Genomic DNA, 72,089 nt, shown 5'->3' on the forward strand with positions numbered 1-72,089 from the left:
ATTGGAAAAGAAGAAGTAAAACTGTCACTGTTGGCAGATGACATGACACTATACATAGAAAATCCTAAAGATGCCAGCAGAAAACTCCTAGAACTAATCAACAAATTTGATAAGGTTGCAGGACACAAAATTAATGCACAGAAATCTCTGGCATTCCTATATACTAACAACGAAAAATCAGAAAGACAAATCAAGGAAACACTCCCATTTACCACTGCAACAAAAAGAATAAAATACTGGGCTTCCCTGGTGGCACAGTGGTTGAGAGTCTGCCTGCCAATGCAGGGGACACGGGTTCGTGCCCCGCTCCGGGAAGATACCACATGCTGCGGAGCAGCTAGGCCCATGAGCCATGGCCACTGAGCCTGCACGTCCAGAGCCTGTGCTCCGTAATGGGAGAGGCCACAACACTGAGAGGCCCACGTACTGCAAAAAAAAAAAAAAAGAATAAAATACCTAGCAGTAAACCTACCTCAGGAGGCAAAAACTTGTACTCTGAAAACTATAAAACACTGATGAAACAAAGATGACATAAACAGATGGAGAAATATACCATGCTCTTGGATTGGAAGAATCAATATTTTGAAAATGACTACTACCCAAAGCAATCTACAGATTCAATGCAATCCCTATCAAATTACCAATGGCATTCTTCACAGAATTAGAACAAAAAATTTTACAATTCATATGGAAACACAAAAGATCCCAAATAGCCAAAGCAATCTTGAGAAAGAAAAATAGAGCTGGAGGAATCAGGCTCCCCAACTTCAAACTATACTACAGAGCTACAGTAATCAAGACAGTATGCTACTGGCACAAAAAGAGAAATATAGATCAATGGTACAGGATAGAAAGCCCAGAGATAAACGCATACACATATGGCCACTAATTTACAACAAAAGAGGCAAGAATATACAATGGAGAAAAGACAGCCTCTTCAATAAGTGGTGCTGGGAAAACTGGACAGCTACATGTAAAAGAATGAAATTAGAACACTTCCTAACAGCATACACAAAAATAAACTCAAAATGGATTAAAGACCTAAATGTAAGACCAGACACTATAAAACTCTTAGAGGAAAACATAGGAAAAACACTCTGACATAAACCACAGCAAGATCTTTCTTGACCCACCTCCTAGAGTAATGAAAATAAAAAATGGGACCTAATGAAACTTAAAAGCTTTTGCACAGCAAAGGAAACCATAAACAAGATGAAAAGACAACCCTCAGAATGGGAGAAAATATTTGCAAATGAAACAACGGACAAATGATTAATGTCCAAAATATACAAGCTCATGGAGCTCAATATCAAAATAACAAACAATCCAATTAAAAAATGGGCAGAAGACCTAAATATACATTTCACCAAAGAAGACATACCGATGGCGAAGAAGCACATGAAAGGATGCTCAACATCACTAATTATTAGAGAAATGCAAATCAAAACTACAATGAGGTATCACCTCACACCGGTCACAATGGCCATCTTCAAAAAAGCTACAAACCATAAATGCTGGAAGGGGTGTAGTGAAAAGGGAAACCTAGTTCACTGTTGGTAGGAATGTAAATTGATACAACCACTATGGAGAACAGTATGGAGGTTCCTTAAGAAACTAAAAATAGAACTACTATACCATACAACCCAGCAATCCCAAGACTGGGCATATACCCTGAGAAAACCATAATTCAAAAATAGACATGTAGCACAATATTCATTGCAGCACTATTTACAATATCCAGGACATGGAAGCAACCTAAATGTCCATCAACAGATGAACGGATAAAGAAGATGTGGCACATATACACAATGGAATATTAGCCATAAAAAGAAACGAAATTGAGTTATTTCTGCTGAGGTGGATGGACCTAGAGTCTGTCATACAGAGTGAAGTAAGTCATAAAGAGAAAAGCAAATACTGTATGCTAACACATATATATGGAATCTAAAAAAAAAAAAAAAAATGGTACTGATGAACCTAGTGGCAGGGCAGGAATAAAGATGTAGACATAGAGAATGGATTTGAGGACATGGGGAGGAGGGGAAAGCTGGGGTGAAGTGAGAGTAGCAACGACACATATACACTACCAAATATAAAATAGCTAGTGGGAAGCAGCAGCATAGCACAGGGAGTTCAGCTCGGTGCTTTGCAACAACCTAGAGGGGTGGGTTAGGGAGGGTGGGAGGGAGGCTCAAGAGGGAGGGGATATGGGGATGTATGTGTGCATGTGGCTGATTCACTCTGTTGTGTGACAGAGGCTAGTGCAGTATTGTGCAATTATACTCCAATAACAATCTATTAAAAAAAATCAGCTGACACACACACACACACAAATGAGTGATCACTTCAAGACAGTACACATAGATGCTCTCTACTGGTGATATAAAAATGGAGATCTCAAACTGGAATTCAATAACATTTTTTGAGATCTTCAAATTAACTGTAAACTCTTTAAAATAAACATATGATGCATTATATATATAAACATGTAAGTATATAATATATATGTCATATATATTGATGGGAGTATTAATAAATATGAGTGTACACTCTATAAATGGGATGAATGTGGATGTTACAGTAAGATGTGCAGTGTCTGAATATAGGTACTTTCCCTCTCTATATATGAGGTAAAAAAGAGGATAACCATAGTAGCTACTTCATAAAACTATTGTGATAAATAAATGGGATAATACATTTAAAATAATAAGAACAATGCTTAGCCTATAGGAGATCCTAGATCAATGTTATACATCATGATCATCATTCCCACCACCACATCCATCACCATCATCATTATCATCATCATCACCATCTTCACCACCAAGTACAACAGGTGATTTCCGTCTCTATATTTGCCTTTGGATACCAAGTAGTCCCACTGGACATATCAGAGCCTGATAAGAAAAGAACAAAGGCAAACTTAATAGGCAAATAACCCTTTCCTGTCATGTGGAGGCCAAATGGTATCATGCTCCATTGCACTGATTTCACAGTGATTCAAAGAGAAGACTGTTAGGACAATGTTGAGTCATCTCTCGGCACATGGTAGTACTGAAGAGTCATTCCCATTCTCCCATTATCGGGTTAGAAACAGTAAGAACAGAAATTTATTTCTAGTCTTTGGTCTATGTGTATTTCTACATTATTAACATTAAAACAGTAACATTTAACCCTGAAATCAATGAGAAATGTTTCACTTTAAAGGGTGAACTATCTACCACATAAGTATAAGAAATATTTCAACAATAGAAGGAAGATCACTTGTCTGTCTGTCCTCAAAACTGACAGGTTGATAAAAGCATTGGACTGTCAATGGATCTTAAATTCTCTAAGCCATAAATTTTTTCTGGCAAAGTGAATGAGTTTATCTTAGAAGCCTCATGAGGCTCTAACAGTTGGTGATTCAATACATTACACAGAAATTATATCATCTTAATGTGAGCCATAAATATACATACTGCTTTTTGATCAATGTGGATATCAACAATGTTTAGTGGAATAAACATCAAAATAAAAATTAGAAAGAACAAAACTGTGCAAGCAGTAAGGGCAATCTCAAAGACATATCAGTCTACAATTTAAGGAGCTTACTATCATGGACTTAGGTAAACTGTGTTTTTTTCTAATTCCATAATAATAAAAGATGACATACCTAAGCTACTGTGATTCTGAATCCTATCTATGACCAGAAAAGCTACACATAAGCATATGTAATGTATATCCATCTCCCTTAAGAGACTTCAGATACTAGGCTAATTAAAGTAAACATTATTCTATTCTTACTTTATAAATGCTTAATGTACTATTGAATCTTAATAAATATTTAATAATATTAGGAACCAACAGAGTGACAAAGTCATTTTCCCTTTATAGATACAGTGTTTTAACTGAAGTAAAGGAACTTTATAAAGTCCAAATGTTCTATAACTAGAGTATTCAGAACCCATAATTGTTAAGAGACCTCCATAGCGGTATCTATATTAGCATTTAAATGGAGCAATATTTTTTGAAACCAGTACCTCTGTTGAAATAATATGGTAGATTAACAGAAAACAATCTTGTTGAGCTATGATGTGACATTTTTCAATAAAATACATAAACTGCTTCAAAAAATTGCCCAGAATAGATTTAATCCATTTCTGTTATTTAATTTTAGTTCCAACTAAACTTTCTATTTCTCACTCCAGGAAAATTCCTTCAAAGCTATTCTTGGTTAGGACTAATAAAACTGACATGTATATGTGCTTCTATGTAAGACTGCATATATACGTAGCTATAAAAAAAATCTGTGCAGTCTTTAAAGTTTGTATTATGAGGAAGAAGAACTGAAGACAAAATTAGATTTGCTTTTGACAGTGAGTTTCAAGCTTTCTATGGAAAAATAAAATGATTTTTTCTTTGTTTTTGTTTTGTATTTTTTTTTGAATGAATTTTATCCAAAACACCCCCTTCTTTTAAAATCTCTTCCCTAGCTCTTCTAGTTAGCTGGGATTACATAAAGTGAATTTGAGGTATAAGTCATGGTTTGGGTTGCTTTTTGCATACCATGTGTACTGTGAAGTAGAAAAAGTTCCTTCATGGACCGAGCAAGGAAAGGAGAAGGAACACGTGTGTGAAAAAGAAAATGTGTCATCTTCCTTGGTCCCGCACCCTTGTATCTTCTTAATGGACTCTCCTCCTTTTCCCAATGTATGTTTCGATTTCTTGAAACTTAAGGTTTTTGAATGACAAATTTTATAATACAAAAATTTCTAGAGACTAAATAAATATGTAGGAAAATGGATAAGGCTAATTATTGAATTTCTTTCTTTCAACTAAAACTATAAACTCTCCTAAGTAGAAAGTATATAAATATCTTGAGATATTTTTTTGAAGAAGTATAGTAATTTCAAGGACATACTACCCAAATGGTGGGTTAAGACAATTGATTTGTCTCATGCTATTACCAGAGTTTATAAATATTTGTTCACACTGAGATTTATTCAGAATTGGTTGAGGTTGTCGGATGGACATTAGATGAAAAATTTAAGCTATGCTCAGATGGACTGAATATAAATAAAGAAGTAGGTTTAATTTTCAGATTATCTTTGATATCACTTAGCTATCTAAATATCATTTAGAAGTTTGTTATTTTTTTAATTCAATGTTTTGGAAAATGCAAAAGTGTTTCAATTCAAAGCACTGTAGAGAATTTTAGCACAGGATTAAGATCTGCTGTGATTCTATGTTCAGAATATCAGAACAAAGCATAATTTCAACATTGCATTCTCCAAGATATAACCTCCAATCAGGTATAAAAATGACTTCTTGTTGTCACTGCTGTTTTTAAAGCACTTAATCCTGATGCTTACTCCCTACTTCAAAGATGGGACACCTGCTCAATTCAGAAAAGCCTGTGCTAGACAATGCATATGACTGAATGACATCAAGTAATGACCCCTGGTCTGTTTTCTAGGGATAAATTATTGTTGGTTCAGTATATTACACTCATTCATTTTTACACTTCAACACAGAAGAGCATGTATTTTATAGGGCATCACAGTTACTTAAATGCCTTAGGAAATGTCTCTATACATAACCATGTGATCAAACGAACAAACTTAAAAATAATGATTTCATCTCTTTTTGTTGTTGTTAGTATTGTGCCTATATCTTTGCACATGTTAAAGTGATGAAACAAGAAGTCGTTAGACTGAGGTGGCACTAATGCCTTGGTGGCCTATATAAGCAAATCAAAACCTACGCCAGAGTCAATTCCATAAAGGCATTCATATCTCAGAAAAAAAAATTTAAGAACCACCAATCACAAACAGCAAACTAGGCTTTCCCAAATAAGGCAATGACTTAAGCTACAGCCAATCAATGTCCTTGCTGTGCTTCTGGGTCTGCCCTGCCCTATGAAAACATTTCCCCTAACTCCAGTCGGCAGAGCACTGCTAGTCACATTTGATTTGGCCACTGCAGGATTAAAATCTATCTAATCAAGTAAACTCTTGAAAATTCTAATCTAGCTCAGTTTATCTTTTAACATAAAGAAAGATTATAAGAGAGGAAATGGTTTGGACCAAATTGTAGATACGCTTTTAACAGCCAATGCATTCAACACTGGGTGAAAAACACACATGTGGAGTAGAAAGAGCATATTTATCTGACCCAAAAGACTAAACTAACATTTTATCAGATATAATTCTAGATAATTTGAACGTTGGCTAATAGCATTCAGGTAAGAAACCTGTCTAACCAGTTCTGCTATTTTTCTAGATAAGGGCAGGTAAATTCCAAATTCTAAAATCCCCTTTGCCACTGTAGTCAGAGAAGATACTGATGACTTTACACAAAAAGCATCCTGTTTTTTTTCTTGTTACTGTCTAAGGCAGGATTAAGAACCTAAATTTAGGTTTAAGCCCCAGTTTAGATTCAATCATGAATTTATTACTCCAGCAATAAAGAGTTAACATTAAAGATATTACTCTCATTTTGATGAAGAAAGCATAGTATAGATGGAACAATATGTTGATCTCAGATTAAAAAAAGAGCAGAACTGTAGAGTCCTGGGTGAAGAAACATAAGCGATTCTGGTGTGGCAGATATAATTTTATTTTCCTCAAACCAATTCATTTTTCCACTCATCACACAAGAAGAATATATTACCAGTTACCTCTTGCTGCTAAGTGTAACTTTGTTCTGGACACAGGAATATGACATTTTAAGCCTGGTTTTTGAAATGTCCTCTATTCTCTTGCATAATTATTGGCCTCAGTACTCAGGGGTGAATTCAAAGAGTTACAATAGACAAAGCCATACAGTGGAAGAAGTCTGGATACTTGTATCATTATACAGATTCTGTGGATTTCAAGAATCAGGTGAGCTGAAACTCTGCATGCCTTTCATTCTTTCTGGAGATTCTGGATTTGATCTGTGGAGACTGAATGATGAAATTCTGTGTTGTCACTCTTAGGGCAAAAGTGAGGGCATTCTATGTATAAAAAGAAAGATGAAATGTAACATTTGGAAAAAGGGATGGAGGAGACGCCTCAGAGAGTCACTTGACCTTCATTAAACTATGAAATTAGAAATTGTTTTAAGACACTGAGATTTTGGGGTTTTTTATTAGAGAAATTATGAATTGTCCCTCTTAACACACACAAAAATACTGATGGCAGTATTTTAAAAATGGTGTTTAGAGCAAAATAACCCTTTTGAAAAATATGACTGAAAAACATATAATTATTGTAAACTTTGAATATTTAGAGACTTAGAATTCTCTGTGCATAGTAATATGGATACTAATTAAAGGGTATGGTCAGCCAAGAACATGATAATGTGGACATGAATAGTGTGAATTAGGCACAAGAGGATCAGTAATAGAAGAGAAATTCAAAACAAAAGAGAACAGAGTTAGTGCAGGGTTTTAAAATGTCATAGTTAGGAGGAAATTAAAAATTAGTATTTGAACCCCCATAGCCTATCATTTAGATTTTTGTGCATATGGGATTGATTTACTAATAAAATATTCATCTAGGTCCTACCATCTTAGATTAAATTTTTTTGTCTTAATTTATAGAACATTTATATCCATTGTATTTCATTGTATGACTCCCATTGATTTCTCCCTTACATTTTCATTAACCTCCTCATTAAGAAGCATTCCTAATATTATTAATTGTTATTTGGTAGACCACATCTGACATGTACAGTAGGGATAATATTGACAAATTGGGCAAACAAGTTGAAAACAACACTGTGCATGGTCTAACCTAAGAAAGATTACTGTTCACTGTGCATTACACTCTAGGAAGTTTAAAGATTATTAAGAGAAATAATATGTCTTTAGTGTAGAATCATTATCATAATTCCATCTGTTATCATTATTTTAAAAAGTGTTATGGGAATAACGCTTGATCAGGTACTCCTTAGAATTAAGTATATCCCAGATATAAATCATTTTCTTATAGGTACATTTCTCAATTCCTTAGAAGTAAGTATATCCCAGATATAAATCATTTTCTTATGGGTACATTTCTCAATTACCTGCTTTGTATTGTTTCTTTCAGTGAAACACCAAAAATGTCTTAGCAATCTTAAAATGAATAGTTTGTTCCTATATAATATACTCATCAACAGGAAGTAAAATACAGATGCAAATAAAATCTTATACTCCTTCTACTCTTTTTTTCTAGCAGCATCCGTGGTTCTGATAATGATCCGCTCTATTTTTCTTCATGATAATAACAATCTTTGACATTGTCTCATCCACAAACTCACATTATTATCCAGGCTGCATGCTGTAAATATGTTATCAAGCCTTCCTTTGGAGCATCTGGAACACCCTGGTTTTATTGTCTAAGAAAATACACAAAAGCAGAACATACAAAGCTACACACAATATTGGAACTGAGGTCAGTATCACTGGGTTAATATGTCAGTGGAAAGTAGGAAGCTAATTTAGGGTTCTGTTCCTTCCATCTCTATAGACAAGCCATTCCTTAGAGCTGTGAATCTTTGCTTTGTTTCCATATGTTTGTGGTGGGAATAGAGTAGGGGTAGTTCATTGTAATTATCTCTAGAGGACAAGGAAAACAGAAAATTAAGCTAAATATTAAAGTAATTAGGGACAAAATCATTGCTTTCAATTCTGAGATCATTCTTTCTATGTAATTTGAACAGTTTATAGACAAAATTGCCTAACTGAAAATGCAGCTTTGGATATTTTGATTCCTCATTTGATTCACAGTGACCAAATTTTCATTGTTTGGGGACAGGGAATTTGTGTCCACCACCATAATTTGTGAGGTGTAAAACTGAGGCATGCTTTTAATTTGCATTCTTATATTTGCTCAAGCAATGCAACATCCTCCAAAGATGTTATTATTCATTCCTTATCATTCTGTCTTTTATGCATGGGAGTCAAATGCTCAATGGAGGAAAAACTTCCATGAAGTCAAAGTCTTTACCAATTATTTCATTATCATTTTGGTTTTAATAATGGTTTTACTGGAAGACAATTCTGGACTTCTCAAGAAACAGAATTTTAAAAAATTTTAAACTTGGAATATAATAGCATAATTTTATTGCAAGATTTGTTTTTTCAACTGGCCTAAGGGTTAGAGGAAAATGGATAAATGAGTTTCTGACTGTTGGTGATTTAATGTACCATCTGTTTGAAGGAAAAATATTCACAGTATTTTAAAGCCTTCTTTAAAAATTCTATTTAATGCTAGTACACAAATATCTGTCTATCTAATTCACACAAAGTAACTTCTATGAGGGTAGGAACAGGGTTTTTGTGGCTCACTGTCAATTTCCAATAAGGAAATTAATGGCACAAAATAGACTCCTGATAAATAAATGCTATTTAAATTTTAACTAGTTGGATGGACAAAATGAAAGAGCAATGGGCTCAGATTTTTATAAATTCAGAACCTTTCACAAACTTGTCATATAAAACAGACCTTCTTCGGCCATCAATTTCCTTACTTATAAATGAGGGATTCTACTGTTCAGTTTCTATGACAGCTTTTGCTCCAAAGAAGTTCATTCTAGCTTCATCCCAAGATTCCCACTTTCAACAATGTGTGGCTGACAAAGATATGAGTCCCCAGGCCTCATTCACAGCCGCCACCTCCCACATTGTTAGAGATAGTCTTCCTCGCCTTCTCTTGCTCTCATCCCTGTCAGTGACCTTAGGTGTTTGGTATCAACATAGAGTGTTTAACAGGCTCATCTCTCCACCACAGAAGCCATAGAGGAAGCTGGACTGATGATTTTCTCTCTCCCTGGATCCTTAAGGGAGTTATTAAAATAGCACTTGTGTTGAAAAGGGAAACTTTTTTTCAAATTAGGCAGACTAAGCAAATAGAACAGAAGTGAAACAGGGTACTTTAGGGATATGAGCCAAAAACTTATGTAGGCTTCCTGAAAATAAAGTGCATTTTCTGCCTCAAGATAAGAAGCATATTCTTCCAAATAACCTGGAGTTTACTGATCCATAGTTCAGGCCCAGGTTAAATTTTTTTTCCATGGAAAGTGTTTACATAAACTACCCTTATAACAACCTAATGTCATGTTCCTTATGCCATTACACTTAAATGAACTATTTAGTTAGTAAGACATAACTCATGCTAAGGTGGTTAATTTTACTACATTGTACATGATGGAAGCATGGAAATTATTTTAAAAAAAGAATAATATTTTATTCTCATTTGGTTGATAATTACACATAGGATGATACCCAAAAAAGTAAGAGTGCACACTCTCTGAAATTAAATTCTTACAATATTTAAACATTTATTTTTTCTTTATATGCATTATAACAGCTGATTTCTAAAATCTGACAAATAAAATGAAAATTTACCATGGATGAACCCCTGTCCTAGTCTCCCTTTGCTGATGCTTCTTTAATTTCTTGATGACTTGATATCTTCGTCACAAAACATAATAGATTCATTTAGGAAAAATAGAATTATGGGGTCAAGATGATGTGCATTTCATTCAAGTTGAAAACTGAAAAACATATCTGATTCTCACTTGATAATCATTAAACTGATTAAATAAACAACAACAACAAAACTTCCCTTTTAAAAACTATTTTATTTTAAAAATTCTAATATTAAATTTAGCTCTTCAAGACCTTTCAAAATTTCTTGGACCCTCCCAAATTTTATTTGGCTTATTAGGGATATTTTGGCTTTATCCCTTTAGACTTCTCTTTTCCACTTCCTGTGTGCTTTTTTTTTAAATTTTTATTGGAGTATAGTTGATTTACAATGTTGTGTTAGTTTCTGATGTACAAGCAAAGTGAATAAGTTATACATATACATATATCCACTCTTTTTCAGATTCTTTTCCCATATAGGTCATTACAGAGTATTGAGTAGAGTTCTCTGTGCTATAAAGTAGGTTCTTATTAGTTATCCATTTTATATATAGTAGTGTGTACATGTCAACCCCAATCTCCCAATTTATCCCTCCCCCCATTTTCCCTCTGGTAACCATAAGTTTGTTTTCTACGTCTGTGACTCTATTTCTGTTTTGTAAATAAGTTCACTTGTATTCTTTTTTTTTTTTTTAGATTCCACATATAAGTTGAATGTAATTTGTCTTTCTCTGCCTGACTTACTTCACTCAGTATGACATCTCTAGGTCCATCCATATTGCTGCAAATGGCATTATTTCCCTTTAGACTGTTAATAACAATGTCAGGTAAGGTTGCAACTCTGCATTAGGAGACTAGAATCATAAGTTATAATCCCAATTCTACCAAATGATATTTGTCTTACTACTTGTTTTCATCTTTTCATTATAAAATTATGGGTTGCAACTACGTCTCTAAGGCCTTCTTCAATCTCCAATTAACAAAAAGAAAGCAAATTACATTTTGTGGATTTTTTAAGCTTCAGATCCTTTGCTAGGACAGGGGAAACCTAGGACAAAGATGAAACAATCTTTTTTTCCCAAATGGCCTTTGGAATCAATTGGGAAGGATATAGTTGAGTGTGGACTGAACATGGGAGTAGTCAACCATCTCCACATAACAACCAACTTCAGAGAGCAACCTTGAAGAAGAGACACACCTCACAGGAGTCGGTTTTCGTTTTTTTAATTTATTTTTTTTTTTGCGGTACGTGGGCCTCTCATTGTTGTGGCCTCTCCCGTTGCGGAGCATTGGCTCCGGACGCGCAGGCTCAGCGGCCATGGCTCACGGGCCCAGCCGCTTTGCGCGCGGCATGTGCGATCTTCCCGGACCGGGGCACGAACCCCATGTCCCCTGCATCGGCAGGCAGACTCTCAACCACTGCGCCCCCAGGGAAGCCCCAGGAGTCGTTTTATACTCTCCTATTCTTCAATTGCTCCTCTTTTTACTGAGATGACTCTTCCTCATCCATTATACTCTAGCAATCTCTTTCCCATCTTCCCCACCACAATTACCTGAACACACTAAGCTTATTCCTGCCTCCAGGCCTTTTTATTTTCTCTTCCTTCTAACTGGCTTGCTCTTCTACTGGCTCCTTTTAAAAGGAGGTATTTACTTTTTAATCAAAGTCTTATATATATACATATCTATCTCTCTATATATATATGCACACACACACACACACACACCCCTAATTTATAACTTGAAATGTATTAAAATGATTATAATAAAGAAGACAAAGACCTGCCCTCAGAGGCAATTCACTTCAACTTTATAAGTTTCTTCTGGTTTATATCTATGTGTAACAACAAAGAAATTTGAGTTAAGGAAATTTTCCATTTTATGAAAATCAACAAGAGAATGTATGAGAGAAATAGACAGGATCCAGCAAGAGACTTGGCTCTTACAAGTGCCAAGTGTATGTGTAGTTACTCAGAAAAATATGTGGTCACCAATTCCAGATTGAGGACTCTTAGATACGTAACATGGAGCCTAAGAACCTTTTCACCTGGGTGATTTTAATTAGCAATAAAACCACACAAAGCACCTATTTTTTTACCTAGAAAATTAACTGAATCATTCTTTAAGTAAGTTCTAGTAAATGAAGCTATAATTTACCTTTTATGAAAATAGAAAAACAAACTTACAAAGTTAATATCATACCCTAAAACTGACTCAATAATGTACTTCAATGATTGTTTTCTAAACACCAGGAAATAGATTATCCCAGGGAACTTCAAATTATTAGTCTAATTATAAACTGTATCTACTAAAAATAATTTATAGAAAAAAATCACAAAGATCTCTCTCCTTTTCTAAAGCAACAGTACTATGTTTTGCATTATTCATTTTCCCATTTTTTGTTTTATTATTTATAGGTATTTCACAAATATATAGTGTATTTTATTAGTCTATCACTTTCCATAACAATTTTTGTCTAGCCAAGTAGACTGTAAATTCTTTGGGATTATGGAAAAGTTCAATTTTCTTTCCCCACAGAGTAACTTGCTTAGATTTTGTATCACAATAGGTATTTTTATTTATAGAAGAAAAAGAGGTCATAAAGGAAAATACACTTGGTTATTTTGAGTAGTTTACTCAAACCAAGTTTTTCATAATCACTGAAATATATTAAAACGCTAACAATTTGTACCATTAATCATTCCATTCATAATAACAGTAAAAGCACTCATTTTCCCCTAGAGAAGAACTCTTCCTTCTTCAACAGATGTAAGTGAACATCTAACTGGAACTGTACTTGAAAAAGCCACACCATTCCGCTATCAGCAAATACACAATCTGATTAGTTCTGACACCAAGACCTTTCTAGTAATCTAAAATATGATGTCTCATGCAAGTTACTGTTTAACAATCACACAGAAGGTTAAGTAGCAAAAAGAAGATTAGTGTTTTTGGATACCAGCAGTATATCATCAGCAGTATTTCTGACAAGTAAGTCATTAGTTTGCCAACATTTTTAATGAAATCATGATTAATAAATGCATCTCAAAGGTCTACATCAAAGTCAAGGCATTTGGGTGATAAATGTAAACATGCAGAATCTGCTTTGCCAAAAGCTGTGTGTTTCACTTACACAGCTCCACTGATTGATATGTCCATTATTCTAATACATAATTTATCACATCAAGGGGGACAATTCATTATGTGCATAGTATAACCAGGGAGTTCTAAACACCAAAACCTTTAGGAGACTTAACAGGTTGCCTAGGTACTCAAATTATTTTTTCATTATAAAGTGGAGACTTGAAAAAAAATTAACAAAAATAGCATTTACCAAAACAAGACAAAACCTTAAATGTTATAGTTTTAATTTACTTGAGAGCATTTGACACATTCTTTCCCCAGGTGACATTTCTATTGCCCTCTCTGTTTTCATTCCTTATGAGATGTCTATCTGTTGTTAAACTTAAATCAATAAGAAATGGGATGATGTCCCAATCCCTGTCAAATAAAAATTCTGTGGCTGTATTGCTTAAACTAGAAATAGCAGCATGTACCATTCTACTTCAAAGATCATTGAATTAAATTATAGATTATGGCATTCCTCTCTCTATTTAAAACATGAGACGTGGAATAGTATATCACGTTGGGTTTCCAATCATTCATTCTTTGATGCAGTCATCTGCAAAACTCAAATCTACTGCCATATTTTGATGTAATCTAGAACTCAAAAAATGAATTTAACAGATCCTATGCATATCTTATTAGGAAAAATACATGCTTTTGTTGAAGATAAAAACTGTGGTGATAGATGGGATATTCCTCTGAGTTTTTGATGTGTACTTGATTTTTAGAAAGCTAAGAATTTGAATATAACCTTCAGATAAACACAGAAGGCAGTATTACAGAAATGCCTTTACATTTTTACACATAAAGTGAGAACAGATGACTGAGCATACTGATTAGTTGATAGTATCAAATTTTATGCCTCCACAGCTCACAATCATTTAACTGCACTTTCTTCATTCTCATCAGCAGAATCATAAAAAAAAGCCAACATTTAAAATTGTGTGTTTTTTTTAATTAGCAGAGATGCACTTAAGGATATCCAGTTCTGAATTACAACTTTAAAACTATATTTTAAAATTAATCTATTTCAACTTGATCTACAGAAATCATGTACCCATTTCAAGGATCAAATGTTTCACATTGTTTTCTTAAGGATATTATAAAAATTAAGTAATTGAAATGGAATATATTTATTTGATAAGTGTCTATTTTAAGTAAGGAAAGCTGTCAGAAATTACACCAGGAGACATAACTTTGCAGGTTTATATCCACAAGATTATGTTTTCGATCTTTTGAGTGTCACTATAATCAAAACACCATAATCAAGAAACAGTCACAACATTAAAGACATTCTTTATTTACTCCTAAGATAGTTTTATTGATATATCCTGCTCCCCAAACTTTTTAATCGACTTTTATTCTTCCTTCAGTAAATTTAGTGGCTATTTTGGCATAGAAAGATATAGAATCAAAGTATTTTGGAGGCTTCTAAAACTGATTTACAAATCCTATCTTCAGTTCCCAATTCTGAGTTTTAGTTTGGTAAAGTCATTGCCATTATAACTGCATTACTTTACACTCCAAATAGATCATTTAACTCACTATTTGGATAGGGATTATCAATGGGGTGAAAGAAAAGTCTAAATATTTCAAATATTTTAGTTTATTTTATTTGCATCTATAAATACTTATTTAGCGTTTCGGTTCATAGAATTAGTATCTCTCCTGGTCTTTTGACTCAACCACCTGTACCTTCTTTCAGGCCTGTAGCACCAGAGCACCTGCTTCTGAGAGGAGCTATTTGATCCCTAACACAGGTATTTGTCGCTGTGTCTCTAAATGATTATATAAACCATTTCAAGGTGTGAGAGAAAAGGACTTGTCTCACCTACAGCTTTGTCCATAATGTTACGAACTGAAGTTTGTGTCGCCCCCAAAATTCATATGTCGAAAATCAAATCCCACTGTGATGGTATTTGGAGGTGGGGCCTTTAGAAGATAATTAGATCATGAGGGTGCAACCCTCATGAATGGGATTAGTGTCCTTATAAGAAGAGGCCAGAGAACTAGCTTGCTTTCTGCCATGTGAAGACACAGCAGTAAGATGGTTGTCGGCAACCAGGAAGAGCTCTCACCAGACACTAAATCAGCCTGTACCTTGATCTTGGAATTCCCAGCCCACAGTACTGTGAAAAATAAATTTCTGTTGTTGATAAGCCAACCACTTTATGGTATCTTATTATAGCAGCACAAGCTAAGTCAATAATATCTGCTGAATTTTAAACAAGATACAGTCAATTTGCTATCATTAAAATTTGTCTTTAAAAGTGTTCTATTCATTTATATTTATTAATATTTATTTTAATTTTTAAAAATACATTTGCCTTTTTAATCAACCAATGCTTTCAATTTGAATCAATCACACTATTTAAGTGATCAAATATTTCTGAATGGATCAAAGACGTGTATGTCATCAAAGACGGTGAAGTAGAGTGGGAAAGTGCACGGAGGCATCAGATCCCTAGGTTAAAATTTCGTCTTGCTCTCCACTGACCAGCCTTGAGTAATGACCTACTCTCTCTAAACTCCAGTGTCCCATAAAATCAGAGGTTAATTTTATAATCTCATCTCTAAGATACTTATGAAATGGCTGATGATACATTAAAGTAATGGATCTGTATCCAAAATTCAGAGGATATTTGTCTCTACTTTCTAAAAGAACTATAATACAATTTTGAAAATAAATAGAACAGATTAAAGACTAGAAATAGTTCCTTCTCTATAGTTACTGTGCTAACAATAACCAGAAAGCAAAGAAGACACTTGATAAGAGAATCTTATTGATTTTTTCCCCCAATTATGCTAGGCAGATTCTGTTTATCCACTCTCTTAAACGGATATGAATATGAATTCCCAGAGGTATTTTTAACAAGATTTCAGGGAAAGGTTTCCATCTCACTGCACTAACAGGATTTGCATGTAGTTGACAGCTGCAGCACATAAATTAAATAAAGCTTTATCGATGTGCTAAAAACATGCCATTTACACAAAATATAGCTAAGCCAATGTTTATTTTAAATGAAACAGAAAACAAGAAACATTTGCCCTGAACCAAATGTTAGTATTTGCTAGCAAAGTACTTGTTTATTTGATTTCGTTTTATTTTTGAATGTGTGCTTTGCAAAAACAATAAGCAAATGAATTAAATGTGAAATTTTAGTCATTATGAAATAGTTGCTCCTATATGTCTCTAAAATAGATTACTTGAATAAATAGTTTAAAAGTTAAAGCAGGAAACTAAACAGAAAATGACAAGACCTGAGTACTAGTTCTCAGTCTGTTATTAATTAACTGTATTTCTTATGTGAATTGAATGCTTTCTTTCTTCACTGTTGGGTTCCTTATTGTTAAAAATGAGGTTTTCAAAGTCCTCTGCTAACTATAAAATTCTATAGTACCATCATAATTTAAAACTGAACAGAATCATACTGCCAAGGAGGAATAATTTACATCGGAAATAGCTTAACACAGGGAGCATCTTGTTCACAAAATGTTCATGTATTTGTTGCCATCTCCCATTTGCTTTTTAGCAATTTAGTCAAACATGATTCATGCACTTATCTAAAATGTTATGATCAGCACATTTTATAAAGCAAAACAAAACAACAACAGCAACACCCAGAAACATTCTTCGATGAACTGCTCATGAAGGCAAATCAGAAGTCCACATTTCAAATCCAGAAGACCCACGGTATCACATACTTCACACATTGAATGAAGCACTTTCACAAAATCAGCTCAGTAAGCTTTCAAATTGCTAAGGAAATTTCTTCAGTTAACCCAGGAAGAGCATATGGCTACAGGCCAACAGAAAATGCATTTCCAAAAAATAGGGGTAAAAAAGTCTTGATATTGGCCATTGTTATGCAATAAAACCAAAGGCCAGCTTTCAACACATCAAGAACTGAGGATGAGATGGTAAGTGGTAAATTTTGCCATGAAGTAGCACACACATGAATCAGTGATAGAAGCAGAGGCTATGTTGTTGATAGCTCTTACGCTCTTAGGCTGCTTTGCAAAATACTACAGCTAATGGGGTTGGGAGAGAATGATACAGAGAGACTCAACTGTTTTACCCAGAATGCCAAGGGCCAGATATAGGTAAAGATGAGTTGGAAAGAAATGTGGCTCCTGTGAATTCTCAATTACACATGACACATATCTTTCCTGTTAAAGCAATGACATGGACAATTGTATATCTGCATATTTTACATTCAAATAAAGCCAGTTCTGTCATCTGCAATAATTTCAAAGTATATAGCCACGCAGCCAAAAAACCAAACAAAAAACAGCAAAGCATAAAGTATAGAAGAAAAATGATAGTTAGCCCAGTATTTTATACCCAGAAGTCTACCTTTCATGAATAGAGGCAAAATGACACTTGAAGATATATAAAAACTGAAACCTTAGAATACATGATCTCTCATTTAAAGAACTAGAAACAGATGTACTTCAGCTAGAAGAAAAGTAAATCCAGAGGAAAAGCACATGAAACAATTTTAAAAATAACAAATATGAATGAACATTAAATGAACCATTTCTAAGAAACAGAAAAACTTAACAAAAAATATACTTCCAATTATGGTTTTTCTTTAGCTACATACAGAAGATGATAATGTTAACAGTGTATGCAGCAGGAAGTATAGGTTTTGGTGAGAAAGAAAAAGGTGTGCAGATGATTAAGAAATTTACAAAGGTAGAGATGCCAAGGTACAGATATAGCATGTGGTTCGGTGACGGCAATAAGAATAGTAAAGATACGATGCATTTGGTGACTATTATAGTTAAATCTACAATGTTTAACGACAAGAAGACATACTAATAATAATACTAGTATTTATATAAGATCTACTTAATTTTCTAAATAAACTATTACAATAAACACCATTATTTTTCAATCCTTTTTCCCCCTTTATTTTCAATATATTTTAGTGTCAGTATATTTCTGTGTCCTATATTTCTAGTCCAATATACCTTGCAGTGACAAAATATAATTTTTGTCAAAAGAAGCTTTTTATTGAAATGTGATGAGGAAATATGACTCTTCTATATGTCAAGGAAATATGATGATAAAACAAACACAATTTGTTATTTTAAGAGTTTCTTTCCAAATGGAAGACTTTCACCTCTAGAAAGTATTTGTTTTACTCTTAGGGGGTTGTGCACTCTATGGAGAATAAATGCATAGAGAATGTAATCTTTTTTGGGCCTCCATTTTAATCACACACTTGCCTAATCTTCATTTTATTCCTTGGGGGCACTAGTCATCCTTCAAGAATGCCTTATTGTAATTAAAAAAATACACTGGGTTTGATATGTTGACTTTGCAGATATTTTTGTTGGGAGTGTTGTACTCAAGCATGATATAAGTGGAGTACATTATATTTATATTATGAACACTGCAAATGAACAGAGGTCACAGAATTACAATCTACAGGTTTCGCAGATATCTCACACATCTGTTACTGCTTCATTAAAGCCATTACATGTATATGTATATATACATATACATATAAAACTTCCAAGGCTTTTGATCATTCGTATAAAATATGATTGATTAGTCACTAAGGAAATGCATTTAAAAATATTTTCCTGAGGAAGGTAGAGCAGGGAAAGTTGTGCATTTTTCAACCATCAAAATATCTAGGGGCAAAAATATTCAAGGAAATGCAGGCTAGAGTATACCAAAATAACTAATGTTACTCATGACATTGATTTTTTTCAAGTATATAAAAATATTTGGGCTTCCCTGGTGGCGCAGTGGTTGAGAGTCCGCCTGCCGATGCAGGGGACGCGGGTTCGTGCCCCGGTCCGGGAAGATCCCACATGCTGCGGAGCGGCTGGGCCCGTGAGCCATGGCCGCTGAGCCTGCGCGTCCGGAGCCTGTGCTCCGCAGCGGGAGAGGCCACAACAGTGAGAGGCCCGCGTACCGCAAAACAAAAAAAAAAAAAAAAAAAAAATTTGACCTCTGCACTCATCCTCAATACTTGTATGCATAGTTGGATCAGATATCCATACTTCCAAACGTAAAACAGTTGGTGGGAACAGGTGGCAGAGCTAGCAACACCCCATTTAATCCCTATAAAGTATCACAATGCCTCAGTCCAGTGCTTAGCCTCCCTCACAGAGAGGATTTATAAAAAAGGTAGTTTGCATACGTGTGTGTCTGTGTGTGTGTGTGTCTCTTGGAAGAAAGGAGGATAAGAGGAGGGAGGACAAGAGAGAGCGAGAGCGAGAGCGAGAGCGAGCGAGAGAGAGAGAGAGAGAGAGAGAGAGAGAGAGAGAGAGAGAGAGAGAGAGAAAGTGAGCTTGAGAGCTTGAGAGAGAGAGAACAAGAGGAGAGAGGAGCGGAGCATGACGTTTGCTAGAATATTATAATAGAACTCACTTTCGGTCCTGTTTGAAGAATTTCTCCAAATACAGATATTTGTTTCCTAACTCTGTGAGCTCAAGTTCCCCAAATCACTGACCCTTGGGAAAATTCCTCTGGGGCTCAAGAAACCTCACAGAACTCATTTACCACACCGTGTTTTTACTTAGTTCTGAGTATATATATTTGTTTCCTGTTGTCACTGTAACAAATTACCACAAACTTAGTGCCTTAAAACAGCACAAATTTATTCTCTTTGAGTTCCAGAGATCAGACTGGGCTAAAGTCATGGTGTCAGCAGTGCTGTTTCCCTCTAGAATCTAGGGGAAAACTCATTTCCTTGTCATTTTTACTTTTTAGTAGCCTCCAGTAGTCTTTGACATATGGTCACTTTCTCTGAACATCACTCCAATTTCTGTTTCCATCATCAAATTGCCTTCTCTTTTCCAGTGTCTCTGATCTTCTACCTCCCTCTTACAAGGACTTCTGTGATTAACATCATACCCTACTGGCTAACCCAGAATAATACCACCATCTCAAGATCCTTAAGCACATCTGCAAAGTCTCTTTTTGCCATATAGGTAACATATTAGGATGTGGTCTTTTGGGGAGGCCATTATTCAGCATACCATAGTATATAAAATCATTGGGTTAAGAAAGTAGGTTTTTCTATCTATATCTAATAGATGTATCACAAAACAAGAGCTTATTCTGAACTTAGAATGCAATAAAAAGGCACTAATATCAAGTCATATGTTTTGTACTTATATAGTACTAATTCACAAAAAACTTTCATATCAATCATTGAATTTAACTCTCACAATATACCTATACAAGATGTGCTGTTTCACATTTTGCAAATGAATATGCAATCAGAGAAGTGAATAACTTGCCCAAATAGGCCTATTTTTTTTTTTTTTTTTTTCGGTACGCAGGACTCTCGCTGTTGTGGCTTCTCCCGTGCGGAGCACAGGCTCCAGACGCGCAGGCTCAGCGGCCATGGCTCATGGGCCCAGCTGCTCCGCGGCATGTGGGATCTTCCCGGACCGGGGCATGAACCCGTGTCCCCTGCATCGGCAGGCGGACTCTCAACCACTGCTTCCCACCAGGGAAGCCCCCTATTTTTTTTTTAAACATCTTTATTGGAGTATAATTGCTTTTCAATGGTGTGTTAGTTTCTGCTGTATAACAAAGTGAATCAGCTATACATATACATATATCCCCATATCCCCTCCCTCTTGCGTCTCCCTCCCATCCTCCTTATCCCACCCTTCTAGGTGGTCACAAAGCACCGAGCTGCTCTCCCTGTGCTATGCAGCTGCCTCCCACTAGCTATCTATTTAACATTTGGTAGTGTATATCTGTCCATGCCACTCTCTCACTTCGTCCCAGCTTACCCTTTCCCCTCCTCACGTTCTCAAGTCCATTCTCTACGTCTGTGTCTTTATTCCTGTCCTGACTCTAGGTTCATTTGAACCATTTTTTTTTTTTTTTTAGATTCCATATATATGTGTCAGCATACGGTATTTGTTTTTCTCTTTCTGACTTACTTCACTCTGTATGACAGACTTTAGGTCCATCCACCTCACTACAAATAACTCAATTTCGTTTCTTTTTATGGCTGAGTAATATTCCATTGTGTAACCAAACTGACTGGATTCAGCTTTAACATGTAAAGAGCTTCGAGTTGTCTGCCCTGCCCTTATGTTAAGAATAAAGTCTGGGGCTTCCCTGGTGGCGCAGTGGCTGAGAGTCCGCCTGCCGATGCAGGGGACACGGGTTCGTGCCCTGGTCCGGGAAGATCCCACATGCCGCGGAGTGGCTGGGCCTGTGAGCCGTGGCCGCTGGGCCTGCGCGTCCGGAGCCTGTGCTCCGCAGCAGAAGAGGCCACAGCAGGGAGAGGCCCGCGTACCGCAAAAAAAAAGAATAAAGTCTGGACAAACTGAAAATCAACGACTTTTCTTGGACCCATCAGAGAACTAAAGTCCGAGAACAAACTGTTGCCCTGAGATCTGGAGGACAGTTACATCCAGAGTAATACAGCAACCTGGAGCTGCTTACCTGGGGAAAAAGCCACTAGAGCCACAAACCGGTAGGAACATTTAAATGGCAATTTTGTTGAACTGCTGAAAGATAAGTGTAGACTAGCATGCAGGTGAGAAAGTGAAGGGAGCTAGAGTTTCACAAGGGCCCACAGCTTCATGGGCTTTCTCCCTCCAGGAACCTCATCAAATTCTCACAGTGAAGACTGGAGAAAGATTCCTTCGTAGCTCTGGCAAGGAGAGGAGAGTATCATTGTGAATTATTCCCAGGGCATTATCCATGACAAAGGTTTATTCTTTAGCAGAAAAGACTCTGTCAGAGCCTTATAGCTAGGAGAAAGGGAGTTTTATTCCACCCCATTATCCTCAAGCCTTTCTGTCTCACCTAACAGGAAAAGCAAAATAGTCAACAGCAGTGAGAGCTTCAAGTAAATAGAATGGGAATGTTTCAGTTAGGGAAAGGGAAAGGAACCAGGAATAAATGCCACGCCACTGTATAAACACTTGTGAGGGTCACAGGCCTAAGATACAGGCCCACGAAAAGACTGAGATTTATTCAGAAGACTATAGAAGTCTGTCATCCACCCATATTTTACCCACAACAGTAAAATTTCAATGTAGTAACAGAACATTACAGATACAATACATACTCTTTCTGAGTAGGAATACTCAGGGAAATCCAAAAGGGAAGAAAGACAAAATCAAGGACACTAGAGAGACATGAAGCCCCAAGGAAATATAACTATAACTCACAATATATACTGTGCTGCTCATCAAATTAAAATCCTGACCCTAAAGTCCTACTTCCCTCACTTTGTTTTACCTGATGCAACATGTCTGGCTTCCAGCAAAAAGTTACAAGGCAGGCCAAAAGTCAAACACACACACATGACACAACAAACATGCATACTCACACACAAATACTCTGAAGACACCAGGCTATCACCAGAATGAGACTCAGACACAAATGTTGCAAGTAGATAATATGCATCAAAAATGGGTAGTATAAGCAGAGGTACACATTCTAAGGAGCAATGAAAAGACACACTAGACATAGAAAGCAGAGTAACAGAAATGAAGAATGCCTTTCATGGGATCACTAGTAGATTCCATACAAATCATAAAAGGATCCATAAACCTGAAGATAGGTCAATAGATACTTTTCAAACTGAAAGGCAAAGAAAAATAAAGAAATAAATAAGCAGAACGGTAAGTCCAAGAGCTGTGAGACTGTCAAAAGATGTAACATATATGCAGTTGGGCTTTCAGAAAAAGAAAGAGCAGAGAAAAAGAAAGAATGACACAGAGAAGAAGGGGAGAGTGTTGGAGAAGAAGTACATAAAGGTAAAATAAATTCTTTATTTTTCATACTCTTAATTGATCTAAAAAGATAACTTTAAAGCAATAACAGTCATAATGTATTGAGTGAGTATATCACACAGATCAGTGACATGAATGATAGCAAAGTCACAAGGGACAGGAGGGGGCACTTGAGAATTCTCAGTTCTAAGTTACCTGCACTATACACAAAGCAATACAATGTATTTGATGGTGATCATGCAAGATATCAACTCAACTATATCAATAAGCACTTTATATGTGAACGTCCTAACTACACCACTGACAGAGATTTTCAGAAAAGATAAAAACTTAACCCAAATATACATTATGTAAAGGAACCACACTTAAAGTACAAAGAATCCACTAAGTTAAAAGTAAAAGAACAGAAAAAAAAGTATACCATGCTAACAATAACCAAAAGAAAGCTGGAGTAGCTGTATTAATTTCAGACAAAATCAACTTCAGAACAAGGATGAATATCAGGTTTAAAGAGGGCATTATATAATGATAAAGGGGTCAATTCTCCAAGAAGATGTCATAATCCTAAGTGTGTATGCATGTGACAAAAGAGCTTCTAAATACATCCAGCTAAAGTTAAAATTTAAAGGAGTAATAGACAATTGCACTATTATACTTGGGGAATTCAATGCCCTTTTATTCAGTAACTGGTTAAGCCTGAATTAAATCAATAAGGATATGAACTGAACAGCATTATCAACCAACCTGATCTAACTGACATTTATAGAATACAACATACAAACGATAGCATAATACATATACCTTCTTCTCAATCTCACGTGAAACATTCACAAAACTAAACAGTATTATTGGCCATAAAAGCCCTTAACCAATTAAAAAAAAATAGAAATCATACAAATTAAGTGCTCAGACAATGGAATTGAACTAGAAATCAACATCTGAAAGACATCTGGAAATTCCCAAATATCTGCAGATTAAAGGACACACTTTTAAATAAATATATGTATTAAAAAGGAGGAAGCATAAGAAAACAGTAACTTAAGCTCTGCACTAGAAATCTTGAGAAAGAAGAGCAAATTAAGTCTAAAATTTTTTAAAAACTGTAAATTTGTCCTCTACTATCAACTTATTTTTTTAACCTGGAAATGTCCTTGATTCTCTCATTTGAATTTTAAAGTATTTTCAGTATACTGTTAACAAGAATAAAAAAGGAAATAATAAAATTAGAGCAGAACTCAACAAAATTGAGGAAAAAAAGGGAAATTTAAGAAACCAAAAGCTTTTTTTTTTTTTTTATAAAGCATGAATAAAACTGATAAATCTCTAGTGAAGCTAACAAACAAAAAACAGATAAGATACAATTACAAATATCAGAAATGAAAAGTGGTTTATCACTATTAATATGTGGACATTAAAAGTTAACAACGGAAAATAATAAATTTATGCACATACAATTGAAAATTTAGATGTAATGGATCAATATCACATTTACCAAAATTCACTCAAAGAGAAATAGGTAACATTAGTATCCTGTTACCTGTAAAAAAATTCTATCAATAACTGAAAAATCTTTCAAATAGAAAGCACCAAACTTAGATGATTTCACTAATTAATACTATGAAATATTTAAGGAAGAAACAATGTTCATTCTCCCAAATCTCTTCAAGAAAATAAAAGCAAGAGAATCAATCTTTACTCATGCTGTGATGCCAGCACAACAGAAACAAAACCAGATTCAAATATCACAAGAAAGAAGATTACAGACCAAACTGCTTCAGAAAATTCACACAAAATCCTCAACAAAGCCAACAAACTATAAAAGGAATTATTCACCAAGACAAAGTGGGATTTGTTCTAAGTATACAAGGCTGTTTCAACATGCAAACTTCATAAATTTAACCTACTATATCTGCAAGTTAAAGGAAAAAAAATCATATAATCATGTTCATGGATACAGAAAAGCTATTTGAAAAATCCAATACCCATTCATGATAAAATTTTCACAAATGTTTCAATTAAGGAATATTCTAAAAATTACCTGATCAGTACTCTTCAAAACTGTCCAGGTCATCAAAAAACAAGGAAGTCTGAAACATAATGAATAAACATAATGTAGTTTTCTGAAACAGGAAAAAGAACATTAAACAAAACTAAAGAAATCTGAATAAAGTATGTACTTTAGTTAATAATTATGATATATCAATACTGGTTCCTTAATTGTCACAAACATACTATATTAATACAAAGTAATTTTTTAATTAATTAATTTATTTATTTTTGGCTGTGTTGGGTCTTCATTGCTGTGCTCAGGCTTTCTCTAGTTGCAGCGAGTGGGGCTATTCTTCCTTGTGGTGTATGGGCTTCTGACTGCGGTGGCTTCTTCTTTGTTGTGGAGCACAGGCCCTAGGTGCGCGGGCTTCAGTAGTTGTGGCATGCGGGCTTAGTTGCTCTGAGGCATGTGGGATCTTCCCTGACCAGGGCTCGAACCCATGTCCCCTGCATTAGCAGGAAGATTCTTAACCACTGCCCCACCAGGGAAGTCCCCAACTTATTATTTTAACCTGGAAATGTCCCTGATTCTCTCATTTCAATTTTAAAGTATTTTCAGACCTTAAAAGATTCAGTTACCATACTGTTAATATACATAAACCTTTATTTCAAATAAATCTTTTTCAGCACAGTAAAAGAGCATGTGCACATGTGTGTCCACGTGTGTGTATGTGTTTTGGCAGTTTATATATTTCGCCAACAGATTCTATGAATTACTCATAGTTTTGAAATGTGTCAACTGCCAGGATAATGAAGAAGTGTTTTATATGACTGCTTCTTTGAAGGTAGAATCAAGTGGATTTCTTCCAAATATTCCATGAGAAAAAAATAGTTTAACTGGGGGTTAATTATTACTTCAATCCCTTTGATTTGCTCCATTTAACCAAAAGCCATGGAATAAAATATCTTTCACACACTAAATTTTGGGGAGTGTGTACACGTGTGTGTGCACGTGCGTGCACACACACGAAGGTATGTGCACCTTTGGGGCACTGGCATAACTTTTAATTTTTTCCCTTTGATACCATGTAAGTAAAGATGTATTAATATAATGAAACAAACAGAAACGCATACAAAGAGCACCAGTCAGTACTATTTTTTGAAAGGAACACACAGGCCAGGTTATTTGAAAGTTGTTGATATCACTGCCCTACCCAAGAGAGGAGACCGATATTGCGGCTTTTCTTGTTTTCCAACATTGCTTTCTAAGAAAGTAGAAAATGAAGATTGATGGTGTTATTGAAATCTAAATTGAACTATCCTATGACTTAATCCTCTCCACATGAACCAGTAACAACTGTTGTCCTAGCCTGTTTTAAAATATTCTCAGTGGATTATATTAGAAAGAAGAAAATTTATCTTTGAGCATCTTAAATTAGAAAATCTCTCCCAAATCCTGAATGGTTTAGTTTTCTCGTCATCTCTCACCCTCGTATCTATGCTTCCAGGCTGTATTTAAAACAAAAAGAAAAAGAAAAAAGGAAGGAAGGAAGAAAAAAAGAAAGAGAGAGACAGGGAGAGAGGGAGGAAGGGAAGGAGGGAGGGAGGGAGGGAGAGAACAGAAAACTCTAACCTTTTTGTGACTCAGTGCCCAAAGCAATTCACCTACGTAACTGCCCTCAGAATGTTTTCCAAAATGCCCATATCTATAAAAAGGTTAAGGAGGGAAAGCAGCTGTATGAAATATGTTATAAATTCTAAAAATGATGAGAGTGTTTTTAAGTAAAGAATGGATTCTGAATATGATAATGTTCTTAGTTTAAGTTCATTTTGGAAATATTGCTCTTCTCTTCAAGAATAATATTTAGAATACAAATTATCTATAGTCTTGTTAAAGTCCCATAGACATATATAATTATATTTTTCTACAATTTTTAAATTACAGATTTTGATTACTACACAGAGTAGACTTGCACATTTCCTCATGTATATATCCATATTCATTGTCAAATAAAATTGCCTATACTTTATTTTATAAAATATTAAGTATATATAACAAAAACGTGGCTTATTTTAAAATGATAAAAAAAGCATGTTACCTAACATATTTGTTAGATAATAAATTTGTTGAATGTTACCTAACATGTAATAACTAACATGTTTATTTTTCATAAAGCTTATGAAGAAATTACCTTTGAAGTACTTTAATTTTTTCTATTCTTTTTTAAATGTGTCTGGGTTACTCTTGGTTCTTTGCTCTTCAATAGACAGATAGATAAAGTTTGAAATATATAACAACTTAATTTCTCCCTATTTTATTTTTCTTGATCTTATTCACCTGTGATAAGAATAACATATACAATAATTTATTAGATGCCCATTCTTTTCAAACTTTAAAACTGTTAGAGCAAACTGCATATTTAGAGCAAAAATCAAAAGTTGAACAAAGAAAGAAAAATAAAAATTTGGTGTGACCAGTTTTACAAAACACAATGGATTAATTTCTACTTTCACACCATAAACTTTATATCTGGGCAGAGGAATTCATTGTGTTGCAGGTTAAGCAACATTAAATTTTAAAGCACCACCATGATTTTATCCTATGAGCATTTAAGAAACTTTTATATTTTAGCCCAGTTACATATTTAATGGGTTACACTCTGCTAGGCAGCAGCAGCATTAAGAAACTTCTGAATAATTGAGGTCTATGGGAATGACATATAGGAACATTATTAGGATTTTTCATTTTTTATTACAGTCAATTACACTGATATGCTAATAACTTTTGAGATCATGCATTTATCTGCTTAAGAGAGCAGGCAGGAAAAAATTATCTGTGTTCTAAGCCACAGAATATAGTAGCACAGAAATATTCACAACGAAAATTTCAATGATCTTGTTTACTCAGCAGATTAAGAGAAGTCTGGTGACAAGAGGTACAAACGGTTTAGCTATTATTCACCAAGCCTCTTAAATAACATTAATGGCTACAACATTTAAATTACCAGTGCTAGTAAATCTGTGTCTATCTTATAATTTATACCTGCTCAGGCAAAATACAACCATGTTATTTCAAGGCATAGTGCAGGGCTCTTAGGGTCCCACTCCCCAAGACTGCAATTGCAGTTTGCAAAAACCATGCATCAGTATTGGGTAATGTGCAAAGGTATCAGCTAACCATGTATATGTTCAAAGTTTGTAGAAACAATTAGCTTTTATTCATCAGAGTTTATCCATCACGTTACATTATGATCTGGCTATCTTGAGATACAGTCCTCTTCCTATCATGAAATCAGTTGCAAGGGATTTAGATGTCTGAATTTCACATTGTTTTCTTACTTTCTTTCCATTATTCTTGCCTCAACCCTCACTTGATTTAGGCTGGCCCATACAATCATATATCACATCTCTGTCAGCCCATAAAGAAAGTCACAGAAGTGACAGAGGTGTTAGCTAAAGCTACAGTTTGGTTTCTTCTGAGACCTTCTCCTTGGCTGCCTTCTGAGTGTGTCACCACATGGTCTTTCTATATGCAGGCCTCCTGAGTATCTCTTCCTCATCTTGTAAGAACACTAGTCATACTGGATTAGGCACCACTCTTAAGAGCCTCATTTTAACTTAATCACCTCTTTAAACAGCTTATCTCCAAGTCTGGTTATATTCTGAGGTACTGGATTTGGGACTTCAAAATAAGATATTTGGAGACACAACTCAGCTCCTAACAATGGGCCTGTGGTGGAAAGTTAAATTCAATCAGAAAATGCTACAGGGAACGCTGCTCAATATTCTATAATAACCTAAATGGGAAAAGAACTTAAAAAAGAACAGATACATGTATGTATATGTATAACTGAATCACTTTGCTGTACACCTGAAACTAACACATCATTGTTAATAAACTATGCTCCAATATAAAGTAAAAAATCAAAAAAAGAAAAAGAAAAAGAAAATGCCAATACATTAAAAAAGTCTTGGGGAAAGAGAATGTAAGGGATTGCAGTAATTCATCACGGCTAGAGAAGGGACTTGGAGGGAGCCAGAAATGGCAAGAGACATTGTAAGGCAAGCAGGACCAGAGGACCAGATCATAAAATCCTCAAAGCCAAGTGGTTACCAAAATCCATGTTCTTCTCTTTCTCCTGAGCACACAACCTGACTTCATTTTTCAGGCTCCTTTTCAGCTAGATGTTACCGTGGAACTAATTTCCAGACAACAGAAAATGAGTGTCATTTCTAGGCTTTTAGAAAGCAGCAGTGCCTTATTAAGTTATTCATGATTTTTTTTTCCTGATGGCTTGAACCAGATTATAAAGAGCCAGAAGACAGAAAAAACGTGGGTCCCTGAATCAGTATACAGCAGGGATCTATCTAAAAAGCTAGCAACATCCATGTGGCTGATTCATAAGCAAGAAATTTAACATAGTCTGTCACCAAGTCACTGTATACTTTGGGGAATTTATTTGATTCTACAGCCTAATCTACCCTAACCTGCCTATATAATTGGATTTATATATTTCCTGAAAAACTTGAAGTGTTAGAAAATTGAAAGAAGGGGAGTGATCTCATCAATTCTGATTTAGAAACTGTACTCTATACACAGTGAGAAGCACAGATTAAAGGGGCATACCTCTAGACAAATCTGGGTCTCAGTAATCATCATGAAATGATAATAGCCTGAACCAGTGCGTGGGGATTTAAAAATGGCAGAAAAAAATGACAAAATATTTTACTATCAAATCTATTTTCTGGCAGTGATTGATTTTTGTTGTTGTTGTTGGCTAAGATATATGCTACTCTTTTTTTCTTTAATCCCTATTGGAGTAAAATTGCTCTACAATGTCATGTTAGTTTCCGCTGTACAACAAAGTGAATCAGCTATATGCATACATATATGCCTATATGTCCTCCCTCTTGCATCTCCCTCCCACCCTCCCTATCCCACCACTCTGGGTGGTCACAAAGCACTGAGCTGATCTCCCTGTGCTATGCAGCAGCTTCCCACTAGCCATCCATTTTACATTTGGTAGTGTACACGTCAGTGCTCCTTTCTCACTTCATCCCAGCTTCCCCTTCCCATCATGTGTCCTCAAGTCTGTTCTCTACGTCTGTCTCTTTATTCCTGCCCTGCCACTAGGTTCATAAGTACCGTTTTTTTAGATTCCATATATGTGCGTTAGCATATGGTATTTGTTTTTCTCTTTCTGACGTAACATCAGTCTGTATGACAGACTCTAGGTCTACCCACCTCATAATAAATAATTCAATTTCATACCTTTTTATGGCTGAGTAATATTCCATTGTATATATGTGTCACATCTTCTCTATTCATTCATCTGTTGATAGACATTTAGGTTGCTTCCATATCCTAGCTATTGTAAATAGGGCTGCGATAAATACTGTGGTACATGTATCTTTTTGAATTATGGTTTTCTCAGGGCATATGCCCAGTAGTGGGATTGCTGGGTCATATGGTAGTTCTATTTTTAGTTTTTCAAGGAACCTCCATATTGTTCTCCATAGTGGCTGTATCAATTTACATTCCCACCAACAGTGCAAGAGGGTTCCCTCTTCTCCACACCCTCTCCAGCATTTACTGTTTCAAGATTTTTTGATGATGGCCATTCTGACTGGTGTGAGGTGATACCACATTGTGGTTTTGATCTGCATTTTTCTAATGATTAGTGATGTCGAGCATCTTTTCATGTGTTTGTTGGCCATCTGTATGTCTTCTTTGGAGAAATGTCTATTTAGGACTTCCATCCAATTTTGGATTGGGTTGTTTGTTTTTTTGATATTGAGCTGCATGAGCTGTTTGTATACTTTGGAGATTAATCCTTTGTCAATTGCTTCATTTGCAAATATTTTCTCCCATTCTGAGGGTTGTCTTTTTGTCTTGTTTATGGTTTCCTTTGCTGTGCAAAAGCTTTTAGTTTCATTAGGTCCCATTTGTTTATTTTTGTTTTTATTTCCATTTCTCTAGGAGGTGGGTCAAAAAGGATCTTGCTGTGATTTATGTCATAGAGTGTTCTGCCTATGTTTTCCTCTAAGAGTTTTATACTGTCTGGCCTTACTTTTGGGTCTTTAATCCATTTTGAGCTTATTTTTCTGTATGGTGTTAGGAAGTGTTCTAATTTCATTCTTTTACATATAGCTGTCCAGTTTTCCCAGAACCACTTATTGAAGAGGCTGTCTTTTCTCCATTGTATATTCTTTGTTGAAGATAAGGCGACCATATGTGCGTCAGTTTATCTCTGGGCTTTCTATCCTGTTCCATTGATCTATATTTCTGTTTTTGTGCCACTACCATACTGTCTTGATTACTGTAGCTTTGTAGTATAGTCTGAAATCAGGGAGCCTGATTCTTCCAGCTCCGTTTTTCTTTCTCAAGATTGCTTTGGCTATTCTTTGGGGTATTTTGTGAAATTTTTTGTTCTAGTTCTGTGAAAAATGTCATTGGTAATTTGATAGGGATTGCATCAAATCTGTAGATTGCTTTTGGGAGTATAGTCATTTTCACAATGTTGATTCTTCCAATCCAAGAACATGGTATATCTCACCATGTGTTTGTATCATCTCTGATTTCTTTCATCAGTGTCTTATAGTTTTCTGCATACAGGTCTTTTGCCTCCTTAGGTAGGTTTATTCCTAGGAATTTTATTCTTTTTGTTGCAGTGGTAAATGGGATTGTTTCCTTTATTTCTTTCTGATTTTTCATTGCTAGTGTATAGGAATGCAAGAGAATTCTGTGCATTAATTTTGTATCCTGCTACTTTACCAAATTCATTGATTAGCTCTAGTGGTTTTCTGGTGGCATTTTTAGGAATCTCTATGTATAGTATAATGTCTTCTGCATACAGTGACAGTTTTACTTCTTCTTTTCCAATTTGGATTACTTTTATTTCTTTTTCTTCTCTGATTGCCATAGCTAAAACTTCCAAAACTATGTTGAATAACGTGGTGAGAGTGGGAATCCTTGTCTTGTTCCTGCTCTTAGAGGAAATGGTTTCAGTTTTTCACCATTGAGAATGATGTTGGCTGTGCATTTGTCATATATGGCTTTTACTATGTTTAGATAGGTTCCCTCTATGCCCACTTTCTGGAGGGTTTTTATCATAAATTGGTGTTGAATTTTGTCGAAAGCTTTCTCTGCATCTATTGAGATAATCATATGGTTTTTCTCCTTCAGTTTGTTAATATGGTTTATCACATTGATTGATTTGCATATATCGAAGAATCCTGGCATTCCTGGGATAAACCCCACTTGATCATGGTGTCCCCACTTGATCATGGTGTATCATCCTTTTAATGTGCTGTTAGATTCTGTTTGCTAGTATATTGTTGAGGATGTTTGCATCTATGTTCATCAGTTATACTGGCCTGTAATTTTCTTTTTTTAAGACATCTTTGTCTGGTTTTGGGTTCAGGGTGCTGGTGGCCTCGTAGAATGAGTTTGGGAGTGTTCCTCCCTCTGGCAGTGATTGATTTTTCTTTTTTTTTTTAATTTTATTTATTTATTTTTGGCTGTGTTGGGTCTTCATTTCTGTGCGTGGGCTTTCTCTAGTTGTAGCGAGCAGGGGCCACTCTTCATTGCGATGCACGGGGCTCTCTTGTTGTGGAGCACAAGCTCCAGATGCGCAGGCTCAGTAGTTGTGGCTAACGGGCCTAGTTGCTCCGCGGCATGTGGGATCTTCCCAGACCAGGGCTCGAACCCGTATCCCCTGCATCGGCAGGCAGATTCTCAACCACTGCGCCACCAGGGAAGCCCAAGTGATTTTTATACAGTAGGAGAGATGGTAGAAGCGGAGAAGGAAAAGAAAGATTCCAGAGTGATATCCAAGTGTCTACTTTGACAGCTGGTTGAATTAGATTTTGTGCGATGAGGAGTGAAGATGTACACATAATGTGGTCAATTTTAAACAAATTTAAGTGTCCAGGCAACTTCTACGTGGAGATGTGAGTGAGCTTGATATACAAGTTTGTAACTCAAGAGAACAACATGAGTTGAAGATAAAGATCTGTGAAACTGAGAAATCTATTTGCATTTTTTCTTTCTACAGGTGAATACTATCAATCTGGATCTTTGACTCTTTCCTAGTCAAATCTCTCGCAGAATTCTCATGCAGAAGTTTAGCGTGAATATTTGATGTATTGAACTAGCCAACATTTTTATTATTTCTCTAAAATATTGGGAAGAGAAAATAAAATATATAGCATAATAAAAACATTATAACAAATATAGTCATGTGTAATTTATGAAAAAAATCTGTGAAATATTTTACCAAAAGTAAACAGTATCTAATTATTTTGGGCTCTCTGTTCTTCTATGTATTGACACATGTATGTCTCTGTGTGTGTGCTCTTACATGCATTGCTACATATGTGTGTGTGTGTGTATGATTCAGATTGTCAAGAGAAATTCTTTGCAGATTTTTGTTTGATTTTATTTATTATTGATTTTATTCAATATGTATTGTACTGAACCTACCGGAAAACTTCTTGAGAATTGACATCTTAATAAAAAGTGTTCTAACCGATAACATGTTATATGTCTCAATTTACTTAAGTCTTACTTAATATATTTTAATAAGGCTTGTAATATTTCCATACTGGTCTTATACAGCTTTTGTTATGTATATTCATTTTATTAATGCTGCTGTGGCAAATCGTCTATGTGATTTTTAATAACATTTATAGTTGAAGTGTGGATGTTATTTTTAATGTTAATTTTGTATCCAGAATTCATGTTAAACTCTGCACATCTAATAATTTATATATAGTATTTTAGGGGTTTCTATAAAAACAAATATATTATCTAAAAATAATAACTTTTGAATACTTTTTCAATCTTTGTATCTCTTGCCTCATTTATCTCTGGGCAGCATTTCCAAAACAATATTAAATAAGATTGTGTATCCTTGCTTTGCTCTTGATCTTGAGTTCCCATTCTTGTAATATTCATGATTAAGTATAATATTTGCTCCATATTTTTTTAGATATATTATGTATAGCAAAGACCACTAACTGTTGATGAAAATCTATCCTCTACTTTATGAGAAAAAGTTTGACCAAATTTCCTAGTCAACCTTGCAGTTCCGTAAGCTGTGTGACAAGTTCCAGCAAATGAAGCTGATTAAAATTGATGTATATAATTTCAAGATTGTCCATTAAAACTTCTCAGGTAAAATATTTATATTCTTTCATACTCTATGACCCACCCTAAAGACAGAAATTGTTATGACCAAAGAAGGATCCTTTTGAAGCATGACCACCTACCCCAGTTTGTCTGGGGTAATAAACCTCGCATTCTAAAAGAATGATTCGTAGTTCCCCCAGTCACTATCAAAGATATCCCATTTTGAATAACACATTATATGGTCATCCTATTTTAAAGGCACATGATGAGAGATAAAGCAACTGACCCCTAAGGTCACTAAGGGACAGCTGTTCAACAATGTGAATCCACCCTGAACTGTTAAGTGAGTGAAAAATAAACTTATACTATTTTTGAATGTATTAAACAATTTAATTATTCTGATAAGACTATCAGGCAATGGAAATACCCTTTTATAATTAAATTTTTATCACAGATGGATTGAAATTTCATGAAAATATATATTCTGTGCCTATTAGGTGAACATTATGAATTATTTTTCTCTAACATGCTAATGAATTACATTATTTAATTTTATAAGGTTAAATAAACCCTGAATTCCTGAAATGAATCCAATTTTATTTCCAGATTCATGATTCATACCACAAAGGTCTAACTTAAGATTTTTACATTCACAACCATGAATGAAATTAGCATAAAATTTTCCATTTGGTTATGTCTTCATCAGTCTTTGGGTCAAGGCTGTACTTATCATACAATAAGATAAAGGTCCTGAAATAGTTTGAGCAAGCTTGAAACTAGGTGCTCCTTATAAAGTTGGCAGAATTCACTGGAAACAAAATCTGGGACTGTTAATTTGTTGTAAGGTATCAGAATATTGATTCAACTTAATAAATTATTACAAGATTAGTTTTTCTTTGGGGGCCATTTTTAGTAAATTATTGGGAAATAAATGCAAGTTTCCCTACTGATATCAATTTTAGTAAATATAACTTTATATTTACATTTGCAGAACACCATTTTGTTCCATTTTCTTTTGAAATCCCTTATTTTTTCACTTAATCCTCACCAAATGTTTTTCTATTTTGGTAACTGTCAATGAAGATACTGTTTAGGCAATTTTGATATTCTCTATTACATTTTTTCTCTTCTATTTCAATAATCTGTTTTTTGTTTATATGCTAACTTTCATATATCCTATTATATACATAAAAGCTATACATTTTTCTTTAAGTAGCATTTAGCTGTATACCACAAGTTTTTATAAATAGCATTTTCCTTATCATTCATTTTAATCTTTTTATCTGTTTTTTTCAATTTGAATTTTGGTTCATTGATTTTATTTTCAACTTAAAAAAGTTTTTTTTATTGAAGTATAGTTGACTTACAATCTTGTGTTAGTTTCTGGTGTATAGCCAAGTGATTCAGTTTTTTATATATATATCATATATATATGTACATATCTATTCTTTTTCAGATTCTTTTCCCTTACAGGTTATTACAAAATATTGAATATAGTTCCCTGTGCTATACAGTAGGTCTTTGTTGGTTATCTAATTTATATATAGTACTGTGTATATGTTAATCCCAAACTCCTAATTTATCCCCTCCACTTTCCCCTTTGGTAACCATACGTTTGTTTTCTATGTCTGTGTGTCTATTTCTGTTTTGTATTCATGAGTATTTGTATCATTTTTTATAGACTCCACATATAAGTGATATCATATGATATTTGCCTTTGGCTTACTTCACTTAGTATGATAATCTCTAGGTCCATCCATGTTGCTGCAAATGGCATTATTTCATTCTTTTTTATGGATGAGTACTATTCCATTGTGTATATGTACCACATCTTCTTTATCCATTCCTCTGTCAATGGACATTTAGGTTGCTTCCATGTCCTCGCTATTGTAAACAGTGCTATAATGAACACTGGGATGCAAGTACTTTTTAGAATTATGGTTTTCTCCAGATATATGCCCAGGAGTGGGATTACTGGATCATATGGTAGCTCTATTTTTAGTTTTTTCAGGAACCTCCAAAACAGTTCTCCATAGTGACTGAATCAATTTACATTCCCATCAACAGTGTAGGAGGGTTCCCTATTCTCCACACCATCTCCAGTGTTATTATTTGTAGGCTTTTTGATGATGGCCATTCTGATTGGTGTGAGGTGATCCCCCATTGTAGTTTTGATTTGCATTTCTCTAATAATTAGCCAACATGAGCATCTTTTCATGTGCCCTTTGGCCATCTGTATGTCTTCTTTGGAGAAATGTTTATTTAGGTCTTCTGCCCATCTTTTTGATTGGGTTGTTTACACCATAAGCTCATTTCTTTGAGCCTTGTTTGAGGACAAATTTGAGGCCAGTGCTGAAGGCAGTTTACTCTGGAGAGAATTGCTCCTGCTTCTGACATTTTATATGGATGCCATACCACCTCCAACAAATTGTACACCTGAGATTGCCTGATATACAGACAGTGTGAATTTGGTATGCAAACCTGCTGTGATGTTGACCTGTGGTTATGAAATCTAAAGAAGAAAAAAAAATTCCCCTCCTGAGAGCCAAGGTTTATAAAAGCAGTTTTCCTTGAAGTCATGAACTGTGTGTACTTTCAACATGAGGTTGGGCAGTTACAGCTAACTGTTACAGTAAAGATTAAGTATTCTTGGATCCCAGTTTAATGGGGCAAAGGGTCTCTTATGAGCTTCCACACATTTGAGTAGGCTGTGGGCTTTATCCACATTGGCCTAAAAGTTAATAAGGTTTATCAAATGTTTTCAAGGCAAAAGAAAGCTTCAATGCTCTGCTGACATCTCTAGATACCCTTTTCAATTAGTTTTTAGCTTCTGAATATTCTATACCTCCTTTCCAACTGGTTGATTAAGTTAAACATATTTTAACCACCATTCTTCAGTTGTTTTTAGATGAGGATGAGTACTTTACCTAATTGCAACAAACAAAAGTCTACAGGTATTTTTAAGAGTAAAAAAAAATATATATATATATATATATATATATATATATATATATATATACACACCCTTAGTGGAAGATGTTTGACCACAAAATTATCAGAGCATTTTATGATAGTAAATTTAGTCAAGATAATGAAAATTATAAATACATAGTTAATATATAAAATATTTTATTTACCAAAGATTGGAAAATTATTTCAGTCTGAAATATTGTTTACTTTTACCAAAATAAAAGCATACATGTGCTTGGCAGGCACTGGCCAACAAACACCAACATCTTGAATTTGACTTTCCACTTTCCCTAATGCTATGGCTTGATGATTACACAGACTCTGTTTTGAGCCATATACAACAATTGTTTAAAAATGTTTTACACTAGATAAATGGAATTATCAGCCTCCAAACCTCAAATACTGAGGTTTTTTTCCCCCACTTCTCCTCAGCTAACTGTACCAATAATGGATGGGTGAAATTACTTTCTACTCAAAATAAGATAAATTCCACTCAAAATAATTAAAATTTAAGGCCAAAAATATCTCCCATATAGTAAAATGTACAAAGGTAGAATTATTCCAGAGTTGGTTGTTTTAATCTTTGCACTTGATTTCATGATCATGCCCTTAGTTTTCTCAAGTGAGCTCTCCTCATGTTTCTTAGATGACTTTGCCATTTCCTGATGTTACATTCAAATATGACAATGTTTGCAGGAGGAAGATTCACTTTTTTGAGAATGAGGAAAATTTTCCTAGAATTTACCAAAGGACTTGCTCTCTGCATCACTGCCAGACTGATGCTGTTGTGCATATGCCTTATTACCATATTACCACAATGAGTTTAAACTAATTAGGATTTATACCTGAGCGTCAAATAAGGCATTGCACTGAGGAGTGAAAACATTTTAAAAATCACATTAATGCTAATAAGTATGATGGAGAGAAGGGATTATTAGTAGTATCCAACTTTAGAAGTTCCCTGTGAAGACTGTCTTCTGTAATCCTTTACAATACTAAAAACTGTGAAAGTTCAAAAACAGCTACGGTGGAAACCTATACCTAGAATCATCTATGGGCCTATCATTGTCATGTGTCAACAGATTATTGGTTGCCAGAGGCAGGGGGTAGGGGGGAAGTGTGTGTAACAGGTGAAGGGGGCTAAAAAAGATACAAAAATTTTAATTACGTATATATGTGTGTATACACACACACACACAATTTTATGTAATCCTCAGGGAAATCACGCAAAATGTCCTTTGGAACTGCCCCAATTTTGCATAGTGCGAAATAAGTTTTAGTAAGACTAAGCAACATTCCCAGAGGCATATAACTAATAAATGGAAATCTGAATCCGTTAGTCCTCAGAAACAGAGTCTCTATCTATGGGTACAGCTTCCCATATATGTTTAAGCATAAACATGTGAATATAGAAATGAGCAGTAATATACAACATGTTTAGTTTAATGTATTTCAATGTAACACTATTCATTGCAACAAATATCAAATTTTTTCTAATGGCTGGAACCATCTAATTTGCATCTCTACATGTGAAAATACCAAATATCAGTGTATGATGTTTTTAATTAAAACAAGAATGAGGTTTATACTAGCTGTGCATAAATTCTGGAGGTTTTGTACTATATCATGATTGTAATGCTACATAGACTACAGCTGATGTGCTATCCTTCAGCTGATCTTTTGAAAGAAAGTTTTACTAGAATGGAAAAATTATGAACGACTGCCAGTATACTCATTTGTCCAGCCTCATTTTTTCCTCGTAGTAGAGATATTTGATTAAAGGTCTAAGAAAGGAATGCCTGAAGGAGGGGAAAGGAGATGGAGTACTGATCCTAAGCAATTTAATTACACATGTGTTTCTGGAGGAGGGTCCTATCTTCTCTTTGGCTTCATCAATGGTCAGAATTTCCCATTTCAGGTTATAAAAATAATTATGATCTTTCATCAAAAAATGCCTGACTCATTTTACTTCATCTTTACTTCATCTTGAAATAACTGAAAAAAAATTCCTGGAATTTTTGTTTTTTTCTTTTGCTGGTTAAACATTAGCCCACCTGCTGGTAGCACTCTAAAGAGGATAGCATCTCTTAATGTTCACCTGATAAAATTACTGATGTTACATATTAAGGGGGTGAAAACTAAAGACTTCATAAATTACCATAGAATAGAACAAAATAAACACAAGATGTTTTCTTCTGAGTCCCAACCCATGCTTTCCAACCATTAAATTTCTTCTACTTTAGTTTAATTTGGTTTCAATAGCATTCAAAGGGAAAACTCCCCTTGTTTTCTTAGGTGTGATTTATAAGAAACATTAAGTTTAAAATTAGATTTTTTGTTGGAATTTCTCTGACAGTCAAGTCCCCTTAGGAAATTACTACCCTCACTTGAACGTGCATGTTCTGTAGCAGATGAATTATGGCTCAAAGGACAACATCCATTAAGAAGACGTTGAGAAGGATCGAGGAAATCAAGGAGGTGGGAAGAACAAAATTCTGATTTAATTTGTTCAGCCAATTTCTGAAAGGACTGAGTTCTCCCATCTACACCAGTAAATGCATTCGGAAGAAATAAATAAAGAGCATCATCCTTTAACAGCCACAGGCATACTTCATTTCCCTCAGGAGGAAGTGAGCAGGCCGCCCTAGAGAACTTAATTCAGGAGCTTTCACGCTGTTTTCAATGGTAGATTTTAAAAGTTAGTTCAAGATAAAGTATGAATAAAGCTAAAGAATGACACAAACATAATCATCAAGAAGAACTGCCCCCTGGGCTTCCCTGGTGGCGCAGTGGTTGAGAGTCGGCCTGCCGATGCAGGGGACACGGGTTCGTGCCCCGGTCCGGGAAGATCCCACATGCTGCAGAGCGGCTGGGCCCGTGAGCCATGGCTGCTGAGCCTGTGCGTCCAGAGCCTGTGCTCCGCAAAGGGAAAGGCCACAACAGTGAGAGGCCCGCATACCGCAAAAAAAAAAAAAAAAGAACTGCCCCTGTATCATTTACACCTAAGAAACTAATTTCTACAGCAGCAGAGTTATTAGGCTTTGTTTTGTCTTGCTGAGAAACATAAGTGAACAGTGCTCTAAATGCTTTCAGAAATTATTAATTAAAGGAACATTTAACCATAATTACTCCGTTTTAAAGACTTCACAAAAAAACTAATTCTAATGAAAATTTATACAAAATTTCATCATAGAATAATGAGTGAAATAAGATCAAAACCATATGGTTTAAATTACAGAAATTTATTTTCTCACAGTTCTTGAAGGTCAGAAGTCAAAGATCAAGTTTCTGGCCAATTTGGTTTCTGGTGAGAGCTCTGTTCCCGACTTACAGACAGGGATGCGGTAGGGTGAGGTTGGGGGGAAGAGCTCTCTGCTGTCTCTTCTCACTTGTCTACCTATGTTCATAGCAGCATTATTCACAATGGCCAAAAGGTGGAAACAACCTAAATGTCCATCAGAAGATGAATGGATAAATAAACTACAATCGAATATTATTCAGCCTTAAAAAGGAAGGAAATTCTGACACATGCTACAACATGGATGGACCCTGAAGACATTAATGCTAAATGAAATAAGCCACAGAAGTACAAATACTGTATGATTCTACTTATATGAATTACCTAGAGTAGTCAAATTTATAGAAACAGAAAGTAGAATTGGGGGAGAGTAGAATGGGGAGCTGTTTGATGGGTACAGAGTTTCAATTTGGGAATATAAAAAAATTCTGGAAAAATGGATGGTGGTGATAGTTGCACAACAAAGTGAATGTACTAACGCCACTGAAATGTACACTTAAAAATGGTTAAAATGGTAAATTTTATGTTATGTATATTTTACTGTATTCAAACATTTTTTGAAGTGTGCTTGCTAAAAGAATTGAAACAATACAGAAATATATGAGGTTTATCTCACTATTTATATGTAAATCTTTAATTCATCTGGATTTATTTTGGTGTTAAAAATGAAGTAGATCCAGCCTTAAAAAAAAAACAACGATAAAAACTATATGGAGAGGTATTACTACTGATCCAGTACATACATGCTTTGAGTGTTTTGTTTGCTTATTCTTATCCACGTAGTTGTTGTACATGTGGGTGTGTACACATACAGTTACCCCTAGGTTTCTTGGGATTAGTGATATCTCACTGATAGGTATGAAGAATTTGAGACTGACTGGTTTAGGGCTAGAATTTGTATAACATGGAGAAGAATAACCAGTTGCTAGTTAACTGTAATCAGGTTTTCAATAGTTAAAGTAACTATTTTTATCTGAAGAAATGTCCAATCACTTTTCCTTCATACATACTGCAATCTAACTAGGAAAGAGGATCATAAAACTTTGAAGAATTGCTCTTCCTCTAATCATACTAAGATCTCTCCTTCAAAGGTATATTTGAGATATATTTAGTTTTTGTACCTCACTACACACCCATATCTCACCTCACCCACAGCTTTTCCTTGAGAAGAAAACTTGACCAAAGAAAATAAATCTTCACCCATATGAAGCTAGGATTTGAGACAATATTTAGGAGAAAAATTAAATTATTTTCTTTGAGTCTCCTGTTTAATAAAGAGAGAGAGAGAGAACCCCCTCATTCTAATTTGTGTCATCAGAGTTAATTTCAATTTTCTTTTCAGACATAATGGATACAGTGGGCAAAGTTTTCAAGACCCTTTTACTTTGCTTGAGTACTGAGATAAGTTTGAGGGTGGGAATCCTACTCTCAAAAATATGAAGCCAGAATGACCTTCATCTTACTATCTCAAATGGAAGGCAGAAATGTAAGTTCAAGAACTGCTGACTTAAAAACACTCTAATCTTTGCCATTGGCCCATATCTAAATGGTTTAAATTGTTCTGTTTCCCCGGTGATTTGCCTTTAGACCCATTATAAGAAAACTGTCTATGAAAAATAAATAAATACAGTATTACCTCACTTATATGTAAAACATAAAAACACTGAACACACAGAAACAAAGAGTAGAACGGCGGTTGCTCAGGGCTGAGGGGTCGGGGAAATACAGAGACACAGGTCAAAGGGTACAACCTTTCACTTATAAGATAAATAAGGTCCAGGGATCTAAGGTACAGCCTGATGACTGTAGTTAACAGTATGATATTGCTTACTTGAAAGCTGCTATGAGAGTAGAGCTGTAATGGCCTCACCAAGACAAAAACGATGACAAAATGGTACTCATGTGAGGTGAAGGATGTGTTAACTAACCTTAACATGGTAGATATTTTGCAATATACATGTATATCAAATCATCACACTGTATACCTTGCATAACATTATATGTCAATTATATCTGAAAAAAGCTGGGAAAAAAAATGAAAGAAAACTGTCTGGGTGCTTGTCTTTGGGACCAGCAATAGTGGAGATTCAGTTTAGTTTGTAGAGAGAAGCTAAATCCCCAAGTGAATATGTCAGTGATAGAGGATTCTAAGATGTGAGGAAAGCAGCCTTCATAAAAGGCCCTGAATTAGGGGATGAAAGGAAAATTTATGGAGATAATTTAAACTTGAGAAGGGACACTGTGACTCAGCAGTTACAAGAGAGCCTTGACCATCATCAAAAAATCTAGAAACAATAAATGCTGGAGAGGGTGTGGAGAAAAGGGAACACTCCTGCACTGCTGGTGGGAATGTGAATTGATACAGCCACTATGGAGAACAGTATGGAGGTTCCTTAAAAAACTACACATAGAACTACCATATGACCCAGCAATCCCACTACTGGGCATATACCCTGAGAAAACCATAATTCAAAAAGAGTCATGTACCACAATGTTCACTGCAGCTCTATTTACAATAGCCTGGAGATGGAAGCAACCTAAGTGTCCATTATTGGATGAATGGATAAAGAAGATGTGGCACATATATACAATGGAATATTACTCAGCCATAAAAAGAAACGAAATTGAGCTATTTGTAATGAGGTGGATAGACCTAGAGTCTGTCATAGAGTTAAGTAAGTCTGAAAGAGAAAGACACATACCGTATGCTAACACATATATATGGAATTTAAGAAAAAAAAATGTCATGAAGAACCTAGGGGTAAGACAGGAATAAAGACACAGACCTACTGGAGAATGGACTTGAGGATATGGGGAGGGGTAAGGGTGAGCTGTGACAGAGCGAGAGAGAGGCATGGACATATATACACTACCAAACGTAAGGTAGATAGCTAGTGGGAAGCAGCCGCATAGCACAGGGATATCAGCTTGGTGCTTTGTGACCGCCTGGAGGGGTGGGATAGGGAGGGTGAAAGGGAGGGAGACGCAAGAGGGAAGAGATATGGGAACATATGTATATGTATAACTGATTCACTTTGTTATAAAGCAGAAACTAACACACCATTGTAAAGCAATTATACTCCAATAAAGATGTTAAAAAAAAAAAAAAGAGAGCCTTGACAAGGATAAAGGTAAAAGGTAAAGTAATAGAAGTTTAGAGTGTATATTTTATACCAAGGCATCAGAATAAACTTATTCTACACCAGCTTTCACCTGTGTATGTTTGATTTTTAGGACAGGAAAATAGGTTCTAAGTTGTTAAAATCGGCCAAACACTAGAAATTAATTTTTATTCTGAAATATCAAGAAAAATCTAAGAATTTTTGAAATCCTAAAGTTCAGGAACAGCCTCTGCTGTACTTTTGGCCAGTGCCTGATCACCAAGATTCCATCGTTAGCCCTTTTCTCATCTTCCTCCTCAGAACTGCTGGGGAAATCCTTTAAGATCTTCAGTGGTTTAAATCACTTCAAGCACTACCTGTAGGCTGATGAAATGCAACTTTGTAGCCAAGTTTTCCCTTTCTGTACAATTTCCCTTTCCACAACTCCAATCTCCTCAAACTCAACACATCTAAAGCTAGACCAGTTTTCTTAAATGCTCACTGATCACTGCTTTCAGCCACTATACAGTACCACCTGAGATGCACAACTACAAACACAATCAAAGGGCATCTCCTAACTACATATTATGAGGGTAAATTTATTATCTCTCCAGAAATTAACACTACTTCAAGCTTATACTAGGAGTCCATTAAATGGAGAAGTATTAAATGTGTGAAAGAGGAGAAATGGAGGAAGGTGGTCCCATACAATGCCTAAGCAGTGATGGGAATAAACTGAAGTCACGATTAAGAGAAATAAGAGGCTCTTATTTCTCTTATTCAGAAAGAGGCTCTGAAGGAGTTCAGGGAGACAGAACACAAGCACATATGAAAGAACAACCATGTGAAGACACCCTGAGAAGGCGCCATCTATAAGCCCAGGAGAGAGACCTGGACCAGACCCTTCCTGTACAGCCCTCAGTGGAAACCAACCAACTTTGATCTTGGACTTTTAGCCGCCAGAATGGTGAGAAAATAAATTTCTGTGGTTTAAGCCAGGGGTCCCCAACCCCTGGGCCATGGACCCGTAGTGGTCCACGGCCTGTTAGGAACCGGGTGACACAGCAGCAGGTGAGGGGCCGGCAAGCAAGCGAAGCTTCATCTGCCGCTCCCCATCTTTGGAAAAACTACCTCACGTTACCACCTGAACCATACCCTCCCCTGCCCCACCTGTGGAAAACTGTCTTCCACGAAACCTGTCCCTGGTGCCAAAAATGCTTGGGGACCACTAGTTTAAGCCATACAATCTGTGGCATTTTGTTAGATTAGCCCTAGCAGACTAATGCAGGTTTTATCAGGTAATATTAGTATATGCAGATATTAGGATATGGCATTTAGTATGTCTAGGGGAGAACATCACATCTATAAAATTTTAAAAGCTGGATCTTCTCCTTGAAGAGTAGAATAGAGTTCAGTCTTAAGCCTGTATACATAATCTTGAAGAGGAAAAGCTATCTGAGGAGAGGTGTCTGTTTTCCATCAAGATTTAAATGCAATTATAATAAAACCATGTTTGTTTGCACTAGAGTTAGATGTTTAAACAAGTCAATAAATTTTTGGAAACACAGGAAGGAAAGATGCTTTGTTTACTTTTATTTCCACATAATTTTAGTACTGACAAAGAGTGACAGAGCGATAGCCTCAGAGACCACTAAAACCATTTCATTCACAAAATGGGTGCTTTACAAGTAAGTCCTCTGCAGACTGCTCCTCTGTCAGGGGTGCGGCTCAGGGTTTAGCAGATGGCCACTGGAGTTTGCACGCATCTGCTCATTCTCTCTCCTCCTGTCAGTACAGAACCCACTAAAGATAAAGGCTTTCATATAATAATGTTATCTGCTCACCAAGACCATGTTATATCTGGCAAGGACCAGGAAATTGGGTAGTTTTGATGAATGGGATTAAAATAGAGTCAATGTATGAAAACATTTTCACTGAATAATAGAGGCTGTATTCTACAAGAGAGAGTAGCAAATGTAAGCTCATGAACTGACTGATGTTTGAACTGAACTAAAGTAACTCGCAAGTTAAAACACATTTGCATTTACAAAATGAGTTCCGATTTTAAAAAATTCCGAACCTGAAAAAACCTTAACTTTCTAGTACATGATTTTTCATATGAAAAACAATCAGACTGAAAATATTAAGCATCTGCTTGGCTCATGAAAAGTAGTTAGTTGTTAGGGTTGGCAACAGTAGAAACAGGATTTCTGCCTCTTGGGGCTTCAGACGTTTTAAAACAAGAGACATAGCAAAAAGTAAGAGTAACATAAGAAAAGCATTTATAAATTACACCTGAGTGGTCTACCCAGTCAGGTGTAAAGATGGTGAGCTAAAAAGTCTCATGGAGTAGAAAACAGGTGAATTCTGTGGGACTGGTTGTGACAGGGATGTAGGAAATAGTAGGCATCATTCATTGTGAAAGTATTGTTAAAAGAAGAATGCAGTCAGAATTCCAGGGGTGAGTTCAGACACACTGAAGAGACTAGCCTAGTGGCTTTCAATCCTTTTTAAGACATCTATTGGAATATATTTTATTACATTTCACCTTGCTTTAATTTCAAATTTACAGATAAGTTGCTTCATGCTCTTCTCACACTCACCAGTTGTGACAGTTTTCCTTTTTTACTTTAAAATTCTCTCTTTCTCCCTGTCTCTGAATATATGGGGCTCTCTCCTGACATATCTCCATGATTCTTATAGCACTTCTTTAATGTCTGGCAGTACAGGATGGCCCAAGCATGCATCTCACTTTTTCTGGCTCAGCCCTATTATTGGCTACACTCCTTGTCCCCTTTATATGGACAACAGTTCTTCAAAAAAAAAAACTGGGCACCAGGTATATTCATACCTTCTACGCCTTACCAGTGAACAGAAGTCGAAAATATGCATATCTCTGTATCTATCTACTGAACTGAAGAGCTCTTATTGGTGTCTCTAATTTTATCCAACACATCAGTACACCTTCTAGATATTTTTTTCTTTTTAATAGTTTTAACTCCCTTCCAAAAAGGGAGAAATCTGGTCCTCATTACACATTTGCTCAAACTTAGCAAACAGAAGATATTTCAAAATTGGTAACTTATACCACTAAACAACAAATAAAAAGGAAACCTACGGGCTTCCCTGGTGTCGCAGTGGTTGGGAGTCCGCCTGCCGATGCAGGGGACATGGGTTCGTGCCCCGGTCCGGGAGGATCCCACATGCCACAGAGCGGCTGGGCCCGTGAGCCATGGCCGCGGGGCCTGCGTGTGCAGAGCCTGTGCTCCGCAACGGGAGAGGCCACAACAGTGAGAGGCCTGCGTATCGCAAAAAATAAAAAAAAAAAAGGAAACCTACTAACTAGAGTTCAGTATCTATTCACCTTTCTTTTTTATTTCTTTGAAATAAAATTTAATTAGAGTGAAATAAGCAAAGCTTAAATGTATAATTTAATGAGTTTTGACAAATGCATATATTGTGAAGGCAGAACATTTCCATCGCCTCAGGAAGTTAACATGTGGCTGTTTTTCATCAATACCTTCACCCTCCACAGGGGTAAACAATGTTGTTATAATTGTTTTTTTCCATCATGGATTGGTTTTGCCTGTTTTAGAATATATTACAAATGGAATCATACAGCATATAATTTTTTGAATTGGGTTCATTTGCCAACATTTTTTGTGAGAAGCATCTATTTTTTTTTTTTTTGCAGTACGCGGGCCTCTCACTGCTGTGGCCTCTCCCGTTGCAGAGCACAGGCTCCGGACGCGCAGGCTCAGCGGCCATGGCTCACGGGCCCAGCCGCTCCGCGGCATGCGGAATCCTCCCGGACCGGGGCACGAACCCGCATCCCCTGCATCGGCAGGCGGACTCTCAACCACTGCGCCACCAGGGAAGCCCAGTAGCATCTATTTTTATATGTATTAGTAGTTTGTTTATTTTTATTGATGAGTAGTATTTTGGTATATGACTTTACCACAAAATATTCATGCATTTTCCTATGAACAGACAACAGGGCCACTTCTCGTTTTTGACTCTTGTATAAAGCATCTCTGGACATTCTTGCAGCAGACTATTTGTAGACATGGAATTTCACTGATCCTGGGTAAATATCTAGGGTAGAATTTCAGAGACAGATATATACCTTCATAATAAGCAACCAAACTTTCTTTTTTTAAAAGAGGGTGTATTATTTACATTATCATCAGCATGTAAGAGAACTAGTTGTTCTGAATCCTGACCAACATTTGGTGTTAACAGGCTTTTAAATTTTAGCCATTCTAGTGAATATCTATAAATTTGACTTCAATTAAAGTTTTCCTTATGAATAATGTTGAACTTTTTTCTCATGTTTATTGCACACTTGTACATCTTTGTGAAGTATCCAAGTTTTTTACCCATTGTTTTAGATTGTCCTTTTATTGTTGAGTCTTAAGAGTACTTTATATATTTTTTATACAGGGCTTTTGTCAACTATAAATTTTGCTTGTGTATTTTATTAAGTTTCCTATTTGGATAAAGTCTGATTTTAATGAAGTCAAATTTATCATGTTTTCTCTTTCTTATTATCCCTTTCTATGTTCTATGAAAGCTTTGCCTACCTCAGGGTGCATAAAGAATGTACTACTGTTTTTTCTAAACTTTTAGGGTTTTAACTGTTACATTTTAGTTTTGCTCCATCTCAAATGAATGTTTTTATATGCTGTTAGGTGGGATTAAGGTTTATTTATTCCCTATGTGTATCCAATTGTTGCAGGATTATTTGCTTAAAAGAATTTACCTCCCCACTGAAATGTTTTGGCACCTTTGTCAAAAATTAAAATAATTTTGTATGGAAACACAAAAGACCATGAATAGCAAAAGCAATCCTTAGAAAGAAAAACGGAGCTGGAGGAATCAGGCTCCCTGACTTCAGACTATACTACAAACCTACAGTAATGTATACAGTATGGTACTGGCACAAAAACAGAAATATAGATCCATGGAACAGGATAGAAAGCCCAGAGATAAACCCACGCATATATGGTCACCTTATCTTTGATAAAGGAAGCAAGAATATATAATGGAGAATAGACAGCCTCTTCAATAAGTGGTGCTGGGAAAACTGGACGGCTACATATAAAAGAATGAAATTAGAACACTCCCTAACACCATACACAAAAATAAAGCCAAAATGGATTAAAGACCTAAATGTAAGGCCAGACAGTATAAAACTCTTAGAGGAAAACATAGGCAGAACACTCTATGACATAAATCACAGCAAGATCCTTTTTGACCCACCTCCTAGAAAAATGGAAATAAAAACAAAAATAAACAAATGGGACCTAATGAAACTTCAAAGCTTTTGCACAGCAAAGGAAACCATAAACAAGACGGAAAGACAACCCTCAGAATGGGAGAAAATATTTGTAAATGAAGCAACTGACAAAGGATTAATCTCCAAAATATACAAGCAGCTCATGCAGCTCAATATCATAAAACAAACAACCCAAAAATGGGCAGAAGACTTAAATAGACACTTCTCCAAAGAAGATATACACATTGCCAACAAACACATGAAAGGATGCTCAACATCACTAATCATCAGAAATGCAAATCAAAACTACAATGAGGTATCACCTCACACTGGTCAGAATGGTCATCATCAAAAAAAGTCTACATCAATAAATGCTGGAGAGGGTGTGGAGAAAAGGGAACCCTTTTGCACTGTTGGTGGGAATGTAAATTGATACAGCCACTATGGAGAACAGTATGGAGGTTCCTTAAAAAACTAAAAGTAGAACTACCATATGACCCAGCAATCCCACTACTGGGCATATACCCTGAGAAAACCATAATTCAAAAAGAGTCATGTACCACAATGTTCATTGCAGCTCTATTTACAATAGCCAGGACATGGAAGCAATCTAAGTGTCCACCGACAGATGAATGGATAAAGATGTGGCACATATACAGAATGGAATATTACTCAGCCATAAAAAGAAACAAAATTGAGTTATTTGTAGTGAGGTGGATGGACCTAGTGTCTGTTATACAGAGTGAAGTAAGTCAGAAAGAGAAAAACAAATACTGTAGGCTAATGCAGATATACAGAATCTTAAAAAAAAATAAAAGTTCTGATGAATCTAGGGGCAGGACAGGAATAAAGATGCAGATGTAGAGAATGGACTTGAGGACACAGGGAGGGGGAAAGGTAAGCTGGGACGAAGTGAGAGAGTAGCATTGACATACATACACTACCAAATGTAAAATAGATAGCTAGCAGGAAGCAGCTGCATCGCACAGGGAGATCAGCTCAGTGCTTTGTGACCACCTAGAGGGTCAGATAGGGAGGGGGGGAGGGAGACGCAAGAGGGAGGAGATATGGGGATATATGTATACGTATAGCTGATTCACTTTGTTATACAGCAGAAACTAACAAAACATTGCAAAGCAATTATACTCCAATAAAGATGTTAAAAAATAATAAAATATTTTAATTAAATTAATTTATAAGTGTTTGTCTATTCCTGGATTCTTTATTCTCTATTGATTTATTCTGTTCTCATCCAATAACACACTATCTTCATTATGTAGTTATGTTATAATTTAAGTTTCTCAACTTTTGTACATCTGAATGTGTCTTCCTTATGCTTTCATTTTCTAAGAATGTGTCCTGGCCTTTCTCTTGGTTTCCCTGCCCACCCCCCTTTTAATTAGACTGTTCTTCACATCATTATTCCTCTAGGTACAATATGTCCTTTTTCTGTAGTGATTTCAATATTTTTCCCTTAGCCTCTGGTTTGCTGTACTTTACATGGTTTTCTTTTTACTTATCCTTCTGGCAGTTCACTGATCTTCTGTCATCTATAAATTTAATCTTTTCACCAAATTCTAAGAATTATTGGTGTTAATTTTTCCATTGTGTTTCTCACCCTTTCTTTCAGTCCTCTCATTCTACATTTGAGAGATGTGTATGTTAGACTGATATTATCACAAAGGTCATGGATGCATGTTATTTTTCTCTCTCCCTCTCTCTTTTTCACTTTTTACTTCTGTATTTGATTTTCAGATTAGGTCATTTCTTTTGACCTATTTTCAAGAACAAGGATTATTTATTCTTGCAGCTTCTAACTGGATTGTCATAATCTAGTGAATCATGTTGAGCTTTTCACTTCTACTATTTTCATTTTTAAAACAGGTTTTATAGTAAATGTTTTTGGTTGCTCTAAAAATAAGAAGCACGTCAACAAGGAAAGAAAAAAATGTCTTTCCACAAGGGTCTGTGCTGTATTCTAGGCGTCTTCAGGGCCTCAGGCTCAGGCTGGAACCCGGGTCTCTTCACCCGAGTGCGAGGAGGGGGCTAAATTTTGTCCACAGGCCTCAGGACGGTCTTTCCTAGGCCGGGGGCTGAGGCTACAGAGCTTGCAACTGCCAACTGCTAACCCCTGCCTTTTAAGGGATTAGTGGATTGTTGCTGAAAAAGCATTTAGTCCATAATCCAGTCAGAGTTCTAGGCGGAAACTTCTAGGCGGCACTTACTATTTTAACACCTCAAGCAGGAAGCAGAGGACTAAGGACAATGATAAATCCAAGGAGAGGACCCTTGAAGATGATGAAGAGGAGGGAAGGCTCAAGGATAGGAAGGAAGTACCGGGAGCATCTACTCACCTTGTTTGTCATCGCTGTCCTCATGAGCGGGCTGATCTCGCCCAGCACTAGCAGGGGTACCATTTCCTGGACCAACTTTGTCCACGAGATGCTGGCCAGGAGCCAAGTACAGAAGGTCCAGGTGGTGCCCCACAGTGATGTGGTGGAAGTCTATCTGCACGCCGGAGCCGTGGTGTTTGGGTGGCCTCGGCTGGCCTTGATGCACGGAATGCAGGTTTCAAATACTGATATATTTGAGAGAAGCTTCCAGCAGCTGAAGATGAACTGAATATCAAAGGCAACGTCAGGATCCCAGTTTCCTATAGGCTTAGGGGCTTCTTTGGAAATGCCCTCTCTGCCTTGGGGATGACAGCAGGGGGCTCAGCCACCCTGTGGTATGTTTTGCGTCTGGCTAGAAAGACTGGAAGTGAAGGAGGAATCAGTGCTTTCAATCGGATTAAAATGGCTCCTCGCGCGATTGCGGACGCCACAAACATGGGAAAAGCAGTCAGCCCTTGTTGCCGGGCCAGCCGTGGCGGGAAGGCACTGCGAGCAAAGGCGATGGTGCCGGTGGCACTGGTGCTGTTCTTGTGATGAGCCGCCCGGAGTCGGTGGAAAGAGGCCTCCGCCCAGGGCCCCACACAGTGCACACCGACGAAATTCACACGGTGGGCAAGAAGCACTCTACCAGCACGTCCTGCTTCTCCAGCACCAAGGACGAGCAGATGCCCAAATACCTTCTGGTGGAAATGCATGAACTGGGCACTCCCGACCACGTCGTCATCCAGACGTCCACCGAACTCACACGTTGCACAACGCTCTGCTGGGGCCCAGCTCCAGCGTGTGGAGCGGTGTGGCCGCACCCGCGTCTTTGAGGAGTCTGCGTGGAAGCCGTGCTGCGTGGGAAGCCGTGCGCATGTCCAGTTCGCCGCAGCCGCCACCGAGAGCGTCATTGCCACGACTACGCCAAGAGCAAGCTCCTCTCCAAGGAAGAGCAGAAGGGGGTTGCGTTTCTGAGTCAGGCAGTGCTTTTGTCTGCTGGCTGCTGGAGCACATGGAGGCGGAGAGGAAGATCTCCATCACACCAGGGACAAACGCTCCACTAGGCTTTTCTCAGACTCTCCCCAAGAGACCAGCGCCTCTTCACCATGAGCCGCTTTTGGAGCCGATGTACATGGCCCTGGGCGGCCGTCCCCCTCGGGAGACCACCTCTTTTAACAAGGTCACTTCTAGCACAGGAGACCCGCAGCTACTACTATAGAGCTTGCAGGGGGTAGGGTGGGAGAACCAGCCATGGGGGTCCAGACTTGCTGGGGCTTACTTGCCCCCCAGCGGGTCATTATTACCACCAAAAGCCTCCAGGACTCACTTCCCTCCAGAGAACAGAGGTGATAAATGTGAGGGGCACTTGGGCCTTTCTTCTTCTAGTCAGGGTCTAAGGGTGTCTTTCTGCAATCCATCATCCTAATGTGTCCTGGGTCCCAGGAATTGGGAGGGAAATAGGGGTAGGTTCTTAGTATTTAGGAGTTGATCTTGTCATTGGCCTTAGTGTAAAGACATAATTTTATTGTCATGAATTTAGATATAAATGTAATGTGTTAAAATAAGACAAGACACCCATATGCAAGTAGCCATAAACAACTGGAAATACACACTTTGCATTCATTCATGAGCAGAGAAAGTATGAAGACTGAGAAATAAAACGTGAAGAACTCAGACGTTTAATGAGTAAGAGAAGAAAGCAGAACTGGCTTCCAGGAAGTCAAGGAAAATGTGGGCTTGGAAACAACTATTAGTCTTGTGATTTGTGAATCCCTGATAGTTTTGATAGTTCAAAGTAAGGAATTTGGAAGATGGGGGAGTTAAGGAAAGAATAAAGAGCATGGAAATGTAGTGATTGTGAGATATTAATCCTTAGATATTAGTCATTTAAAAGGAGGGCTGTAGTTTAAACATAAAATGACAGCATCAGGGTTGAGTCGTTACCTCTGTGTTAGTTGATTATTTACCTGTTTGATGAAATTTAAAGTTACAAAGGAGAATCAGAAATGAAGCATACAGGGCTCGGTTTGGGCTATAACTGAAAACTTAAGTAGAGAAATTAGTTTTTGGAAGTAGTGCAAATGCTTTTTGGCCTGAGGCTAGAGGGTAGGAAAAAGGAGCTACCAAAGTAGAGAATGAGGACAGACATCACTTTAGATAACTTTGATTTCTCAATAAATTAATATCAGTGAATATGAAACTAAGAAAAGTGGAAAAGTTTTGGAACACATATTGTGGAAGTACAGCCAAAGATGATGGAAGTATTTTCAAAATCTTTTAGGGCCTAATAGATCTTAGTATCATTCACATAGTAAGAGCTCAAAATGTTGATATATGATATTCATGAGATAAGCATTCTGTTTAAATAAGAACAAAACTAGACCAGCTAATGAATTATCCATAATAAAGAAAGCTGTCCTAGAGGAGAACAGATTTCCATCCTTCTTCCTCCTAATTCTACACTGATGATTTTTAAAACATGCTTACACATAAGTTTATCATCACTTATTATCCAAAGTGATTTTTAAAATCATTTCACTTGAGCATAGTTCCTGCAGAATATATTTTCCTTAATTCCCCTACAACTTTCTTTTTCTTTTCTTGATTATTAGCTTTTTATTAGGATCCAAATATATATAGCATATGAGGTAAACAAAGTTTAAAGAAATCACCATTCCAATAAAGCATTCTTTTAAAGTCTAACATTCATAAATACAGAATACTGATATACTATGCATTCTAGTAATGATGGACAATATATATAAGTAAAAAACTCTGTACCAACAATCTAGGTTTGTATAATTAAGATATTGTATAAATTCAATTCTGCAGAATTTCTTCAAATAAAGGTGTTATAAGCATTCAGTTGTGACAGAGGCATCATCCTTTGTATCAGACCACACAAAGATATCCCAGAATGATATCAACTTAAGTGTACATAAATTTTTTGTAGTCCTTTGAATGTGTAAAGCTGAATCTATGCAAAATGTTCCTCTTCTGCTTAAGAGGATATGACTCTTACACAGATGTAGAGAACAAACGTATGGACACCAAGGGGGGAAAGTGGTGGGGGTGGGGGTGGTAATGGGATGAATTGGGAGATTGGGATTGACATATATACACTAATATGTATATAATGGATAAATAATAAGAACCTGCTGTATAAAAAATAAAATTAAAAGAGGATGTGACTATTTTTGGGTGGTAATAGGACACGTGGATGACCACAGCACAGCCACGAAGAGTTGTAATTTACCCTTCATTTCTTGAGAACAAAGTCCCAGGGATTAAATTTTGAAGGATAAAATTAGTGGAAATCTTTAGAAGAAACAAACAAAAAAACCCCAGCTCAGCTAATGTTATAGTTAACATTGTTCACATTAGTCATTGGGATTGTTAACTGAGAACTTCAAATTAGTTCAATTGAACAACTAGACTTAGATTACGTTTATCCTGATATTATAAAGCAAAAAATATGAAAATTATATTTCCCTAGTTTTTAATATTTCATTACCTTTCCTATAGGAGTTCCTCAATTTTTTTGCCAAATTCTCTATCTGCCCCCCCCAAAAAAATTCTGCTATAACATATATTAGAGTTTTTCTTTTTCCTGAATTTCCTTTTATATTTCTTTTTTTTTCTAAATTTTTAAAAAAATTTATTTATTTTAGTTATTTAGTTTTGGCTGTGTTGGGTCTTTGTTGCTGTGTGCGGGCTTTCTCTAGTTGCTGCGAGCGGGGGCTACTCTTCGTTGCGGTGTGCGGGCTTCTCATTGTCGTGGCTTCTCTTGTTGCAGAGCACGGGCTCTAGGCGCGCAGCTTCAGTAGTTGTGACACGTGGGCTTCAGTAGTTGTGGCTCACAGGCCCTAGAGCACAGGCTCTGTAGTTGTGGCACATGGGCTTAGTTGCTTTGTGGCATGTGGGATTTTCCCGGACCAGGGCTCGAACCCGTGTCCCCAGCAATGGCAGGTGGATTCTTAACCACTGCACCACCAGGGAAGCCCTCCTTTTCTATTTCTTTTCCTTTTTTTTCTTTTTCTTTCCTCCTACCTTCATTTTGTCTTTTCTTTCTTCCTTAGAGGACCATATTTTCCCCTTTAAATATATTTTCTTTATATTTTTTCCTCACCTCCAAACATTGTCTCTATTACCCATTTTAGCATATTGACTTTGTTACTGTAACTTCATATTAAATGCTTATCTCAAATGTTAGGTGCTCTGGGGCAATTTATATTTAACAGTGAGGCACTGAGAATCAGCTTAGAACTTCCTTCACTACACACCAGCCACATCACTGATTGATTGGGTCAGGACCAAAAATAAAGAGAATTTTTGGTTGTATTTGCTTTCCAGAAAATAATAACTTCACCATTTGTTTCTATTATAAGTTTGGTTGTATCTTTCTAGATGTTGAACTAGAGAATGAGTGCTGGGCATCAAACTACTTAGATCAAATCATCTTAGCTTCTTGCTTTTTCATGGAGTTAGGAATGTGGGTCCTACCTAATTCTTTCCAATGGATAAGCAACAAAGACAACAAAAGAGGAGAACTTACTTATTTTCTTTGGTTATTGGTCAAAAATAAATGGTTTGCAGGCTTTCTCTGCCTTATAAACCTTTAGGTGGTAGCAAGTCATTTAGTTCAGTATAAATTGGCACATGGAATAAAACTGCAATTTTATTCCATGTGCCAAAATGGAAATGCAAAATCAGGGCTAGAAAGTTAGAAATAACATGAATGAGTAAATATGTAAATAAAGGGAGATGAGATATCTCAGTATAACCCAAAGAGGTCTTTTTTTTTCCTCTTTGTAAGTTTGTACTTTGGGTGGTAGAATTAAGCTGCCTCACTCATTTCTTTTGATATGAATTTACTTATATTAAACTGAAGGACTTTGAGACTCACAAATGGATTTTTCCAAAAAGACTCCTCCGATTTACATCATGCACTCAGAGTTCAGTTCAGGATCAATGCTTTCATTCGTGGAGAGGCTCTATCACTTTCTGGAAGTAATAGTTCCTGGAATGGTAAAACATTTCACATTTGATATTGGTGGTAAACTAGAATTTATGCCTTATCCTGGTTGGCACTGAGAGCCCCATATTCCCTCTCCAGCCTGACTGTTGCCCTGACCAGAAAGAATATGTTTTCACTGTTTAGCCAAGTTACATCTGAGATGGTTGCCAGAGTTTAGGAAGCACTTATCTAGCCTTCTTCAGTTTCACACACAAAGAATGAGCGGGTAACATTTACTATGAATAAATCAATAAGACTGATGTACTAGAAATGCTGTTTGAAAAGGGCAGCAGCTTTCTAAAAGCTTTGGAAGCTAACTTTTAACTTTAGAGAGAGAGGTGAAAGTTGAAATTCAGATAGTGGGATTATAACCATTATCCTTTTTTATGTGTATAAGAGGAACTATAACTCACTAGGACTTACAGCAACAGTAAGAAATTTTCCAAGAGATGAAGAAGCATGATAATCACTCATTTGTGCTTCAAGACATTTTGTTCATTCTGTTTTTAAAAAAGCTATTTATTTTGTGCAGTGTCCATGTATTGGTCTGGAATTAGAGTAAACCTTAATATATGACAATGATTGTAATAGAGCTATGAGAGCAGAAACCATTCTTTATAATCTTGAAATGTGATTCTGTACAGAATCTACTTTCTTTAATAAAATCAGAATAAATAGTAGACATTTCTACCCCATAACATATTATTTCCTGATTAAATAATAATCACAAGGTACGTTTTGGTAAGGATATTTATGAAGCAATAATTTGTGACAGTGATGATACTTTTTGGTTTACAGCCCTTAAAGAGGTACTGGAATTTTGACTTCAAAAAGCATTTTGGGGAATGCAATGTTTGTAGCTATAAATAATAAGAAATTGCAGAATACAAAATAACACCTGTGGAACATTTTTGAAGTATTTTACAGGGAAATGATCTATTTCTAGAACCAATGAAATAGTGGTACTGCAGGTAACAGAGCTAATCCATTTTTAAAAATCATGTTTAGAAGATAAGGAGTATAGAGATACTGGTTGCTAAGGCTTACCACAGCTCCCCAAAAATGTTTATTCTTCTACATCAAACTTTGCAAGCGTTCCCCCAAAACTAGGCAAACAGCATTCGATTTCAGGCTGCTTTATTCCTTAAGCAGATAAGAGGTATATTTGAAGCCTCTCTGTTTCTTTGGTAGATTGATTTTCACCATAATTCTAAGGGCTTGAAAATGTATGTTTTATTTTCTGGTTTATTCCATACAGAAGAGGTAATAGTAACAGAGTTAGTAGAGAAAACAGGGTTTAAAAGTTAAGATACCTGGGTTTTTGTCACTTTTTAAAATGATATAAAAATTGCAGATGTGCTATATCTAAAGCATTATTTTAGATTCTGAAGAGATGGAACAAGTGGGGAGGTTGTGGACAGTGTGATACGTGATGAAAGTATGGCCTCTGTCCTTCCTCTAAGCATCTTACAGTATAATGGAAAAATCAGACAAGTGCACACATCAGATGAGAGTAATTTAAATAGAGGACTACAGAGTATGGATTGAGAGGAGACAAAGCTAGGTTTTATGTTGCCATTTTGAATGCACTCATATGGCACAGGTATTTCTCCTGTGCATTAAGAATGCATAGAGTTAACTGGATATGATAAGATCAAATGAGTAAAGACTACTGTTTGTGTTGTACCAACAACTCTTTGTTTGGAGGAGAGGAAGGAGAGTAACTAGGGCAAAAGGTTCATATTATACTTATATCACGGAAATTGTCATGACGTTTCCAATTCAGAACCTCTGTTCTAGCAGCAAAGTTCCTTTTTTCTGCTACATAATTTATCATTCCCGTCTTTCACCATTTACAGAGCTGCTAATATTTTGTTTGAATCCTCCTAAACAATTCATTTTTCTCTCTCAGCTGGCATACTCAGCAAACAGAAACCTGGTGATTAGCAGAACGACAAACATTTTCTAACACATGCTCTTTGGGGACCTTATGACCTTCAAGAACATATTCCAAGGATCTTAATATATTTATTCCAGCAAATAAGGACCTCCCTAGAGGACACATTTGCTACCTTAACTTGAAGATCTTCTCAATGTGGTTACACAGATATGAAAAATCTCTGTCATTCAAATTCTTACGGGAGAAGGGAGTTTTTACTAGTTGGAAACTCCCTAGCACATTTTTTTTCCCCGAAATGTAAAACTTTTTCATATAATGATTGTTGGTAACCAATGATCTTAGAAATGAAGCTACTGTGTTATAGCAGAACAATCTCTTTCTCTCTCTGACCCTCTCTTCTCTGTCAATTTCTCTTTCTCTCTGTCTAAAACCCAAAATTACTGTAGCTGCTAACAAAGATTAGTGAGAATCCAGATTCAAAACAGTGATCCCACTAAGAAGTCTTTAGAAAAAAATGAGAGATTGAAGAAAACAGTGAAAGAGAGATTGGAGTAGCACCCACTTAAAATCCACAAAACTTTGTGACTTGACTGGACAGCAGGGTCACTGAGAAGGACGAGTTTCTGGTTTGGTTAGGACAATTGTTGAGGGGGCTCCTGTTCATTATAGTACAGATTACCCAGAGGATGATCATTCTGAGAGGACAGATACATTTATTATTAGAGAAAATGTGTGTGAGGAAATGGGACAATCCACAAGCCCTTGTTAAGCAGAGGGTTAAACATATTGGTTCTCAGGTTAGAGGACTAGACTTCAGGCTGTTTATTGACATTTGGATTTCCCTGAGTTTGGTAATAAATGAAAGAAACAAATGGGTACAGTCCCATGAAATGGACAGGTAAGTAGATGGAAAAGAAGATTCTTCATGGAGATCTGGGAAACAAAATATAAGAGGAAGAGAGTGTAACATGAATTATCAGAAATAATAGGAGAATCAGGAACGTTCTTTTCAAGAAATTCATCAGAAAGACTTTTCAAGAAGTAGGGAATATCTAGGGGAGGGAGATGCTACTGAGAAATTAAGGAAAATCAAGAGTAACGGATTCATTGACTTTGCAGTTAGGAAAATCCCAGAGATTTAGTGAGACAAGTTCCAATAGAGTCTTGATAACATAAAGCCAGACTGTAACAAGTTGAGTAGTGATGGATAACGAGGAAATGACGACAGGAGGTAGATTTTGTCTGTGCAAAAAAGGGTGCGTTTAAACCAGTAATAGAGGAGGATAGAGGTTGAAGAAAAAAATGCTGTGTGTGGGCCAGTGATGGGTGATCTGGAATTCTTAAAGTCTTAAGAAGGGTAAACTGAAATAATAATTTAGGTGTGTAAGTTTGCATTAAAAATTTATAGCATATACAACTGTGGAAAAATAAGACATCATTTATCACTATTTACTTAACTGAGATTAAATATATATTTCTCATTCTTCTCTAAATCACAGAAGTCTATGAAAACCAAAGCCAGTTCTTTCATTGCTAATTTGAAATTCCTAACAACGCTAGTGGAGAAGAATTTCTGTTTAATCATAATAGTTAAATTCTGAGAACTGTATAAGCACGTATTTATTGATGTTCTCCAATAGTATTTTCTAGTATGAGGTGTCTGTGTCTGTGTGTGTATGTGTGTGTCCTTGATACATTTATAAACTGCTCTTTTTTGAATACAGGAAATTTTATCTGACGATCTCCTGCTTCAGTGCACTGAGTGCTGATTTTGTACTTACACAGCCACAGCATACAAGCACATAAAGTACCCCCCCGCCTTGCTGTCTGTCTAAAGTCAGGAAATGTGAGGCTTAACTATCATCTGAATCAGGCAAATATACAGACATTCTTTTCCTTTTCATTTCATATCTATGCCCTCATAGTAAATGCCTAATTACTATGATTTTCTAGGAGACAATCCTAATGGTTCTAATGAAATATAAAATTAGTTGAAAAAAAACTTATTTCGTACTCGTTTTTGGAAAACAAAATGGTGATATAGATACACTTAAATTTATATAGGAAGATTTTAATCCATCAAACATTTTATTGTTTTTCTACTCCAGAAACAACTAAAACTATTCATGAATATATTTTATTCTGTTTATCTAGTATTGCTCTACTTTGTCAGGATATATTTTTTAAATGTTTCCTCAGTATCCATAGCCTCTTCCAAATTCTCTCAAGAATGATCTATTCACTTCAAATGTGTTGATTTGAAATTTCATCTGGAGTGCAGAAATGTTATCTACTCATTCAAAAATTAAAGAAGTATAGTAACTGCCAAGTCTCCATGCTCCACAGAACAATAAGGATTCCAAGTAATGTGCCCTTTGTGAAAGAATTGCTCTCACATGCTAAACAATGTTTTAAAAATCACTGGAAACTGTTGATTTTTTTCTCTAAGTACCAAGCCATTTTTTTGTTCCTTGCTTTCTTTATGTCACTATAATAGCAATGCTCATTCTCCTTGATCTATATGGGGCTATCCAGACCAATAAAAGGAAATATTTAAAATTTAATAACACAACTATGGATTTTACTGGTAAGTGTCAGAAGTCTGTCAAAACCAAAGCCGATTCTTTTATCCCTAACGCTTGATCTCAATGTCTCTGATGTCGTTCATAATGTCAAGGAAGAAATTTGCACTCACTGTCCCAAGGCTGGGTTATAGCACTGCTGGACCAAACACACAGGGAACAAAAGTGCATATTTGAAGTAAGGCAGATCTGAATTCAAAGGCACTTACCATGTAACTGGGCAATTTTCTTACCTTCTCCACTGCCATGTTATCTTTTTTTTTTTTTTTCTGAATTATTGTAACAGCTACTTTGTGGGTATCTGCCACCCCCTTTGTCTCCTTCTAGCAATGTGCTCTGCATAGTAACCAGGATGACCCTTTAAAAGCACATAGATAAGTTTGTGTCAGCCCTTCACTCAAAAGCACACCTGAGGCTCCAAGTTTCCCTATTCCTTCCATCTTTGATCGTGTCTGCTATTACTTTCTCCCTTGTTCACTCTATTAGATACATTGTCTTCCAGGATGGTCTTCAAATATCAGACAAGCTCCCACCTTAAAACTTTCCTACTGGTGATTTTTCTTCCTAGGATATTTTCCCCATCTCATTAAGCTTTTTCTCAAAATTCGCCTACGTTTGCTTTGAAATCAACCTAACTACACTACATAAGATTGCCACCTCTCCTCCTCACAGTCTTAATCACCTAACTGACTATAAAATCATTTTAATTCTGTTTATTGCATATCTCGTCACAATAGAATGTAAACAACACACATGTAGGCATATATGAATCTTTTGTTCACTTTTGCTCCCCAGTGCCTATACAAGGCCTTGCACATAGTGAGCATTCAATAAATATATGATGAACGAATGACCATGAGTTTTCCTCACTACAAAAATTCAGACAATAATCCTTTTCTCAGAAAAAGCATTTTGAAAATTAGGTAAAATAGGCTATATTTAGCCCAGCACTAGGCACACAGAGGGTTGTGATGGTGGCCATTATTGTGCTACTGTCATTGATGCTATTATCATCAATGGAAGATTCATAAGTAGTGTTTGAGAAAATGAGCTGGGCAAGCTGCTAACCAACTATACATACACAGGTACACATACATATAGAAACACTTCACACACTTACACAGTCTTTGAAAGATTTGCAAAAGCTTCATTTTACAGTGAAGTGACTCATTCTGGTATTTTGCCAGACCCTGGCAAACAGAAGATTGCCTTGTGATTAACAACCTGTGAAGTGGTAACTCTCTGAAAAAGACATCAGGCAGAATGTCACATTAGGAAGCAGTACCATGAGCAGAACTAAACTCTAAAATTGTAACTGTAGTTGGAAATCAAAGAATAATTAAAAGAATTTCAAGACAAATCTCTCTCTCTCACACCCACACACAACTGACACCATCAGTAAGACATTTTTATACATTTTGGAAAAGCTAGTATCTTTCCTTTAAAAGCATCTTATTGAGTACCAGTGAATATTTTTTTTTAGGATGTAGCTGTTACATCTCTATTCATCTATTGGTCTGTCAGTTATTAAATTTGTAAATGTTTTCTCTTTTGTGATTATAGTCATTGATGTATCACGCTATTTCACCAAAATATTTGTATATTGTAAGAGAAAGTATAGTTAAGTTGTAGTAGAAATAATCATGTCTTTTTAGTTACTATTTAGACTCCTTAAGCATTTAATCATGTAATCCAAAGAAATTGATTTTACTTTCATTTTAGTGTAGAAGATCTATTAATGACATGATATTAAGTTTTCATTTGGTTAATTACTTGAATGAGGATCATCCATATCTATCATCAGAAGCAGATAGATGGAGCTGTTATGTTACAAAAATAAGTGTATTGTCTATGAGTATGAATCAGCTTGGAAGAACTAGGGTAGGTATTGGGATGTATCAAAATGGAATGAAATACAGATGCTACACAAAACATGCTAGGAGAGGAGCTCATTCTCATATATAGGACAAAATTTATATATTTGAACCTTTAATGTTTTTATTTGTCAGTGTTTCACTAGTTCTGGGTTTTCTCTAACACTGAAAGGTAATTTTCTTTTGTTTCTCCCCTTATTGACTACGAATTTTTTCTACCGTATTCATTCCATTCACAATTATTCTCCTTAACAATTTTTGTGACATTTAAAGCCTTTTAAGTTTGCTTTAACTCAACTAAAAAGAAAAATGTAGTCATTAACTGTAGTATAAGTCCAAATATTTTACAGATTTCCTTTAACTATAATCTCTTCTTGTGTTCTATGTGAGATTTGAATGGTTAATGAGAACTTATATTCACAAATAATTTTAAGCTGAAGAGAATTATGAAAATTCTGAATATTGGTGACTCCTAGACTAGTTTTTATAATGAGGCCATTTTAAAAATTGTGTTAGAAAATGTGTTAAAATTTTAAAAGTTAATTAGCTTTAATATAGATTTTATACATACACACACAAGAAACAAACACAAACATACTGCACATTTTTCACTTTTGTGAAGTAATTTTGGAAATAATATGTAAAGATAGACAAAAAGATACTGACCTTTCAAGATCGTAAAATAGGAAGCCCTCAACCCCCATTTTCATCACAAACACACCAATTCAACAATAATACATAAACATATCCCGTTTGTGAGAAATCTAGAACCTAGTTAAGAGGCCCCTGCACCCTGGGTGAGTGTAAAACCAGCCACATCAAAACCAATAGGCACATTCAAACAAGCAAAGAGCAATAGGGACATTCCAGATACCCTCTTGCCATAATCCTTACTCCCACACAGTGCCTACAATCTGTGCAAACCCCACAGATCTAGCTCATCCTTGCGAGGGAAAGAGTTGTATCATGTGTCCAATGCCCCAACTTTTCCAGTGGCTACCATGAGGACTGACTTCTCTTTAACCTGTCTCGGAATCTTGAAAGGAAACGGCAATACTGTAGCCACCCAGGGATGATGAGAAGAGAGATGGTGGCTCAGACTGGCAGTCACCATGGCCACTCCCTCCAGGCCAGTACAGAGCTAGCAGTCGAAAAACTCCAGCTCTCAGCTTATCCCAGGGGAGGGAAAGAGGTACAATGAGCACCCAATAATCCAACTTATCTGGGGACCGCCTGAGGAATTGGCTTCAGTCTCTCTTGTCTCAGAGTGGTGATGGGACCAGCATACTTTAGATGTCTGGGAGCCTCTAAGAGCAAAGAAAGTGGGTTGGACTAGCATAAAGGTTTGAGAATCTCTGACCAGACTACTTAGTGATGTTCTTCTCTAGTACAAGACTAATCCATGAAGACTAGGAGAGGTGGCTATTTTGTCTAATACACAGACACCAATATAGAGAGTTAAGAAAATGAAGAAACAGGAAAATATTTCTCAAACAACAGAATCTTCAGAAACTGGCCCTAATAAAATGAAGGTACATCATTTACTTAACAAAGGATTCAAAATAGTTGTCTTAAAGATGCTTACCAAAGTCACAATAACAATGCATGGACAAAATGAGAATATCACCAAAAGAAAAAAAAAACACAACAATTTTTAAGTACCAAGCAGAAATCATGGATCTGAAGAATACAAAAACTGAACTGAAAAAATTCATTAGAGGGGTTCAACAGAAGACTAGGTCGAGCAGAAGAAAGGATCAGCAAACTCAAAGACAAATCATTGGAAATTATTCAGTCAGAAGAGCAAAAAAGAAAAAAGAATGAAAAAGGAGGAGGAAAGCCTAAGGAACGTATAGAACACAACCAAACAGACCAATATATGAATTATAGGAGTCCCAAAAGAGAAGAAAAAGAGAAAGGACCAAAAAGTTATTCAGAGAAATAATGGCTAAAACCTTACCAAATCTGTGAAGGATATGAAAAGATCCTTTCTGTGAAGATCCAGAAGCCTACAGTATTCTAATAAGATGAATCTAAAGAAGACAAATTATAATCAAATGGCAAAATACAAAAACAAACAGAGAATTTTGAAAGCAGCAAGAAAAAGCAGCTTGTCAAATACAAGCAACCTCCATAAAATCTGAAGCAGATTTCTCCCTGGAAATTTATAGTCCAGAAGGGAGTGGGATGATATATTCAAACTACTGAAAGAAAAATAAAAAGCCTACCAAGAATACTATACACAGCAAAAATGTCTTCAAAAATGAGAGTGAGATAGAGACATTCTCAGACAAAAGTTGAGGAAGTTCATCACCACTAGACCTGCCTTATCAAGAAATGCTAAAGGGAGTTCTTCAAGTCGAAAATAAAGGATGCTAAACAGCAGCACAACAGATTGAGAAAGTCTAAAACTCATCGATAAAGGTAAATACATAGACAAATAAAGAATACTGTATTATTTTAATGGTGTTTGGTAAATCACTTCGAATTCTGGTATAAAAGTTAAAAGACAAAAATTTTAAAAATAACTATAACTAAAAATATATTAATGGATATAAAATCAATTTAGACAAATTATGACATTAACATAAAGATATGGGGGAGAAGTAGAAATGTAAGATTTATATGTGACTGGTATTAAGTTGTTGTCAGCTTAAAATAGACTACTGTAACTATAAGATATGTAAACCCCATGGTAACCACACACACATAAACCCTATAGATGTTACACAAAGAAAGAGAGGAAGGAATCTAAGCATATAAATACAGAAAATCAACAAAACACGAAGAACCCTGAGAAAACCATAATGCAAAAAGAGTCATGTACCAAAATGTTCATTGCAGCTCTATTTACAATAGCCCGGAGATGGAAACAACCTAAGTGCCCATCATTGGATGAATGGATAAAGAAGATGTGGCACATATATACAATGGAATATTAGCCATAAAAAGAAATGAAATTGAACTATTTGTAATGAGGTGGACAGACCTAGAGTCTGTCATACAGAGTGAAGTAAGTCAGAAAGAGAAAGACAAATACCGTATGCTAACACATATATATGGAATTTAAGAAAAAAAAATGTCATGAAGAACCTAGGGGTAAGACAGGAATAAAGACACAGACTTACTAGAGAATGGACTTGAGGATATAGGGAGGGGGAAGGGTGAGCTGTGACAGAGCGAGAGAGAGGCATGGACATATATACACTACCAAACGTAAGGTAGATAGCTAGTGGGAAGCAGCCACATAGCACAGGGATATCAGCTCGGTGCTTTGTGACCGCCTGGAGGGGTGGGATAGGGAGGGTGGGAGGGAGGAGGATGTAAGATGGAAGAGATATGGGAACATATGTATATGTATAACTGATTCACTTTGTTATAAAGCAGAAACTAACACACCATTGTAAAGCAATTATACCCCAATAAAGATGTTAAAAAAAAAAAAAAGAATAAAGGGTGATTTGATTTAAGAAAACACAAAGGAAGAAAGCAAGAGGAAAAGAGGGACAAAATAACTACAAGACAAACAAAACAATGAACAAAATAGCAATAGTAAATTCTTTCCTATCAATAATTACTTTAAATGTAAATTGATTAAACTCCCCAATCATAAGGTACAGAGTGGTTTAATGGATAACAAAGAATACCAAACTATATGCTGCCTTCAAGAAACTCACTTTAAATTCAAAAGCATACATAAGCTGAAGGTGAAGGGATGGAAAAAGATATTCTATGCAAATGGCACCCCAAAGAGAGCAGGGATGGCTATACTTATATCAGACAAAAAAGATTTTAAGTCAAAAATGATCACAAGATAAAGACATAGAGAATGGACTTGAGGGGTGGGATATGGAGGGTGGGAGGGAGACACAAGAGGCAGGGGGTATGGGGACATATATATATGTATAGCTGATTCACTTTGTTATAAAGCAGAAACTAACACACCATTGTAAAGTAATTATACTCCAATAAAAATGTTAAAAACAAACAAACAAACACTGTCACAAGACAAAAAAGGACATTGTATAATGATCAAAAGATCAATTCCACAGGAAGATATTATAAATATACAATTATAAATATAAAAATACATAAAATTTATTAAAATATATTTAAAATAATTATAGGCACCCAATATCAAAGCATCTAAATATATGAAGAAAACATTGAAAGAACCAAATAGAAAAACAGATAACAGTACAATAATAGTATGAGACGTCAATAACCCATTTTCAATAAAGGACAAGTCAACCATACAGGAAATGAGCAAACAAACAGTGGAACTGAAGAACATTATAGACCAAATAGATCTAACAGACATATACAGAACATTGCTCCCAACAGCAGCAGAATACACATTCTTCTCAAGAGCACATGGATCTTTCTTAAGGATAGATAAATTGGCAGGTCAGAAAACAAGTCTTAACAAATTTAATAAGGTTGAAATCATATCAAGTATCATTTCTGACTACAGTCGAATGAAACAAATAGCAGAAGGAAAACAGAAAAGTTCACGATATGTGGAATTAAACAACACACTTTTGAACCACTAATGGGTCAAAGAAGAAAGCAAAAAGGAATAAAGAAATATTTCTATACAAATGAAAATGGAAATACAACATATAAAGAGTTTCCATCAGAGGTGAGAAGATTCTTCCTAGGACTTATTAAGGGGCAGGGTCGAAGCCAAGAAGGTCCCTATGTGACAGTAGGGACATGCAGTGTTACTTAGAAAGGGGGATGGGGTACTGCAGTAGGGATGCCAAATTCTATGGACTGAGAATACTCTGTGATTGTAATTAATAACTTCAGCTAAGGGAACATGGGGCTGCCCAGGATTCATGCAATTAATTCTGCAAACTGGTATCCTTAATCTCCCTTTACCTAAAAACCCTCTCTCACTGCCGGGTATAACATTCTCCTGATTTGCTCAAATTGCATAGAATTAAGAATATTCATCAGTGGTTGATGAAGAAAGTAATAGTACCTACAGTAATTTCTGCTTTTGTGCTCCTGTAACCAGGCTAAATTAGGGATCCTGGGAAGGGGTTTTAGGTGTCAAGGTAAACAAGATTTTTGAAAACCCAAGAGTCTTTCTTTTAGCAAAATGATTATTCAGGTGAGTAAATTCTACTTTATCATATGCAGATTTTGAACCTACCTAGGTTTTGTTGGATCTATTGATGGGGATTATATATTATAAGTTATTGGAAGAACACAGTCACATGCTTCATTTCTTCTGATGTAAACAAATTAAGGCAAGTGAAAAAACATTTTTTTAATTCCAGCCTTAGAATTCAGTCAAGTATTTTTTTTTAAGTGGTAGAAATGAACCTATTTACAAAGCAGAAATTGAGTCACAGATATAGAAAACAAACTTATGGTTACCAAGGGGGAAAGGGGAGGGGGGAGGGATAAATTGGGAGATTTGGATTGACATATACACACTACCATATATAAAATAGATAACTAATAAGAACGTACTCTATAGCACAGGGAACTCCACTCAATACTCTGCAATGACCTATACGGGAACAGAATCTAAAAAAGAGTGGATTTATGTATATGTATAACTGACTCACTTTGCTGTACAGCAGAAACTAACACAGCATTGTAAATCAACTATACTCAAATAATAAACAAATAAATAAATAAAAATAAAAAACACTGGATTTTGGCAGTCTTCACCCACCACAATTTACTATCTAATCTAATCTTTTGCCACCAACCCTGCCAAAAGAAGTTATTCTTGTCCTAAAAGAATCCAGCAATGTCACGATGAAATAGAACTACTCTCCACTGCAAGCCCTCAAGGATCCTTAAGTCTACAGAAATCTACCCTAAGTAAAATTTTTAAAAAAAGTCTCTACTAGAATCATCACATTAAAAGTGCTATGTGTGACGGACTTCCCTGTGGCACAGTGGTTAAGAATCCGCCTGCCGATGCAGGGGACACGGGTTTGAGCCCTAGTCCGGGAAGATCCCACATGCCGCGGAGCAACTAAGCCCGTGTGCCACAACCACTGAGGCTGTACTCTAGAGCCCACAAGCCACAACTACTGAGCCCATGTGCCACAACTACTGAAGCCCGCGTGCCTAGAGCCCGTGCTCCACAAGAGAAGCCATCACAGTGAGAAGCCCCCACACCCCAACAAAGAGTAGCCCCGGCTCACCACAACTAGAGAAAAGCCCATACACAGCCAACGAAGACCCAACGCAGCCATAAATAAATAAATTTTTTTAAAAAAATTGAAAACTTAAAAAGTGCTATGTGTGAAACTGAAGGAATACCCAAAAGAAGTATGTCATGATTTGTTTTACTTTTTTTGTTTTAGTTTTTTATTAAATTCTGCCATGGTAAAGAGAAGAGAGGAGCAATAAGTGCTTTTATGCATTGTTAAATAATGATTTATTTACTGACTCCATGGAAAATGAAGATATCTTGCAGAATGTAAAACAGGAAATAATTTCCATCTTGTAAGGATTATAACTTTTGGGCTCAGAGCCTAAATTCCTACAGGCATTTGACAAGCAGGTAATAAAAATGGCAAGGGGAATCTCATTGCCAAATCATAATCACTATTTCTGTTTCATTAAATGAAAATATAAGCATATCACCTTACACAACTGTGCGTGGTATACGGGATTCTATTTTAAATTGGAAATCTTAACAAAACACATTTGAAAATTAAAATACTAATTACTTTTATTTAATTCTATAATACTTCCATTAGCAACGGAAAACCTGATCTTATTTTTTTTTCATTTACGCTAACTTGTTAGTCAGATCTTGTATTTTGTGCTGTACAAATTTAGACTTGAATCTTTTATCTGGTTGTGGTAATGCATATTTTAACTAAAGTTTAAAATTGAAAAAATAAGATCTTCATATAATAGAGTTATTTAAGAATGTGGGATAAAACCTTGCATAATATTTTTAAAGTTGTTAGAATCTTGGCAATTGGAAATCATCACATGTATCTGTCAAAGTCTTTTCTCAGTCTTCACAGTAAATACCATTTGTAATGTTTCATTTACCTAATCAATATTTATTGAGAAAGGAAAACTGATCAATGTTATTTCATTATTTCAAAAATGGTTCAGATTTCAACCCCATCCTTTAAAAAATGTAGTTCAGATGATTCTTCCATTCACCAAATCAATGCTGAGCACATATTTTGTAACAAACATTATTCTACACAGTCACTGAAGGTATCACGTTAAGATGAAAAGTTCCTGCTCTCATAGAATTTAAATTCTAATGAAGAAACAAAAATTAGAAATGTGAATGGTTAAAGTAAGGCCTTTTTAAGAATGTAACTATTAGGCTGATGAGTAAATGACAAAAAAGAGCTGGTTACATGAATATTTAAGAGAACAGAATTCTAAGCTGAAGAGATACTACAGTTGCTTCTGGATACGATGTTAGAATAGAAAAATCAAAATTGCATAATGAGTTTCTCAATTTATAGTAACACCAGGAGAAAATAAATCATGAGAGAGAAATATGGAAGGTGTTTATGAAGGGTGTCATTTCAAAGATAGAGTTCAGTCTACTCTTTGCTTGTGAATCAAAGTGAGATTCTTCCTTAAATAATATTATTATGGTATAAATTTAAGAAAATTCCCCAATGCTGCTTAATACCTCTGGTACTAGCAAACAGTAATTTCCTCTAGAGTCTGGAACAGATGGAACAATATACTTTTGCCATTTTTCTTAAGCAAACTGTGCTAAGGTCACAGCACACTCTCTAGAAGATGATTCACAGCTGTATTATCAGAAAAGCAAAGCTTAAAATTTTCTGATTAGGAATTCTCTTTACTTACAGTTAATTCATGCCTCCATATACAGAGTGTATCTGTTTAGTCAAATGAGGCAAAATGGAATTCTAATTGGATTTCACTATTGATCCATAATATTGTTTCTCTGGAGAAAGTAATAAAATCTATGAGAATACCTGGCTATTAGCTGAAAGTCACTCAATGTTTACCACATGTGTTTGTCAGTGGACTCTAAATGCCTAGTGACCTACCCCTGTTTAATCTACTGAAGAGTCTTACTACCTTCAGATGATAAAGCTTCCCACCTCTAGATAAAGGGCAGGAGGTAATGTGGGTAATGTCTAGGTATTGTTCAGAGTTGCACTGGAATGTTGCCCACCTAGAAACTTCCCTGGAAAGTGGTATTTTGCTGAGGGTCAATATTCATCCCACTGATGTCCACTGAGACATGAAGACCCAGAGCTTCTAAAATGCGCTAATTGAGGAAAATGTAGTGGCTCTAGGGAAGACATCACGCCTCGAAAAGTAAAATGAGGGTTTCACCCGCAGTGGGTAAATTTCCATGTGGAAAATTTTAGTTCCCATTCAGACAAAATATAAACCAAAGGCAAGGGAACCAATTAGAATCTTGAGGATGATCCTTAACCTAACCACAGTGATGTGGCTATTTTTTTTAAATGTATCATATGTAAAAATGTTTATATATGTGTAAAGTTTACAGAATATACATCATAAAAAATCGACTATCACCCATTCCTGTGAGTTATCAATCAAATACAATCTCCTCCCTATTTAAAGAATAAAATTATTTCACTAATGTGTGTAGTTGAGAGGCAGTGTGACAAATAGTTAAGATGTTGAATTTTGGAGTTGACAATTTGGGCTTAAATTTTTGTTCATTCACTTATTGACTGTGACTTTGAGCAAGTTATCTAAGTTCTCTATAACTCAGTTTCCAAATCTTAAACTTAGAATTATAATTGCACTTACCTTTTAAGGCTGTTGGAAAGAATAAAAATATTTAAATATGTACTGTGCCTAAAAGATGCCTAGAATACAGTAAGCATTCAGTAGATATTAGTTATTATCATCATTATTTCTTAGAATTAATGAGGATGCCAACCAGGCACTGGTAGATGTAGGTGTCAGTCAATTAGCAATATGGGAGTGAAGATAGCAATTAGTATTCTCTGAGAAGTGTTGATAAAAGGCAGCAGAGCCTCTAGCGAGTAATTAAAGGGATGCCTAAGGTCAAAAGTCCTATAATGGGGAGGCATCTGAATGTGCTTAGGGGAAATCATCATTACAAAGGATAAGGAAGACAGAAAACTATTGAGCAACAAGCTGTAGAAAACTAAGCAAGATGGAGAGGTCAAAATGAGGCAGCAGGAAAGGGTTACCCTTTGACACTCTAGGACAGGAATTTTGAATTGTTATAAATATGTTTTTGGTCAGGAGGTGAGAATATGATGGCCCCTCATTTGGTGGCCACATTTTTGTTTTTCAGAGAATGAATGACAGATATTTATGAAATGAAAATAGACTCTCATG

The 72,089-nt window shown here is 35.9% G+C and overlaps 1 pseudogene; it reads left to right on the forward strand.

Moving 5' to 3' along the window:
• The first annotated feature begins 2,756 nt into the window (after positions 1-2,756).
• Positions 2,757-51,935, forward strand: LOC114892059 (annotated as a pseudogene).
• The last annotated feature ends 20,154 nt before the right edge of the window (positions 51,936-72,089 follow it).

The sequence above is a fragment of the Monodon monoceros genome, unplaced genomic scaffold, assembly GCF_005190385.1.
Source record: "Monodon monoceros isolate NGI ecotype Baffin Bay Population unplaced genomic scaffold, NGI_Narwhal_1 Super_Scaffold_12, whole genome shotgun sequence".
In the NCBI taxonomy this organism is placed as follows: domain Eukaryota; kingdom Metazoa; phylum Chordata; class Mammalia; order Artiodactyla; family Monodontidae; genus Monodon; species Monodon monoceros.